The sequence below is a fragment of the Lissotriton vulgaris genome, chromosome 5 (assembly GCF_964263255.1).
Source record: "Lissotriton vulgaris chromosome 5, aLisVul1.2, whole genome shotgun sequence".
NCBI lineage: Eukaryota > Metazoa > Chordata > Amphibia > Caudata > Salamandridae > Lissotriton > Lissotriton vulgaris.
In genome coordinates, this window is record NC_141693.1 from 1,696,141,640 (window position 1) to 1,696,213,728 (window position 72,089).

The following is a 72,089-nucleotide window of genomic DNA, read 5'->3' on the forward strand; positions in this document are numbered from 1 at the left end:
AGCCAGGAAGTGTGCACAAACGAGGGCACATGCCAGCCTCCCGGCAGGTGCCCTGGTAGTAACAGCTTGCTATTAGCACACTGCCCTACAATCCTACCGGGGCTTTTTATCACCGGGCTCGGTGGTACTCTTGTGAACGACATTGGCAAGATGAGAGGTTGAGCTGAAACGGGGATAAGGGGCAGTGCTGGTCTCCGGAATTGAACAAGTAATGGGCAAGATGAGCAGGCAACAGGGGCACACGGAGGCACAAATGGGCAACAGGGGCACACGGAGGCACAAGACACCATGTACAACTAAGGTGTTCATTGCGTCAGTCCTTGTAGACATTTGCTTTGTAGAATCAACCTCCAACAATGTTGGAAGTCTGGGGGCTCAATGCATCCACTGCAGCGTCTTTGTTTGAACCCTTACAGATCCACTCAATCCTTCCAAGGTAAATAAAATGAGTACCACTGAATTGAGTAACAATCCATATCTTATTTCAGCACCAAGATACCCTCTTGGACATATGTGCTTTACAAATGCATGTTGGCATTCAATAATGATTAGCTAAATTGACGTGTAGGAAATGCATTATACTATACGAATAAACGTTCTGTTGCGCTACAGAAAAATATATTGCATACAAATGACTGAAGGCCCTAGTAAGAGAAAATACTTTCGTAATCACTAAAAGAAGTCAACTTAAATATTTTAATAGTTCAAACTCTAGGCAACAACTGCAGTCCCAGGCAGCTCTCTGCACTTTATAGTCCCATTAAATTCATTTATCAGACTGCACTTGAACTTCTCATGTTTAGCTAACAGTAACAAAAGAGTGATGAAATATTAAACTTGGACAGGTGATACATATCAATTAGGGCATTAAAAGGTGTCAAAAGGCCTACGTACCTTGTATGAAATAATAAGTTAGCTTGGCACTAGCAGTCTTGTCAGTCGTGTAGTCGTGCAGTGCAATAAATATGAAGTTTGAATATTACAAAAGTCTGCACTTAATGTAGACTTCTTGATTAAAAACAACAACAAAAACAGTCCCAAATGTGATTGAGTTGACTCGACTTCCAAAGATGTACACATAATTAAGTAAACTCAAATAATCTCCGCATCCAAGAAATCCACATGTACATGTTGGAACTTTCTACAGTGTAGGCCGAAACATTACTTTGGATGGATCAACTGCTATAAGACATACAATCTGCAAGCACCAAAAAATAAATAAACTGAGCTCTTGTAAAGCTGCATTTAATCGATGAAGTATATAACACCGGTAGATATATACACAGATATAAAATGTATCTGAATTGTCAATTGTTTTGCCCAATAAAACGAGTGTCGTTAAGGAACGTGACCTGCTGTCCATTGCTACTGGACGAACGGCCTTTGAGACATCTGCCGTCTAAATAAATGCCCATCTGTTCGTAATACTGGGAATGCAAACAGTATATACTCTGTAACAGAGGTCAGGTAAAAAAAAACATAACGCTCTGAAGTAACATTAGACTTTTAATTAGAAGAGCCATACAGCGGTTGTTCAGAAACTGTTTTTGCCTAAAGTTTGCCTGACGTCACAACCATAGTGCAATATGTCTTAAACTTTCTGTTGGAGGAGCTGACGATGAGGGAGGGGGCAAGGGCGACCTTATAAAGCCATGGGAATAAATCCATCCCAAGATGGCGAGAGCCTTGTTGTTTAGAGGGCAGAAAAAATGGAGAATATTGCAATATCCACAATGGGATAGGTTTCAAGAACCAGAGCGGGCCGCAGCTGCTTCTCTTCTTTCTAAAGCAAGCAGCACAAAAGGTGGAACAAGAAAAAAAACACCCCAGAAGGAAACCGGCAGGAGAAACCCGAGGAGGAGGCGAGGCTTCACTTAAAAAAACACATCTCCTAACAGAAAAGACTTCGGAGGCTAGGCTACCATGTAAGCAAATAATAATTCAGTTTTAAAATTAATCACGAGAACTGTGTGTGTGTGTGTGTGTGTGTGTGTGTTTGTGTGTGTGTGAGTGAGTGAGTGAGTGAGAGAGAGAGAAAGAGAGCGAGGGGGAGGGGTGTCCTTGTAGCTGGTTGGAAGGCAGGGAGTTTTCAGAGGTCTTTCAGGCTAGCTTACCTTGCACATTAAAACAACTCACACCCACAGATAGCTCTAGCCAGGAGACGAGACCCCTGGGCACCAGCATTTTCATAGGTAATGTTTTATAGTCGGTGCTTGATGCAGGAAACGAACTGGGAGCACTTAAACTGAACAGTTTGGACCGTGTACAGGTAGAAGGGTCTCTGCCAGGAGACTGTGTGTTATCTTCTACGTATCAGGTATTTTGCGACATTAAAAGGCGAAGTACCTGTGGCTCGTGGTTTGGTGAGTATTTGCTGTAAACAGCTGAGGTCGTCTGTACACTCGCGCGCTGGACCCTAATGCAGGTGTTAATGCCGGACACACACAGGAGTCTTATTTTTATTGGTTTGACAAAACCTTTTTATGGGGACACAAGCAAACTCCTATTTTCTCCCAGTCCTCCTGTTTTTTGCATTTCTGTCACTATCTATTTGTCAATCAGATGAAGAACAATTTCAAATGGAGACATTTAGATTTTGTTCTCTTTTAAATTTGCACATTTTGTGTTGAATGTTGTAATTTAACACTCCAAGCGCTCGTGGGAGAAATGGATCAATTGCAAGAAAATAAATGGTTTAACCGTTAAAATGAGCGGCGCTACATGTTGTCGTGAAGGCGCTACGGCGAGATATAGTGAGTATATTATTAGGAATAATATTGGTGGGAGTCTTATTGCTGGAGTTCGACTGAGATGCGGTGAGACGGGCTGGGGTGGATGTGCTGGACTTTGCACCAGGCTGCACAGCTGTTCGTTCCCTTTGCAGCCAGATGTTCTTCTTGAACAGAGGAATGGTCGGGAATGCCCTTTTCGTGTCCTCTGCAGTGTATTTGCCGCTCCGTCTCGAACGCCATACCCCCGGCAAGCTTGCATCACGCAGTGCTTTACCGTAGGCGGATGCGGAGCGCTAAATAGCTGCAGCGTCTTCAAAAATGCGCTTTGTTTGAAGCGCTTGAGACCTGCGGCCCGCAGACAGGCGCTACCATCCCAATGTCTCCAGTGTACCCCGACTGCCAAGCGAAGGACGGGGTGGGGGCGCAATCTGCCCCCGCTCAGGCGCGCGCCTCCGGATTCTATCATTTGCCTCGTGATGTTTGCATCCAGATGTTCTTCTTGAACAGAGGAATGGTCGGGAATGCCCTTTTCGTGTCCTCTGCAGTGTATTTGCCGCTCCGTCTCGTACGCCATACCCCCGGCAAGCTTGCATCACGCAGTGCTTTACCGTAGGCGGATGCGGAGCGCTAAATAGCTGCAGCGTCTTCAAAAATGCGCTTTGTTTGAAGCGCTTGAGACCTGCGGCCCCGCAGACAGGCGCTACCATCCCAATGTCTCCAGTGTACCCCGACTGCCAAGCGAAGGACGGGGTGGGGGCGCAATCTGCCCCCGCTCAGGCGCGCGCCTCCGGATTCTATCATTTGCCTTGTGATGTTTGCATCCGTCCGGCCACTGCTCCTGATTTTATCATCATCGCCTCGTGCTTGTCTCTGGCGGATGATGTTTTCCACATGAAGAACCCCCGCTGGGGGGATTTTTCCATCGCTGGTGCATTGAACATGTCTGCCCATTTTGGACGGAAGTGGCCACTAGATGACTGACGGGTCTGGTGTCAGCAGAGGCGGCAGACCTCGAGTCACGGCTCCTCCGCGCGAACACGTGTGATCCCGGGCGATCGCTCTCTAGTCCGGGCCCTGTTGTCTTTATGTACACAAATGCAATAGTGACGTGTTATATAAAAAGTTGCTGGCTTTATAATATGAAGCTGTTGAACTGCAAAATGGTTCGAGATAAAAACACAAGGGTGTGCGCCCCTCGAGGTGTGTGGGTCCGTACTGTTAATAGGCACAAGTGTGTGGCTTTCACCAGTGTCCACGTGGCGGGCGTCATCATTCACGGTGTGCTTCCAAGCACTTCAGTGTCTAAGAGATGGCGTCTCTAGTCTACGTGTCACGAGGGTGCTTTGCATTGTGCCGGCAAAAGGGATGTAGTCGGGCATGTGCTCCTACGCTTCTTCTGTAAAGGTGATCGCTGTTGGTCCTTCTTCGAGGCTGTAGCCAATGGATGCGCGGCTCCAGCGATGACGTGGGCGGCTCGAGAACCACTCCTAGCGCGGCGGCACTGAGGGGGCTCGACCGCCTCAGCCAATGGGAGGGCAGCTCCTTCGTTATTGCTCTCCTGTGCCCCGGCGAGGTCCTAAAGTTATTCACGGCCCCGGGCAGCGGCGTCAATCAGGGGGGCCGCCGTAGTAGGAGGCGGCAGAGCGCTCGGGGTGCCATTAGTGCCTTACCAGATTCGGGGGCGTTCCCGAGGGCTTTTGGCTGACGTAGCGTGACGTCGCCAAAAGCCAAAGAATGTCGGGAACGCCCCCGTGTCTGGTCCGGCATTGACGGACAGGCCCCTCATCCAATGGCTAGGCTCCATTTACGGAGCCAGCCAATGAATGAGGAGGGCCGACCCAAAGCACACTACAGTTCTCATCAGGTTTTCGCCTGCGCCGAAAAAGATGCGCAGAGCGCATCTTTGGCGAGGCAAAACCTAAAAAAGGGGTCATTATCCATGGGAGATGAGGCGAATTGGCACAACAAGGTATTTCACCTGCTCTACACAAAATGGAGGGCAATCCTGCAGAATGTTGTGGAGGACCCAGAGTCTTCCATATCTCACAGATGCTCATTGGCCTTGGTCCGACTTGAGTGCCCCACCTCGAGGGTTGGGGGCTGGTGCCGCCACAGGGTGGTCAGCATTACGGCCATTAGATCTGATAGAAGACACATTCAAACACATCGTACTATTTACTTACTTTTAGACCTTCGTAATGCACGTACCGGTTTTATGTGCAAAAATTATGTGTGTGGAATTTTATCATGTGCAATAATTATTCTCACATACAAGTTTTGCCCCTGAAATAGGGTATAACATGCCGATTTAGGTGTTTATTGCCCCAAAATTTGCATGTATAGCTATTTTCCCCTGACACATACTGGCACATTTGGCCGGCTGCAATTTACCCAGAGCGTGCGGTTTTTATCGCACTCTATATATGTGAGTGTAATTAAAACCACAAAACTCATAATAACTATCTGTGCAGTAAAAAGGGTTAAAACACATATTGGAAGTCATTGGGTCACTCTTGGTTAAAAGCCTTAATCATCTTTAAAATTTAACATGAATTACTTAAAAATGCAAGAATCCGTGACACTGAGAAATTGTTACTTAATCATTTTTAGGTCTCGCGTTGCAGTGCGCAGCATTGTCCGTGCAGCGCGAGACATTTAGTAGGTAAAAATGGGGTTAGAGTTAGAGTTAATGACCTAGGAATCGCACACGCTCGTGCGTGTGCTTTTCCTTTTGTGCTACGTGATTGGACTATGCGTGCGTCTTGTAATGAAAGTCAGCACGCAATAGGCCAAAGGCGGGCGCATTGCTCCGACCATGGCCTATTGGTGTCTATTACGTGCACCGGCCGTCATGTGCTTTCAATTATCGTGCCCAGACATGGGCGCGATAATTGGAAACATATGCTGCTGCACAAAACCGCACGTGCACACCAGCAGCTCCTGCATCTCAGCAAGCTGGGAGCACTCCTCCTCTCTCATGGAAACAAAACACTGTAATCATTACTCGTGTGACCAGGCGTCTGTCGGTAGCAATTCCGCTTTCAAATGCAAACCTGTCCTCAAGAAGCGCAGCATACCATACAAGTAATATATAAGTCTATATCACTTACCAACAAGGCGCCGACCCGTGTGTCCGGTTGCAGCCCGCTCGCGCTCCAGTGTTTCAAGTTCCGCCTGCCCCCTTCCTGGATCCCGGGCTGCTCGCAGAGGCGGTGTGTGTGTCTGCTCAGGGTGTTTCCTGGCGAGTCAGCAGCTGAGGACGGGCTCCACCCAGAGGCCGGAGAGCTGACAGCAGCACCGCGCCACCACAGACAGCTGTACAAGCTGCCAACTCAAGGGTAACTTACGCTTCTCTGTCAGGGTGCGAGTCAGGGTATTGTATCGCAAGGCAGCTGCCAGGCATGCTTTCACTTTCTGTGGCTGTGAGCTTGAGGCACTGCTTTGGTCGGCCCTTACATGAAGAGGACCGAGGGATTCTGTCATTTTTAGGTCTAGACAATAGACAGCTTTAGCTTTAAAAAAAATGTTTCATCTGCAGTCATTTGAATAGCTTGCCCCCAAACCACTCGCTTTCACTCTTCTTGGAGACTCACAAAGCTAAGAGAGTTAGGCGTAGGTGCCTGGCAGACTAGAGGCCACTCCCAGTCAGACACGTTGAACTTGCTGGCTTTCCCGCACCTTCTTCAGAAACGACCTATATATAAATCGTGCAGTTCCCGCTGTGAGGGGTAGCCTGACTCGAGGCAGGACAGCCAGGGGATATCGTAGGCAGGCAAGAATGCTGAAGTGGGTGTCTTGTGGCAGGAAGCACAACTTACCTCCAGGCCTTTAAGTGGGATAAAAAAAACTGGGGGCGATGTAATTAGGGCGTGGCTTAAAACACCTAAAAATCTGTGCTTAGCATAGCGTGCCTGTCAGAACCAGTACCAAAAATCAAACCTTCCACTGGAGCTGAATGGCTGAAGATCCCCGATGAATATTTCCCAACTCCCTAACACCCCTAAACCGGAATCTCTCCGATATCAGAAGCACGGGGGAAAAGGGAATGGGACAGAAAGAGAGATTGCCACAATGGTTTCGTCACTGGACTCCGTCTAGGGCACACCTGACAGCACCTGCAAAGGAAGCACAATTATTCAGCCTACGAACCCTAACACCAAGAAGTTAAAATGTATGTAAGCCCTAGTGAAAACCTGGGTACCTTAACTTGTGTGGACTGTTGCCTCTCTCTTAGGATACAAATAATTCAAATTAAACTTTCTTCCTCTTTACAATTCAATGTGCCAGAGGTAATTAGGTAACTTCCTTCTTGACTGCAGAAGTGAAGTTTCATGAAGCTCGTAATGGTTCAAGAAGTCACTAATGGAGGTAAGTACAATTATATATATATATATATATATATATATATATATATATATATATATATATATATATATATATATATATATATATATATATATATCTGCCTACTTGTAGAAAGCTGAGAGAGAATGCAGTCTTTTGTCGTAATGGTTATTTAAAGTCTCGTGAACAGTCTCCAACAGAATTAATATAACTATGGAATTTGAACCTCAACTCTCGGATACTGTACTGAGGAACAAGGGCTTGCAGAGCTTCTCAAAGCAAGCAAGACTCGAGTGAGTACAAAAATAGCACTACGGAACTCTAGAACTTCGTTACGCTTAAGCAACCAAACTAATTCTCAGTTCTATGCCTTTGGAACTGCTTGATGCGTAGGTTCTCTGACTGACGACTTTTACAGAGCATTTACAACACCTCACCGGAAAGTTGTCGCAGCTGCCTGGAGTAGGAAATACTTGGGACTCAAGATTCAGGAGTGCAGAAACTCTGGACATAAACTCCAGAAGACGTTCCTCTGAGGAGAAACTCAGAAACGCTGCTGTACGGTGAATTCTTCAGTTGAAGTGCGTTGTTGCTTGTTAGCGCGTGCAGATGCAGCTGCGCTGTCAAACAGGAGTGCTACACTAGAGACCCAACCTACAGGTAACGGCCATGTTGGATAGAGAAAAATATTGGTAACAACAACTATTCCAACGATGACTGTCTAGCCTGCGCCACTAGTTGACTCCACCAAATGGGGAAATGGAACTGGGAGAATGCCTGTCGTAATTTGAGAAATGGATCCTGAAACTTTGACTGATAATAATTTTGCTGAACCCTGACAGTACCCCCCACCAAAACCGCCTCCCTAGGTTTCTGGGGATAGTCTGATGGAACTCCTCAACCAACCTGGGGGCATGGACATTAGTACTGGGCTCCCATGACCTTTCCTCAGGACCAAAACCTTTCCAATCAACCAGGTACCATAATCGACCCTTCTTGAACTTAGAATCCAGAAATCTTTTTACCTCAAATTCTTCCTCTGAGGAAATTTGTACTAGAACTGGGGGTGAAACCTGTCTTAAATCAGGAGGACTTCTCTTGACTAAGGAAACATGAAAGGTTGGGTGTATCTTTAACTTACCAGGACGTTTTACCTTAACACTAACTGGATTGATAATTTTAACCACTGGATATGGACCCAAAAATCTAGGTTGAAATTTCCTATTTCCACGATTCAAGTTCACTTGAAGGAATATTTTCACTAATCTTTTGTTCCAATTCTTCATAGATTGTTGTATTGACAATTTTCTCTTCAGGAATGATATAACCAGTCTCAACCTTTTCTTTGCCATCTCCAACATTCAAACGGGATAAAGCGTCCGCCTTCCCATTAACCGATCCAGGCTTGTAAGTCAATACAAAATTGTAGTCAGCAAAAAAGAGTGACCAACGAAGCTGTCTTGGAGTAAGAGTTTTGGCAGATTTTAAAAATTGCAAATTGCTATGGTCTGTAAAGACAGTTACTACATGCTCTGCACCAAACAGGTAAGCCTCCAGTCCTGAAAGGCATCTTTGACAGCTAGCAGTTCCTTGTCTGCAATGGAGTAATTAATCTCTGCAGCAGACAGTTTACGCGATCGATAGGCCACTGGATGGAGCTGGCCTGTATCTTTATGTCGCTGAGAGAGAATTCCTCCAATTGCTAAATTAGAAGCAAAAGCCCCTACAAAAAATGGTTCTGCCATATTTGGATGCTGTAAAACTGGTGCCAAAATGAAAGTTTCTTTCTAAGACTGAAAAGCCCTCTCAGTTATGATGTTCCAATCAAACTTTTCATTCTTCTTGAGCAAACAGTTAATTGGATCAACTTTCTCTGAGAAATTTGGAATGAATCGCCGATAAAAATTGGCAAATCCCCAAAAACTCTGTATCTCTTTTACAGAACATGGAGCTGGCCAATCCTTTATAGCTCTCACCTTTGAGTCATCCATTGAGACACCTTCAGGAGATAGGATGAACCCCAAAAATTCCACCCTTGTGGAATGGAAGACACACTTCTCAAATTTCACGAATAGCTGATTCTGAAGAAGTCGTTCCAAAATGGACCGAACATGCTGTACATGTTCCTCAATGTTTTTGGAGAAAATGAGTAAATCGTCAATATATACAACGGCAATTCTGTCCAAAAAATCTCGTAGCACATCATTGACGAAATGTTGAAAGGCGGATGGGGCATTGCAAAGGCAAAATGGCATTACCTGGTATTCAAATACGCCGAATCTCTTCCTAAACGCCGTCTTCCATTCGTCGCCTTCTGCCATGTGAACCAAATGGTAGGCCCCCCGCAGATCCAACTTGGTATAAATCTTAGCCTCTTTTACTTGATCCAACAGCTCAGAAATTAAAGGTAAAGGATACCTATTATTCTTAGTGACCAGGTTCAGAACGCGATAATCTATGCAAGTTCTTAGACTCCCATCTTTCTTAGGAATGAAGAAAAGGGGAGAGGAAACTGAGATGGACGGATGAAACCATTGGCAAGGTACTGATCCAAATAATCTCTTAAATGCTTATTCTCCCTTTCAGACAATGCATAGATACGACTGCAGGGTAAAGCCGCACCGGGTTCCAGTTCGATCTTGCAATCATACTCCCGATGTGGAGGTAATTTCAATGCTTCCTTCTCATTGAAAACCGCATCCAAATCTTGATATTCTTCTGGAATGCACTGAACTTCTACTGCACAAATCATTCTGGTTTGCTCAGCCAAACAAACAGATGGTGACGGTCGAGATTCTCGCAAGTCAGGGTCAAAACAATGCCTAATGCAATAGTCGGAATGCAATTCTATAGTTCTTTTCGCCCAATCAATCTTTGGATTATGTTCCCTTAACCACGGCAATCCCAGTATTAACTGGAATTGAGGGGCTTCAAATAAATTGAAATTTATTAAACTCCAATGTTTTGCAGGACCAAACAAGGTGATTTCCTCCGTATCAAAAGTGATAGGTCCTGACGAAAGATTGGTGCCATCCACCGCTCTTACAGGTTCTTTCTGGTCTTTCCTTCTTGATAAATAATATTCCCAAGGACTTAGCAAATTGGATGTCACAGAAAATCCCCGTAGTTCCAGAGTCAATCATTACAGAAACTTCTACAGGAAATTATCAAATGTGGAGACGATGATTAAAAAGTGTTCACTAACTGCTGCGTACTTGGAATTGTCTCACTGTCAGCTCCCACCAGAGCAACTCCGTCTACTGGTGGGGCCTGTCTTTTACCCATGATGAATTCTTTGGTTTCTTGGGGCATTCCTTGACAAAGTGACCGGATCCTCCACAATACATGCACAACTTCCCTTGTCGTGTCTTCTCGTGTTCCTCCTTACTCAATGGCCCACGAACGGTTCCGATCTGCATAGGTTCTTCAACTGGTCCAACTTCTACAGACTTTGATACTTCAGTTTTTACTCTATCAAATCTAGGTGGTATTTGCCGAAATTCTTTCCGACGCTCACACCTTATTTCCGATTGACGTTGATCAATCTGCAGCACTAAGTCGATTCGTTCCGAAACATCTGTGGGTCTTTTAGGAATCTGAGCCAGACCATCCTTCAACTCATCACGTAGGCCTCTGTAAAAAATTGCTGCACGTTTTGACTCAGTCCACTGAGTTTCTACAATAAGTTTATTATACTGAGCCAGATATGCCACCAAATCACGATTTCCTTATTTCAGGTCTAATAACTCATTGCCAGTGGTTTGTGAAATAGTTCGACGGTCAAAGATGCGTAGAAACTCGGCCTTGAACTCTTCGAAATTGTATAACACTGGGTCATTGGACGTAACCAAAGGCATGGACCAAGCGGCGGCATCTCCGCTCAAATAAGACAGCATGAAAGCCCCTTTTGACTGGTCTTCTTTGAAAATGATTGTGTAATGAACACTGTGTAAGGAAAATCTGTGCCTTGTGAGGATCACCCAAAAATCTTTCAGGAGGAGCCAAAGGGATAGTAGGAGACATAGCATGAATAACCTGGGTAGTTAATTCTGAAGTTGAAGGATTTGGAGAAAAGGTTTTAGAACCACTAGAATTCGGGCTAGGACTAATAACTAGTTCATCTAATCTCTGTCTTAAATAGCTTGCCTCTTGATTAGACTTTCTCACTTCCTCCCTGGTATTGCTTAACTGTTTTTGTAACCTTTCTAAAATTGAAGCTAATGTCTTGGCATCTAACCCTTCCACCATTCTGCCCAAGTAGAACCCTTTTGGCACTTCAATCTGTCAGAACCAGTACCAAAAATCAAACCTTCCACTGGAACTGAATGGCTGAAGATCCCCGATGGATATTTTCCAACTCCCCAACACCCCTGAACGGAATCTCTCTGATATCAGAAGCACGGGGGAAAAGGGAATGGGACAGAAAGACAGACTGCCACACTGGTTTCGTAACTGGACTCCGTCTAGGGCACGCCTGACAGCACCTGTAAGGGAAGCACAATTATTCAGCCTACGAACCCTAACACCAAGAAGTTAAAATGTATGTAAGCCCTAGTGAAAACCTGAGTACCTTAACTTGCGTGGACTGTTGCCTCTCTCTTAGGATACAAATAATTCAAATTAAACTTTCTTCCTCTTTACAATTCAATGCGCCAGAGGTAATTAGGTAACTTCCTTTTTGACTGCAGAAATGAAGTTCCATGAAGCTAGTAATGGTTCGAGAAGTCACTAATTGAGGTAAGTACAAATATATATATATATATATATATATATATATATATATATATATTTCTGCCTACTTGTAGAAAGCTGAGAGAGAATGCAGTCTTTTGTCGTAATGGAGTTATTTAAAGTCTCGTCTCCTACAGAATTAATATAACTATGGAATTTGAACCTCAACTCTCGGATACTGTACTTAAGACTTGGTTGTTCACTAAGCGGTAGGTCCTGGCACGATCAGACCCTCGCTTTTTCCCAGTCCCTCTGTGAGATATGATTCTGGTTTCTCTTCATGGGGACAATCATGTAATCTTAGCGCCGGGACACCTCCGTCGGAGGTAGCTGTGCGCTCTATAAGCTTCATAAATAAATAAATAAATAAATACTGAGGAACAAGGGCTTGCAGAGCTTCTCCAAGCAAGCAAGACTCGAGTGAGTACTAAAATAGCACTGCGGAACTCTAGAACTTCGTTACGCTTAAGCAACCAAACTAATTCTCAGTACTATGCCTTTGGAACTGCTTGATGCGTAGGTTCTCTGACTGACGACTTAACAGAGAATTTACAACACCTCACAGGAGAGTTGTCGCAGCTGACTGGAGTAGGAAGTATTTGGGACAAGATTCAGGAGTGCGGAAACTCTGGAAATAAACTCCAGAAGACGTTCCTCTGAGGAGAAACTCGGAAACGCTGCTGTATGGTGAATTCTTCAGTTGAAGTGCGACGTTGCTTGTTAGCGCGTGCAGATGCAGCTGCGCTGTCAAACAGGAGCACTACACTAGAGCGCCAACCTACAGGTAACGGCCATGTTGGATAGAGAAAAATATTGGTACAACAACTATTCCAACGATGACTGTCTAGCCTGCGCCACTATTTGACTCCACCAAATGGGGAAATGGAACTGGGTGAATGCCTGTCGTGATTTGAGAAATGGACCCCGCAACTTTGACTGATGATAATTTTGCCGAACCCTGACAGTGCCGCCCGACTTGCACTTTGCTGTTTCTGTCATTGCATCCAGATATATGATACAACAAGTAACATCATACCTATAACAAGTCGGGACTATTGGCTTTGTCAATGGTTGTTAGTTGCTTACGATAAATAGGCGGCAACTATGGCTTGTTATGGATTTATTTTGGTGATTTAAACAACACTGGCTTTTCGTCTTACACTCACCTCCGAACGGCATACACACATTGACATATAGAGGTAGTGGGTTAAAGTTCGTTTGCTATATGCGCAGAGGTCAAAGTGAGTGGGATCTGTGGGTAACAACATGCCCGTACTTTTTAGTTTAACAGAAAGAAAGCAACCGCCCGGGCTGATTCCAAGGGTTTACATTACTTTGGGGCAGGGAGGGGGCTCCTGTCCTGTGGAGTTACGGGCGGGACAGAGAGCTAAAGAAACAAGCATTTGCAATGCAATAGATCTCGTATTAGTTAAATGTAAAGATATTGATTATGCAAATGGAAAAGTAATACGACGGGCAAGCAATTTTCTTTTTAACTTTTTTGTCCTGAAAGTGTATTTCTTCTTATGTTTCCACCCTATCGATTTCCCCCTCTTCTTCTTCTTTCTTCCCCTTTCATAATAATTCTCTGGTTTTAACTTGCTGCCTACCCTCCGGAGCCTCTTCCTCTCTTCTGCTGCCTAATATTTGGAGGACTGACTGTTGGCAGCAGTATCCTGGGGGTCATCACTGGTGCAGAGGTCGCCGGAAGGTACAAAAAGATAAACCCTAAGGCTGACCCTCTTATCTGTGCCTTGGGCATGCTGACGTTGTCTGCGTGCCTCTTTGCGGCTATCGTGGTGGCTCGCAGCAGCATCCTGACCTCCTACGTGAGTAGTGATAGCCCTCGTTCGGGGGCAGCGCTTCAAGTTGGGGGGGAGGTGGGGAGGAGGCGAGTCTTCTTAAAACTCTATTTCAACTTGCATTGAAGGAAATCTTGGGTGTTAAAAAGACAAGCTGCCTCTGGGGTCTAAATGTTGGCTCATTTACTTTACTCGACATGGTCTGTGTTTTATTGGGTCCACAGAGCACAAGGCCCACATTATTTGAGACGCTATGGCATGGAAGATAATGCATTCTGGAGATGTCACTTAGTGATGCTCCACGAGGCTCTACTTGTACATGCGGAAAAACATTGGGTGTGGGCTTCCCACAGTAAGGCCAAGCCTCTTAATCACAAAACAACAGAATAGATGCCAGTACCGTGAACACTACTAAACAGAACTGAATTGTATCACACAAAGAATTAAACTGAGTGCGAATTCAAACAATTTATCAGAATGAATCACTGTTTATTTGTCATATGTTTTTTAGAAGTTTTTTGTTGGTTATTATTCACCAGAAAATACACAGAGGGATTTACAAAACAAACATTACATACATCAATTTTGATAAAAATGACATTAGCCTAAAAAATGTGCATAAATAACAAAACAATCTATCTGACGTGGTTGATCAACATCAGCACTCCGTTCTCACACTCACACACAACACAAACATACAAGTCAATATTTACAATTCAAATGTCACAAAATAGAAATTTAAATGTACACCAAAAAAGCTTGTTTGATTTACTCAAAAGTCATTAAAGAATATCAAAAATACAATTTAGTGAATAGAGATCTTATGGTGTAAACACACGGTCTGCGCGTTTCGAACCCCTGACAGGTTGGGGGGTTCTCATCAGGACCTCGCCCCACAGTTAAGAGGTCCTGATGAGAACCCCCCCAACCTGTCAGGGGTTCGAAACGCGTAGACCGTGTGTTTACACCATAAGATCTCTATTCACTAAATAGTATTTTTGATATTAGCACTGCTCTGGTCCAAGATTATCAACGCCTCTCTCCGTCAAGGCGAGATCCCCGACTGCCTGAAGGAGGGCTAGTGCTCCCCATCCTAAAAAAACCCTTGGCTGACCCTGAAGACCTGAATAATTACAGACCAATCACAAACATTCGTACCCTGGCTAAACTACTGGAGAAGTGTGTTCATGAGCAACTACGTAGACACATTGAACAATTCCAGCTCCTCAACCAATTCCAATTGAGTTTCCGCACTGGCCACAGCACTGAAACAGCCATTACTCACATTGTGGATGACGCTCTCACTTTACTGGACCAGAATGAAGCCTGCCTACTAATTCTTCTCGATCTCTCATCTGCATTCGACACGGTCAAGCACGACAATCTTCTCTACCTCCTTGAATGCAGAATGGGCCTAGCTGGCACGGTCCTTAAATGGTTTGCCTCTTTCCTCAACAATAGCACTCAAAGAATCAAATCCAATCAGTCTCTATCCAACCCCAGTCCCTGCATGCTGGGTGTTCCACAAGGGTCCTCACTCTCCCCCACGCTTTTTATCCTCTTCCTCGAACCACTGACAGTAATTCTTAAAGCCTCCAACAACCAATACCACATGTACGCTGATGACACCCAACTTTACATGAAAATATCCTCCCCCGAAGACATCAAAACTCTCAACGGAACACTGCTCAAAACCCTAAACTGGCTTACCTACAACCACCTCAAACTAAACGCCCTCAAGACGGAATTCCTCCTTATTGCACCGGCTAGGCAAACCCCCACTGTGGTGAAATATCTCTCTAATCTCACCGCGCTCAACTGCACACCTCACCTCATTGACTCCACAAATTCACTTGGAATTCTGCTTGATAAAAATCTAAACATGCAAGAGCACATCAGAGCATCTACCAAAGGAGCGAATTTCCAACTGTGCACCCTAAGAAAACTCAAACCCTACCTACCCCAAGAGGACTTCTAATCTGCAGTGCAGGCACTGGTCATCTCCAGACTAGAATATGGCAGTGCTACTTTATGCGGTCTACCAAAACTCAATTTGGCCCCTATCAGAGCTTCGCTAAATGCGGCTACGAGACTCATCACGGGTTCTAAGAAAATCAACCACATTTCACCCGACCTGAAATCACTCAACTGGCTTCCCTTTGAGACAAGAATCCAATTAAAGATTGCCTGTATGACCCATAGAGCCCTTCACTTCAATACCCCTCTCTACCTGGCGAATAAACTGGAACTCTCTGGCAGCTCCCGGACCACGAGGAGCACCGACACCTTACAGCTCAAACCAAAGAAATTAAACAAGCTTAAAACCTACACCCGTACATTCTCAGGCATTGCCCAGAGAATCTGGAACACCCTTCCAGTGGAGACAAGGCTTATTCCATCCACCTTTGCCTTCAAAAGGGAAATAAAAAAACTACTAATGAACAAGGTGCTGATCTAGAAACTTTGCTACTCAAACCTCGAGACTTTTTGGTTATCCTAGCTATATCATGTCATATGTGGCAACCTATTGTTGCTTGCCTCAATGTCCCTTTTGCGCCTGATGTATATGCTGCAATAGCCTGCTACCTATTGCCCTCAACTATGTAATTGTTACTCTTGTGACATATTGTACAAGTAACTTGGTGTCTCTTTGAACTATATGTTTTTCTCTTAGTCATCCTTATGTAAAGCGCTCTGATACCCACTTGGGTCATGTTCGCGCTATACAAAACTTACAAAATAAATAAATAAAATAAATAAACTGCTGCCCTCCAGATACCTCAAGGTGAGCGCGATTTCAGTCTGCCAACTACTTACGTTTGTAACTTGATACTGGATTTATTAAAGAGAGAGACACCACTGACCATGTAAGAAGGATCATTACCTTATTTGATTGGGCACGGGTTATGGAATCCCCAGTTGGCGCTATTTTGTTGGACGCGGAAAAAGCGTTTGACAGAGTCGACTGGGGGTTCCTATGGTCCGTCCTAACCTGGAAGAAGTTTCCAAGAGAATATATTGTGGCAATTCAGGCGATGTATCAGGTTCCAAAGGCTGTAATACGTATAGGGACGGAAACATCTTGTTCATTTGCGATCACCAGGGGAACAAGGCAGGGTTGTCCCTGCTCCCCCCTGCTGTTCGCTTTATATATTGAACCCTACCTAAAAAAGATCATGAACGAAGTCGGAATTCCTCCGGTGACTATTCAGCAAATTAACCATAAGGTCCTTGCGTATGCTGACGACGTCGCGGTGGTTACGTCTGACGTGGCTGCTTCTATGCCTAAAATCGTAGAAATTGCACAAGAATTTGGTGAGCTGTCAGGCTACAAACTTAATATCTCCAAAACTCAGGTAATTCATTCCTCTATTGGTAAACCTGACGGAATAAATTTTACATCTACCGCGTTATATCTTGGTGTGATAATATCTCCTACAGTTGATGATATTGTAGGGCTTAATACAGACCCTCTTTTAAAGTCTACTAATAGGACTCTGGAACGGCTTAATAACTTACACCTATCTTTAATCGGGCGAACCAACGTAATTAAAATGGTTATATTACCAAAATTTCTTTATTTATTTCGCACCATTCCTCTTCTTTTCTTAATAAACTATATTACAGTGTATCTAGGTTTCTATGGGGCTATCGGAGAGCGAGACGAGCACTTAAATGGTGTATTCTTCCAAAACTTAGAGGCGGTCTAGGAGTCCCTAGTTTTCGTCTATACTATTGGGCAGTCATGTTAAAGCAGATGGGCATTTTAATGTTTCCAGATTATGGTCTAGATGAAGCTCTGAGTCCATCAATCTATGAAATGTTGCTCGGAGCTGATGCTCGGCAATGGCTGTTTAAGTTAATAGAACCCAGTTATCACAAAAAAAACAAATTTAAGATCATGATTACCGTAGCTCGGACATGGAAACAAATTAACAAAAGGTTTCATCTTTTGCCAAAATTTAATTACTACACTCCTCTCTCACAGAATCCCTTGTTACCCAAGATATTTAATGACCCGGTTAGGCATAAATGGCTGGGTTCAAATATAAAAATACTTGGTCAATTATATCACGAAGGGCAATTAGCATCATATACTCTACTACAAAACAAATTTGGTTTAGATAAAGCGGATTTCTTCAAATATTTACAGATTCGTAGTTTTTTAAGTGTGAAGAACTTAATTACGTTAGATTCGATGAAGACAATTGATTTGTTGGAGTGCTGCTGGCAGGGATACAAGATCGGTATAATATACCAAAAATGCATAGAGAAGATGGAGGATAATTTAGATACTTATGAAGAAAAATGGAAAACAATTTTTGGTTTGGAATCTGTAGACCTAATAAGATCTTTCGAAGTCTGTAGTAAAGTTATTCTCAATGATTCACTAAAGAGCCAACATTATATGTCAGTGTTTGATTTGTATTATACACCATTGCAAATATCTAAATGGAATACTCAGAAGGTTGTGAACTGTACTCGCTGTGGCCATAACGCTGCTAACCTATGCCATATGCTGTTTGATTGTATAAAACTGACCTTATTTCAATCTCAGATACAAGCCTTTTTAAGAACTATTCTAGGTGTAGATATTGTGTTAACACCCGAACTTGTTATAACTGGAATAGAAACTGAAAAAACTACTGTCAGAACAATTGCTGAAGAAGGGTTTATATTTATAGCTATGTCAGTTTATCGTAATTCTATAACATCTCGCTGGCTGGATGCTGAACCACCCGTATTCCTTCAATGGCAATCAAAAATGTTGAATATTTATCAGTTAGAAAGGGCTGTATATAAATTTAAAGGTGTTCGAAGAAAGGGGATGGGGCAAAAAATATGTTTACCTATTACGAACTGGCTATGAAATGCCTATCTATGGGGGGGCGTGGCTAAGCACGCAATGGCGGAGGACGCGCTTGGGTAGAGCTCTGTGTTAAGCTCCCCTTCCCCGAGCCGCTTATCCGCCAAAATTCATTGCGGCCGCCGGAAATTACAGGCGGACATCCACGGAGATCATCTCGGCAGTCTGGCCGACTTTCAATCCGGGGCTCCGACGGGCCGTACCCCGACCTATCCTAAGACCCTCCTGCGGGCCTGGAGGCCCCCCGGCCGTCGGTGTGGCCACGAGAGACCGAGGCTTGGGCCCAGCACATAGGCCCCGACCCACACTTCCCGAGGGCCGCTAGCAGACTGCTGCCGCACTGGGAGCGACCACCGGGGGCTCAACAGTTGCCCTGCCCTGCTGCTGCTGCCCCGACCAGCGAACAACGAGAGCCCGGCGCCCCCATCGCTGCCCCAACTAGACTGCTGCCGGCGCACCTGGAGCAGCCAAGGAGCGTAGACTGACCCGGTGAGGAGCGGGAGTGACAGGAGGCCCACCACCGGGGTGCCGCGCGGCACCAGGCAACACCCGGTGAGTTCAAGGCGCGCAAACAGGCGCAGGAGACCCGGAGCGGAGAGGCCGCCCCCCAGCCTGCCGCCGCGGGCCTGAGCCCCCGGCTCCACAGCTGGTGACAAAGCGGATACCCCCCCCTGCAGCGAGGACACCCGGGGAGACCCTAGTGGACCCCCCCCCCGCAGAGGCGGTGACTGTTCAGGGGGTGGCGAGACACACGTGCAGGGGGGTATAAACCAGGAAAAAGTGGCCGACCGAACACGAGGCACCCAGACTCCCTGGACTCCCGCTGTGCCTGGGGCTACGTGGCGGTGCTGAGCCGCGGGAAGGAGGGAACCAGCCTGACCCCCCCCCCCACGAGGACGACGGCCACGATTGAGGGGGGAACCTTGGACCGACGGACCCCCGGCCCAGGAGGGGTGTGATCTCAGAGGTGCCACTGGAGTGGCAGAGGCAAAGACTCTGCTGGACGTGCGCCCCGCACATGTCAGGAGGGGTGCGGACCCGCACCGGGACTGGTGGGGTCCCGCTAAAGGGGAAAACGGACAAGCTGCGCAATAAAATGGCCGCCGAACAATTGGCCACGAGGCTAGACAGTGTGCTGGCGGCCGTAGAGCGAATGGAACAGTCGCTTCAGCAGACCAGAACCTCCCTGGAGTCCAAGAACGATGGCGTTGCGGTGGACCTGACCCTCCTGCGGGACGACCACAGGAAACTGTCCGACCGGACCAAAGTCCTGGAGGGCGCGGTGAAGGAGATCGAGCCCAAAGTCACCCAAACGGACAGGCAAGTGCAGGATCTCCTGAACAGAGTAGAGTTCCTGGAAGACAGGGCAGAGGATGCGGAAGGGAGGGCGAGACGCAACAACATCAGGCTCGTGGGCGTCCCGGAAAAATGGGAAGGGAACCACCCCGCGCAGCATGTGGAAGACTGGCTATGGGCCCTGTTGCCTGAGGGCACACTATCGCCCCACTTTGTCGTGGAACGCGCGCACCGAGTGCCGACCAAGCCCTACACAACTGGCGCCAACCCAAGACCACTGCTCTTCAGGATACTGAACTACAGGGACCGGGACACGGTGCTACGGGAAACGAGGCGAATGGGTGAAATACGCATAGATAATGAGTCGATAATGTTTTTCCCCGACTACACCATCCAGGTGCAACGCCAAAGACACGACTTCATGGAAGTTAAGAGGAGGCTACGCACCGCAGGCCTCAAATACTCCCTGCTCTTCCCTGCAAAGCTGAGAGTGGTGGCGGGGGACAACACTTACTTCTTCGGAACCCCTGGGGAGGTCACCGAGTGGCTGGACGGAGGCACAGACACGGCACCCAAACACCCTCGTGGAGGCGAGGCGAGGTCGCGGCAACACGGCCCACGGCGCCGCCGGAGACACAGAACTCAACAGTCCCAGCGGACGGAGGAGGGGTCGCGACACTCCCCCCCCGTTGGACCAGATGCTCCAGGAACAACGCGATGCGCTCCGGAAGGTTTCCCAGCTCAGCAACCCGCCCTCACAGGAAACGAACCTCGAGGAAGGCCAGCAGACAGTACCCAGCGATGAAGACGAAGCCATTTATGGGATCCCGAACTCACAGCTCTCTGTGGACCTGCCAGTCGTCACGCCGCAAACCTCAGACCTGATCCACTAACCCCACAGGAGAAATCTGGGAAGTATCCGTCAAGGCGGGGGGGAAGCGGCAAAGGCCAACAGGAAGCAGAGGCGCAGCTGACGCCAGGCGCAGCCGGGGGCGCACTCTCCTCCCCCCTGCCTACCGAATGGACAGTGGACCTCAGGAACAGTGAGTACTGCCTAAGTGGCACTGGTGGCCGGCGGGGTTGGTGTTGGTGGGGTTACCTCATGGCCTGTACTCATCCTTAACCGTCTGCAGGTACGGCCCAGGGAGGGAGGGGTGCCCTTCCTGACTGGGACTAAGAGCTCACATCATACCACATCCCTCCCCCCCCGATGGCCGGGTCTCGCACAAGCGGGGCCCCGCACGAACAGAATGGCATCGTATGCCGGAACGCAGCCGGTGGCCAGCATCGGCTTGTAACTTGAGACTCGGGGATGGAACTGGAATCCCTTAATTGACTTAACATCCTCTTTGCCTCGACTGTGCTTATGCGCACTGCCCCTTAGACTGGAACGGTTGTCCCTCTCAACTGAGATAATGGACGGTGGCCCGTTTCGCCACTGCCCTTTTGGTATTTTAGTGGGACTCACCCACAGTTGGTTACTGTTGTTCATTGTTTTTCCCCTACCTAATGTCTTCCTGAACAATGTTAAGTGTACTAAGGGGGGTGGAAATGGGTATGATGAGAATAGCGATGAAAGGGCCCCTGGTGGAGTTGCTGTTTGTAAGAACGATGGGGAGGAGTATACACCGCTAATATGACTGTGATTAAGATATGCACTTGGAATATCAGAGGTATGCACACACCCGCACGCAGATACCAAATATACTCCTACCTGAAAAGACAGCAAATACAGATCGCACTCCTGCAGGAGACACACCTATGTGGGGCGGAAGTGGCTGCACTGCGGCGCAGGTGGAGGGGTCAATTATACGCCACTGAATACTCCTCGTTTGCCCGTGGGGCACTACTGTGGGTCAGGCCGGGCACCCCCTTCACAATGTCGGAAGTGCTCACGGACCAGGGGGGGAGATATGTCCTAGTGAAGGGTCGCATGGACGGGCAGCCAGTAGTCCTGGCGTCCATTTACTCTCCAAACACAGACCAGGGAAGCTTCCTGACACACCTTTCGGAAAAATTGGCGCCCTGGCACGGTGTCCCCTGGGTACTGGGAGGTGACTACAACACAGTGCTGGACCCTGTACTGGATCGTTCGACCCCGCCCAGGCCAGATGCCACATCCTTAGGGGCTGCGAAGGCACTCACAAGATGGGCGGCGCAGTGGGACCTGAAAGATGCATGGCGCGCGCACAACCCAGACACCAGGGTATACTCTTACTACTCGGGGGCACACGCGCTACATGTCCGCCTAGACAGGTACATGGTGTCAACGGAAATGCTACCGCACATTACTGAGTCCCAATACCTCGGCCGGACACACTCAGACCACAACCCACACACGCTGGCAGTAGCTTGGGAACGCCCACACCCACCCATCCCCACATGGCGACTGCAACCTGCCCTGCTACTCGACGCCCCCTTTAGAGACTCCCTGCAGGCCCGAGTAGCACAATACTTCACCGACAACTCGGGGACAGCGTCCTCTCCGAGCGTGGAATGGGACGCCTTCAAAGTGGTGATACGGGGTCATTGCCTGGGTACACAGGGAAGTATACAGAAGAAATTAGAGGCGGACCTGTGCAGGGTGGAAGCGGACTTACTCCGTTGGGAACGGGAGGCGGTGGTCGGCGCGGGTGACCGGCTGCGGGAGGCCCGTGAGGAACATGCGGCGCTACTAGAAAGACTGAGGCACGTTAATTTTGCGGCCCACTCCGCGCGAGTGCACCAACACAGCGACAAGCCGGGGAGGCTACTGGCTTGGCTGGTCAAACAAGAGTCCCGCACGGAACCAGTGTCCGCTATCCGGACAGCTGAAGGGGAGATAGTGTACACGCAAAGCAAGATACATCAGGCATTTGTGGGGCACTACCAGGCCCTGTACAAGTCACAACTGAGGGTCTCCGCGGCCACCATCGCGGATTACCTTGCAGACATTCGACTACCTTCCCTGACGGACGCGCAACAGGGGGATCTAGGAGAACCATTCACTCAAGAGGAAATGCGCAAGGCCATTTTCGCACTGTCCAATGGCAAGTCTCCCGGCCCAGATGGCCTACCCGCCGAATTCTTCAAGGCCTGCTCGGACACACTGATCCCGGAGATGCTCAAGCTGTATGTAAATGCGATTGAGGACTCGGCGCTCCCAGACTCGCTAAACGAGGCGAACCTGGTCTCGCTGTTGAAGCCAGGTAGGGATGGCACGTGCATGGGGTCCTACAGGCCTCTAGCCATGTTGAACACGGACTACAAAATCTTCACCTCCCTGTTAGCCCGCCGCCTGGCCTTGGAGGTCCCGGCCCTGGTACATGCAGACCAAAACGGGTTCATGCCGGCAAGGAGCACTTCCCGTAACCTGCGTCGCCTCTTCCGGGTTCAGGAGGCGGCCACAATGCACTGGCCGAGATCGGGGTGCCTCGTCTTGGACCTAGAGAAGGCCTTTGACTCGGTGGAGTGGCCGTTCTTAGGAGCGGTGTTGGACAAATTTGGCGTAGGGGATGCCTTTGCGGAAATGGTCGGGCTGCTTTACCAGACACCTAGCGTTCGAGTGCGGACGGGCAGGCTGCTGTCGGAGACGGTGCAAGTACGCAGAGGCACCAGACAAGGTTGCCCCCTGTCACCCCTCCTCTTCTCTCTAGCCATCGAGCCCCTGGCAGCTCTACTGCGGGACAAGGGAGCGGAATGGGGGATCCCGCTGGCTGATGGGATGCACACGGTCTCGCTATACGCGGACGACCTATTACTCTATGTGCGAGACCTCACCGCGGTGCCCGCCACACTGTCGGACATTTTCCGGACCTTCGAGGAGGTGTCGGGCCTCAGGGTCAATTGGACCAAGTCCGGAGTATACGCATTTAGCCCGGACCTGGAGGAATGCGACGTGCACCTTGGAGGCGCTCGGCTTGCTTGGTACCCAACTACGTTCAAGTACCTCGGGCTACACATTTATAGAGACCCGCAGAACATACTGGAGGGCAATCTGGTGCGCGCTATCTCCTCGCTGCGGGCCCAGATGAACTTCTGGAAGACCTTGCCATTGAATGTGCCCAGCCGGATCGCACTGTCTAAAATGATAGCGCTACCCAGGCTACTCTACCACTTTGCGAATATCCCACTGTATGTCCCCACGAGGATCTTCCGCGAACTGGAATCGATGCTGCGCTGCTTAATCTGGAACACGGGGCACCCACGAGTGGCCCTGGCGAAGTTGTACTCCCCGACACCGGAGGGAGGGCTGGCGGTCCCCAATATGGAGTTGTACTACCTGGCAGCGCAACTACAATGGGTGACATACTGGCTCAGCGACTCACACCTCAACGACACCGCCAACGCAGATTACCAGTGGACACACCCACAGGTGTGCGCCCTGTTCCATCCGCTGACCAAGGGACCTCGCCCTCTCCCCCTGCACATGGCCGTAGCCCGTAAATGCTTCATTCGCTGCCTGAAGCTGACACAGAATGTCAGGCCGTATGCCCCTGCCCTTCCCCTGATGGGCACCCCCCGGAGGAGTGGGATGGTGACACCACGTAACATGGAGCTCTGGATTGCCACCGGAGTGGAGACAATGGGCGACCTGTACGCGGACGGGGCCCTGCTTCCTTTTGCGGAGCTATCGGAGGGCACGGGTCTGCCGGCAGGGCAATTCCTACTCCACGCGTCAGTGGTAAGGGCATATACGGAGTCCTGGGGGGATATCCAAGAGGAGCCGCCACTCCATCACTTAATCCAATACCTGCACGTTATGGGCAGTGGCTCGCACATTATACACTGGCTGGCGCAGACACTACTCATACACACCCAAAGACCCACACAACCGATCAAGGACAAATGGGCAGCCCACCGAGGGAGGGATTGGACAGATAAAGAATGGAAACTGGTCCTGGCCAGCCCCGTGAACGTCCCACGTAACTCCAGCTTCCGTACCATTCAGTTGTAGATACTGCACCAGGCATATTTATCGCCAGACATAATAAACAAATACTTTGCAACCGACACTGCCGCCTGTCCCAGATGCGACCTGCTGGGTGCGGACATCCTGCATATGCTCTGGAACTGCCCATCTCTGTCCACATACTGGGGGGAGGTGACATCACTCCTGACACACAGTACAGGCCCGGGACTACCTGACACATGGGAGGCATGCGTTCTTGGGTTATACAAAAGGACTAAACAAAATAAAACGCAAGCCCGGTTCTGGGATCTAGGCCTTATCACGGCCAAGCGCCTGCTCACTCGGCACTGGAAGAGAAGGGAACCGCCGACCCCCGCACACTGGTATGCATCCTTTACTAATTGGGCCAGAGCAGAGGGTACGGCGCTGCGCGGAGAGGAGATAGCGGGTTTGAGACAGTTCGTGATCGCACACATCTGGGAAGACATCCTGGGGTCCCTACAGGAGGAGGGCGAGGCCAGCGGGCTCACGCAGAGACAGCTGAGACGGGCAGGCGCCCCAGGAGCGACGACACCATAGGCAGGGCTGTGCGCCGCCCCCCCCCCTCTGAGAGTAACACCGGCCCCCTGACATGCAAGCCGCGGACACAACCAGCCACACACAAGAGGGCTCTCTAACATATACTGACCCAACTCCTACCCTCTGCACCATAACCCTGACACCGTCCCCACAAGTACACTCCCCCCCCTCTCCTTCACCCCTTCCACACTCCCATGTTAACGGTTTAGAACACCTGTCCTTCCCAGCTGCAAGTATACCCACCATCGCACAGCGACAGACAGGTGCCACTAGCCGAACACTCGGCAGCGAACCCGGGTGCGGGCGGCGCCCACCGAAACAACATCAGGGGCAACTTATATGTTCGCCGCACACACCGCACACTGAGCCGACAGTTGGTGGGACACTACCGCACACCAAGTCTGTTCCTCACCAGCTCTACAGCTATCTGCACAAGCACGCCATAGACCCCCACTCCACTGACACACTCCCAGTGCACACCTCGCAGTTTGAAGAGACATCGGTGCTATGCGTGCCGATGGGACATGGCGCAGCGCTGCTACCACAGACACACTGGGACGTGCCGATGTGAACAGCTTTGTTCTTTGTTGTAGAGTTAAAGGTTGATTTATAGAAAAAATGTAAAATGAGACGTCAATTATAGAGATGATTGTGTGCTGAACGCGTAGGTTATGAATAAAATACCCGTGACATAGCACGCCGGACGGCGAGTGAAACAACTGCAAAATGCCTTCCCCTGTAACCCTCTGCCTCAACGATACACCGACTTGCTGCAGCCGGCCCACAGGGTTGTAGGCTTTGCTATATGTACTGCACTTTTGAAATCTAATAAACGTCTTCAAAAAAAAAAAAAAAATTAAATGCCTATCTATTTTTGTTGTATTTTTATTTGTATGTATTATGATTAATGTATACTTAAATTTTGCTCTGTTTCCCTTTATTTATTTATTTTTATTCTCTGTATGAATTGTTTTTTCTCTCTGTTTGCTTTTTTCCACTGCCAAAAAAGACTAATAAAAATATATATTTTTTAAAAATGTAACTTGATACTGCCGTTGCCACCCTTGAACAACTTATTGAAGGGCACCAGGCACACCCACAAGCGCAGTCTATCTGCCTACACAACACACCTTCTAGGCTTTAACCCATGCAGGACGGGCATTGTTTGTGATGGAATGGGGCAAACTTTGGTGAACCGGATGTGTTTGCTACCTGTCCCTTTTGACCTCTTGACCAAGAAGTCTAAGACTCAACCAAAGGGTGGTAACTGAACTTTCCTGCTGCAGAACAGATTTAAAGCTGATTGTAAACAAGAACTGGCAAAGCACATAGGTCAGGTCTGTAACTGTGAATGCAAGCAACATGTGGCAGCTGTGGCACATAGGCGTAGTTGCCATGGCCTGTGACAGAGGCACAGAAGGCATTAAGCCTCCACTGCAAAGCCATAAAGTGGAGAAGGCATGTCAAGCGACAGACAGTGGGGAGGGCGGGTGGTGGGGGGGTCGTCAGAGCAGAATAAGTATTGCAGACGGGACATGGGGTAAGCAATGAGTCAAGGAGAATGGGTGAGGAGATTGGACAGAGATATGGGACTAGGGTTCAGAAAAGCAGACACAGCGGACAAAAGGATTGGAGAGTAGCAGTAGAGTGTTAGCTCAAATGTATAATTGATGGGAATACAAGGTCACCAACATTTTCATAAATGTAAATGCTTAGAAATGTATAGTAATTTCTCTCATTGCTAGAGTACTGCTTTTCCCTGACTCAAGTCCTGTTGGGTAAGGTGCCGTCCATTGTTCAAAGACTAGAAGCTCCAATGCACAAAAGTGGCCAGCAGGGTGGATAAGATCGCCTACACCCTTTGAAGATGTATTTTACAGCCTGCACACCACCACCGCATCAGCGAAACTATCTCTGTGGAACAGTTCTGTAATAAATGATGCTAGTTGCATAGAACGTGGTTAGGTCATGATGGAGTGTAGTGAAAGAAGGTAGAGGAGAAGGAAGGCAGCGTTTAAGGGGGCTGGATGGGACATTCTGTGTGAATAAACAACTTACTACCTTGGATTTATGGGCCTCGTGTATTCAATACCTGCACCCCATTGTTACACTGGTGACGAGGATGGGATGCAGAAATGCTCAACACCAGAGTTCTCAATGGAGCTAAGGCTTTCCTCATAAAGAAGCAAAGGTGACTGCATCTTGCTTGTGGATCCCACAGACTCTTATTTTATTATTTAACTATTGGTCCTCCCCTTTGTCAAACTAAGTCTGGAAGCTTTGTTGGCAGTGTAGAAAGATCAGGGGGAGCTCCTGTATGGCCTCAGTCTGGTGCTGTGTCACACAAGGCGCCTCGAGGATTGAAGATTGTATGTGCGTCCCAAGGATCGGGACACGATCCTTGGGAGCAAAAGCCCATCGTGAGGGGAACGGCCGAAGTGAACCTGCCCCTGCTCCACTCTGCTCTGCCCGCATTGCATCTGGGCCACGAGGAAGATCTACAGCCCCACCGGAACAGCCGTGAGGTGAACGGCTCGGCAGAGAACTACAATGCCCAGGGATCCCAGTAAGGCGCAAGCTTGTGACGTAGCTGGAGGGTGACCGAGGACCTCATAATCGGCCTGTCCCGCCCGCAGCACGGGACGCGATCCTTGGAGGCAAAAGCCCGCCATGAGGGGAACGGCCGACATGAACCTGCCCCAGCTCCACTCTGCTCTGCTCGCATTGCATCTGGGCCACGAGGAAGATCTACAGCGCCACCGGAACAGCCGTGAGGTGAACGGCTCGGCAGAGAACTACAACGCCCAGAGGTCCCAGTAAGGCGCAAGCTTGTGACGTAGCTGGAGGGTGACCGAGGCCCTCATAATCGGCCTGGCCCGCCCGCAGCGCGGGACGCGATCCTTGGGAGCAAAAGCCCGCCGTGAGGGGAGAGGCCGACGTGAACCTGCCCCTGCTCCACTCTGCTCTGCCCGCATTGCATCTGGGCCACGAGGAAGATCTACAGCACCACTGAAATTGCTGTGAGGTGAACTGCTCGGCAGAGAACTACAACGCCCAGGGGTCCCAGTAAGGCGTGAGTTTGTGACGTAGCTCGAGGGCGACCGAGGCCCTCTTAATCGGCCCGGCCCTCCCGCAGCATGGGACGCGATCCTTAGGAGCAAAAGCCCGCCGTGAGGGGAAATGCCGACGTGAACCTGCCCCTGCTCCACTCTGCTCTGCCCGTATTGCATCTGGGCCACGAGGAAGATCTACAGCGCCACCGGAATTGCTGTGAGGTGAACGGCTCGACAGAGAACTACAACGGCCAGGGGTCCCAGTAAGGCGCGAGTTTGTGAGGTAGCTGGAGGGCAACCGAGGCCATCTTAATCGGCCCGGCCCTCCCGCAGCGCGTGACGCGATCCTTGGGAGCAAAAGCCAGCCGTGAGGGGACTGGCCGACGTGAACCTGCCCCTGCTCCACTATGCTCTGCCCGCATTGCATCTGGGCCACAAGGAAGATCTACAGCGCCGCCGGAATAGCCGTGAGGTGAACGGCTCGGCAGAGAACTACAACGCCCAGGGGTCCCAGTAAGGCGCAAGCTTGTGACGTAGCTGGAGGGCGACGAGGCCCTCATAATCGTCCCGGACCTCCCGCAGCGCAGGACGCGATCCTCGGGAGCAAAAGCCCGCCGTGAGTGGAACGGCCGATGTGTACCTGCCCCTGCTCCACTTTGCTCTGCCCGCATTGCATCTGGGCCACGAGGAAGATCTACAGTGCCACCGGAACAGCTGTGAGGTGAACGGCTCGGCAGAGAACTACAACACCCAGGGGTCCCAGTAAGGCGCGAGTGACCGAGGCCCTCATAATCGGCCAGGAAGAGGCAGGGCAGGGCCCCCCTCTAACAACCAGGACTTCAAACGGAACACAGAACCAGGGGAAAGGTATTGCGTCTGACAGTCCTGCGTTCATCCTGAACTGTTAGTGACTAGAGACCCAGAATATTTTCTTCGACTCACCCCTGACCTTGATGACTGTTATTCTTAATTGCAATTTGCATGTTAATACCATTTTTGCTGCTATTTTCCCTGGACTCACTACTCCTTTTATATACTAAATTTACTGGTTTTAATCATTTTTGTTTCTCTTTTAATATTTTAATATTGTATGTTCTGATACTGTGGGATACTAAAAACTGTGCGATATATGTGTATTGTTTAGCACATGTCACTTTATTTAAGGCCTATTTACCTTGCACTTTATCACTAGTGGGCCGCTCAAAACACCAAGCTTTAGCATAGCGAGTACGCTTTTGCGGCAGATTAATTTATATTGTGCAGCACGTGTCACTTTAAAGCCAGTTTATTTTTCAGTCTATTCTTAGTGGCGACACTTTATAGCAAGAGACCTGTATAGGGGGCACATTTTTGCCAAGCAAGAACTTAAGGTCCCAAGACCCTACGAGGCCCACACCAGCTGTTCTGTACTAGCCCCCTCACACCCCCAACCGTAGTCGCTACATTACACCTCAAGAGCCGCCATTTATGTTCTCGCCGGTGCTCATATAGGGCCAATTACTTATCTTTTTATTTTATTTTGTACAGTCCTATCTGTTTGTAATATCATGGCAAGGAGGAAGACAGTTAAGCCATTCACTGACAAATCATGCACTGCGATTGACTCATATTTGGTCAGATCGGTTAATGGGTTCTAGCTATATGGAGGGAGAACAGGAGAATGAGGTCTGGGCCCCTACTAGTCCCTCTAGCGAGACTAGATTTAATAAATCGATCAATAATTCATTGCTAATCAGGAAGTTAGGCCTGGACGCCATTACTGCGGGAGGGACCAGTGGGGACCGTACCCGAATATCTTTGACCCCCCACTTTGACCATGCCTGAAAGCCCCCCACCTCTGAAAAAGACCAGGGGATGCAGAAAGAATATCCTAGAACAGGGGAACTCTAATTCTAACCCTAAGACAAAAAATGATAAAAAGAGTACTTATATTGGGAAACCAGGTCCGCCTGCTGATCATTTGAGTAGAATAGACCCCACACAGCATTGTTTAACATTAGCGACCATTTCTGATAAAGTGATAGAGCTCCTAAGGCCGCTTTATGACAAACTTGATATTTTAGCCAGAGAAATCCATAAGATCAGCAGAGCGCTGGATAAAGTCAATGGTAAACTCCAAAATGAGTCGATTGGGATCCAACAGAAAGATTCTATTGTAGGCCCCATTAACTTGATCACTGCCCTGGATAGTGAACCCAGTAATAATCCTAAGGAGCGGATCCCTATCATAGTGGCGGCAAATAGGGAAAAATATGCAAATACAGTAACAGGAAAGTTAACTAATAATTATAGACCTGAACCACCCCAGAAGGAGAGAATAGAGACTAAGTCAGATAAATCTATTAGATATGATCCCGTAAAGTCTGATGGTCCAAAAACACCAGCTTATGGGGATAGAAAAATCACCATGGCTGCAAACTTGCCTCCCAAATGTAGTGCTTACGTCGCAATCTTGGTTAATGTACCCAAACTCCAACCTGGTCAGGTAGAAGAACATGGTTCACTTATGAACAAAATAAAATGTTTTGGTTGACCAATAATTGTGGCTATCCAATGGAAGGGGCAAGACAGATTTTGACAACACGTAGAGTGGGCTGGATTGGGCCTCTAAAAAAATGCTTTGATGGCGATTGTATCATTATTAATTTCAGGTCCCCAAGGTGGGCAAATAATACTCTTAAAAACGCACCACCACCTTCTCCCCGGGAATTTAATACCACTCTTCTCCCTCTAGGATTCTTTTATAGACATCTAATGGTGACGCATGGAAATGGTAGCCGGCCTAGAAATGGATCTCTGCTAGCCCCCCTGTTTCCTTCCTTACCCAATTTTGCTATCCCAGTAGCCAACAGATACCAGGCTTTGAGTAATCTTGATACTAACGATTGACGTGAGGGACCCATACAGTCCAGTCAGGTAGCACGGGAAAGATATGTACCCAAAAGCCCTATAATGGGAAATCTGAACGACAAAAATGTATCTGGAAAGGTTGACCTTTGCATGATAGAGCAGGGTGGAATGCTACCTACAAATGTAATATGGACATCTATTACCCCCAGTGATTTAGAATGTATTATAGTAGAACCAATTTTCACTAGTGAAGAGGTGGGGCATGAAGCACCCTCTCAGGAAGCTTACAAAGAGAATATGGGTAAAGGTTATCAATTTACCTGCTGGAATATCGCTGGTTTTAAAAGTAAAATATATACACCATCATGGTCTGATTTTATTTTGGCCCAACATGATATTATATGCCTACAGGAGACGTGGTGTATTGAACAAATTTACGTAGAGGGTTTTACCTCCCATTGGCTCCCAGCTCAGGCTTCCCATTTGGGTAGAGCAAAGGGTGGTCTTTTGATCTTGATTTCCACCAATCTGAATAAATGTAAAATTAAATGTTGTACTTTTGTTGATACCCATGCCCAGATTATTTGGCTGGTGTAGGAGAGTAGGGTCTGCAATCCTATGATCACCCCAGATTTTTGCTTTTTGCTTCACTGGTTTACGACTTCTCTGGCTGTGGGCCTGCTAATCAGACCCACAGCCTTGCTGTTCTCTCACTAAATTGACACGTGTACCTTAGGTGCATTTACCAGTTGGTACTGGGCCACCTTATCAGACCCTGTAACTCAGGGCATAGGTGTACCCAGGGCCTACCAGGGGCTGCAGCATGTATTATGCCACCCCTGGCTGGCCATCTAAATCTGACACAACTGGCTGCACGACAGCTGGGGCAAGGTTGTGTAAACACCCTTTGCTTTAGATATAGTATACCTATATCTAACCCTAAAATGGACACCCGTATTCCTATCAGTCACTCCTATGGCAGGCCTTGACAACCCTGAAGGCAGAGTGCTTGGAATCGTGTGAGATGGTGCTCTGGCATGAGCTGAGCCCGTTTGCAGCTTGCGGAACCAAGTCCTAATAGCTGTTCCATGATAACGCATACCATATACTCTTAAGTGCATTATAATCCTCGCGGTTAAAGGCCAACTCTGGTATCGCTTTATCAAAACATATCGAGTAAGGTGTCATACGAATTGGAATACTAACCCCTCACCAATTCTGGCGACGGGGTTAGCATTCCACCCTTCTAGAGGGACACGACATGTATGTAACTGTGAACCCCGGTTAAAGTTAACTCAAGCCTCAGCATCACAAAATGGATGCTGCCACCACAGACACAAGTCTGACCTCCTGCTGCTGGGAGTCCTTCCAGCGAGGGAGGCTTGGACAAAGGGTTTCCTGTCAGGGGCGGTGCTAGCACCATCCCAGACAGGGTTTTGTGTATCCTGGGTAGGCAGGATTTTAGAGGGAGGTGACTGCAAGTGGCACCTCGGTGCTCATTATGCATCTGCCGGCTAGAACCAGTTCCAGGGGCACACCAGCCCCTGAGATGGGGAAAGCTCGGCATGGGAGAGGGGTGTAACCACCCCCCTTCCTGGTCCCACCCATGGGCAGGACCTAGTCGCGTGCCAGCCCCTTTTCCTAGTATAAAGATAGGAGCGGGCCCCCTTCCAAATTAGATCATCTTTGAATCCTGAAACTACTTTCTACGAAAGGAACTCTCGACTTCTTCTCAAGATTTCTCCCTTGTGACTAAGGAGTAGTCACCCTGCATCCGTAGGCACCATCCAAGCATCGCGGTCTGCTGTAAGTCTCTCCTCCGGATCAAGACTGCCCAGCTCGACGAGAACTGGCTTCCCTGGCACCTCTGACCTTAACCTGCATCATCAGCCCAGCTGAGATTCGTGGGTGTGACGAGACCTCGAGGGACCGGCCATCTTCAGGACTGCTCGACGCTTGCCCAGCACGACCGCCGAGGGTTCCTCGAGTGAGTGCTTTGGGGTCCGAGAAGCCCCAACCCTGAGCAGCTCCAGCACCGAAGTTCAGCCTCCCAGCCTCCACGAGATCTGCGTGGGGCCCTTCTGCCTGTTTGCTGCTCACCGCGTTGTCTGGCTACTAGCCGCTGGCTTGTGGCCTTCCCGACGATGAACGACGACATCAACACTACTAGGCTGGTTGATCCAGACTGGCCCTAGCTCCCCTCAAAAAGAGGAGCACCCCGGACCCTCCTGGTCCACTCCAGACGCCATTTTGAGTCCACCGCGTGGGCTTGCATTTGCCAAGACTTGTTGCCCCAATCCTGGGTCCAGCGACGTCGACAGCAGATACCATCGTGGGACAGCTCGCACCTCCATCCTGGTCACCGACAACGCCTTCTGGTCCGTGAGACTGCAGAGCCCAACGTCGCCCACTCACCTGGTCGAGGTGACTCCATCCGGTGCCATCCTGGTGCCCATCTAATCACTGGCTAGTGATTCAGAACTTGGTCCCCTCTGCTTACAGGTGTCTTCCATCTTCGATCCAGGCTTGGATCCATCCGAATCTCTTCACTGGTCGCCTGCCAGCAACAACTTCTTTCAGGCTCCATAGACTGCAACGAGGATTCCCGACTTCTTTCCAGACCTATGCAGCCGCAGCCCCTGGGCTAGGTAACTTCGGCATTTCGGTGCCCCAGCATAGCCTCACTATCCAAGGGTCCAGATCCTTTTTCGTTTCAGCTCTACCTAGTCGGATTCGTCCGATAACACTAACTTTGTAATTCCTAGCAACCATAGACTTTGTTCCGCATCCCGCGTGAGAGTGCACACTCTGCACCCGATCTCCCTAGGCCTCCTGCTAGTAATCTGAAGGTTCAGTAGTCAAGTCCTAGCGATCCCAAAGCCTATTAGCGTAGTACTTACCTGCTAGTAATTTCGCATTCCACTTTTAGAGTATATGGTTTTTCGTGCCCCTCGGGCATTTGTGTAAATTGTGCAACTTTGCGTATTTTCTTAAGAGCTTTGTATTGTGCTTAGCACCCTGTCCTCATAAAGAGTCCAGGGTTGTTGTGTTCTAAATAAATATACTTTATTTTCATAACAACTTGTGTGGTGTCCTTTCACTTGGTGTTCAAGGGGTATATGCTAAACGCTAGTAAGACCGAGGTGATGGTATTTGGTAGGCGACCGGAACTGTGGGGAGAGAGATGGTGGCCGGAGGAGTTGGGTTCCGCTCCCATCCCAGTCGCCGAGCTTAAAAACCTCGGGGTCTGGTTGGACCCTTCCCTTACGTTTGCATGCCACACTAAACGCACGGCTGCTTGCTGCTTCGGCATCTTGCGTGGGCTCCGTCCGGTGCTAAAGTTCTTTGATGCCCCCACCCGGCAACTCATGATCCAAGCTACCGTCATATCTAGATTGGATTATGCTAGCTCTTTGTTGGCCGGACTGAATGTAGCTGAGATAGGGCGCCTGCAGCGGATCCAGAATGCTGCTGCGAGAGCGGTGGTGGGTCTTCCTAGATTCTGTCCCACCTCCAGCACCATTCGAGCATTGCACTGGCTCCCTGTGGCGCAGCGGATTCAGTTTAAGGTCCTCTGCGTCGCCCATAAGATCTTGAAGGGGTCCCCTGCAATGATCCTCACGACACTCATGGCCAATTACATTCCGGCACGACCCTTAAGATCGTCAGATCTCGATTTGGCTGTGGTCCCGCGCTTTAAGCGAAGCAGGGCCGGTGGTCGCTCATTCCGAGTGCGGGCCGCTGCTCTGTGGAACTCCTTGCCCCCGGCAATTCGCGCCATGAGCGATGTGCTCTCTTTTCGTCGCGCCTTAAAAACATTTTTATTTCCTTAGTTTGTGTGTTCTGTGCTGTTTTATTTAGTTGTGTTGTGTAGCTGCCTTGTCTGGCGCCAAGACGCTCCTTAGCTGGAGCATTTGCGCGCCTAATAAAAACCACATAACATAACATAACGTATATGTGATGGTATAACAGCTGGCTTAACACGCCTTCTAGAGTTTAGCCCGAAGACTGCTCTTGTCCATGCTACTAGGATAGCTGGTCTATCGGTTGACTTACAACCAATCATCAATAAGAGTTGTTTGAACTGATACCTAGTGATCACTAGAATAGTGAGCACTGCATATCAGGCCAACTTCTCACATTGGTGAGCAGCGGTTGGGATTTGAGCTTGCCGTTGTTTTACCACACGTATCCTAAGAATATCATTGTGAAAGATCACATAAGTATTAAGGTACATATAACTTAGCTTAGAATACTCTGAGTTCTACTGAACCAGCTGTTGTAGTTCAACAGGGCCTAGCACACCCTGACTACAACTCTTAGCAAGGGATCAGTAGGCAAACAAATAGTGTAGGTAGGTGCATCACTTACACCACACTAGAAAAGCATGTCAGACAAAGGAGGAAACTCTGAGTCTCCCCTTGTGTCAGTTGACCCTCCACAGGTCATGTCCAGATATGCAGCTCTTAGCTTCCAGGAGATGAGACAATTGTGTACCTCCAGGAAGCTAAAACAGTGTTCTAACCCTACCATTCCCTTTCTGATTGGTCTCTTAGAGACTTATGATGCCAGGAGAACTGCTAACCCAGATTCTTCTAATCCAGATGGGAATATGCCCCCCTTAGGGGGAACCACTGGTGACCCTGACAGCCACCTCCAGGCAGTAGATGATGCAGAGGAGGAGGAGGAAGAGGAGTTATCAGAGGATGACGCAGACAAAGGTCAGGTAGAAGCCAGTAGACTCACTAGGACCAACTTAAGTAGGCATGAGAATGGATTTGGGGGACCCCCAGGGCCACTCTCAGGCAGACTTAACATTGGGAATGGACGAGATAGGTCTCTATCCAGAGGCTCTAACAGATCCATTCGAACCAATGGCTCTCAGACCTCTTCTCATAGAGGGATGTCATCCCCTAAGAGTAGGGAGCATGAAGCTAAGATGAGGGAAGCCAATCTGAGGATTGAAAGGGAAGAACTTGCCCTGGCCAAAGAGAGGCTTGCCTTTGCTAGAGAGCAAAAGTTAAGTGGGCTAGATCTCACTGGTGGCAGCATTCTCCCAAGAGAAAAAGACAGGAGTTTAGACACTAGACACCTGAATAAGATAGTGCCCCCCTTTAAACAAGGGGATGATATCCACAAATGGATAACTGCTTTGGAGAGGGCCTGCACTGTCCAGTGCGTCCCCCAGAGTCAGTGGGCAGCTGTCTTGTGGCTCTCCTTTGAAGGCAAAGGTAGAGATAAGCTCCTCACTACTAGAGCTGAGGATGCTAACAATTACCAAGTCCTGAAAAGTACACTGATAGATGGGTTTGGCCTAACCACTGAGCAGTACAGGTTGCTGTTCAGGGATACCCAGAAAACTCAGTCTCAGGATTGGTCTGATTTTGTAGCTTGTGCCACTAAGGCTTTGGAGGGCTGGTTGCTGGGCAGTAAGGTTACTGATTATACAGGATTGTACAATCTGATCATGAGGGAACAGATTTTAAACAATTGTCAGAACCAGTTGTTGCATCAGCACCTTGTTGACTCAGATCTGACCTCTCCCCAAGAATTGGGAAAGAAGGCAGACAGATGGGTCAGGACAAGGGTTAAGCAGAACCAGGGCCAGAACCAGGGTGGTTAGAAGAAAGCAGACCAGAAGGGTAGTCATACCAAAGGTGAACAAAATGACCAGAAGTCTTCGACAGGTCCCCAACAAACCAAAGAGGGTGGGTGTCAGGCTTCCCAGAAGAAGAAGACTCAAGAAGGCCAGTCTAAAAGGTGGTGCCAGTACAGTAAAAGTAAAACTCACTGGTTTAGTGAGTGCACCAAGAAAGGAGGGTAAACTCCTGCCACTGCAGCCCCTAAGGCACCTGCACCCCCTAGTACAGTCAGCAGTGGTAGTGCTCCTCCCAAGGGATTAGTTGGGTTAACCTTGGGTTCTGAGGGGTATGACAACTTAGTTGGCACACTCACTCAGGCTGTCCTTGTCTGTACAGGGGATGTGGATATATCCCCTGATGCCAGTCCCAATACTTTGGGCAAATACAGACAGACACCTTTTATCAATGGCAAGATGGCTCAGGCCTACAGGGACACTTGTGCCAGTGTCACAATGGTGACACCTAACTTTGTGGACCCTGGACAGATCATGCTAGGTCCAGAGTACCTAGTGACCAATGCCAGCAATGTCACTACCCACCATAGTATGGCAATTGTTGATTTCTCCTGGGGAGGGGTAAGTGGCCAAAAGAAGGTTGTTGTTAGTTCAGACCTCCCAGTTGAATGTTTGTTGGGCAATGATTTGGAGTCATCCCTATGGTCAGAAGTGGAGCAGAGGACTCACATGGAAATGTTAGGCTTGCCAGCACATGTGCTTGCCGTGACTAGGTCACAGGCCAGAAGATGCCCCACTGAACAGGTGCTGGATCCTGGAACAATGGACCAGACACCTTCCAAGAAGAAGAGCAGGAGGGTTAAGGCATTGCCTTCCCCCTTGCCCCAGGTTGAGGATCGAGTCTCAGAGGAGGCTGACCTCAAAGAGCTGAAGGAAACTGAGCCTAAAGAACTTGAACCTGATCAGGTTGAGTTTCTGGGTTCAGGGGGACCCTCCAGAGAAGACCTGGGGAAGGAACAGTTAGCCTGCCCTTCTCTTGAACCCCTCAGACAGCAGGCTGCTGCTGAGGCTGCAGGGAACGCCACAGGTGCCCACAAGGTATACTGGGAAGATGGACTCCTGTACTCTGAGTCAAGAGACCCCAAGCCAGGTGCAACCAGGAGGCTGGTCATCCCCTTGTCTCTGAGAGGTTTCCTTCTCACCTTGGCCCATGAGATTCCCCTTGCAGGACACTTAGGCCAGAATAAGACTTGGGACAGAATTGTCTCACACTTTCACTGGCCTCACATGAATGAAGATACCAAGGAGTTTTGTCGCTCCTGTGTCACTTGCCAAGCCAGTGGTAAGTCAGGTGGCACCACAAAGGCCCCCTTATACCAATGCCTGTGGTGGGGGTGCCCTTTGAAAGAGTGGTGATTGACATTGTTGGTCCAATGGAACCCCAGACAGCATCAGGGCACAAGTTTATACTGGTGGTGGTGGACCATGCCACCAGGTATCCTGAAGCTATTCCCCTTAGGACCACTACAGCACCTGTTGTGGCAAGAGCCCTAGTTGGAGTGTTCTCCAGAGTGGGCTTCCCTAAGGAGGTTGTCTCTGACAGAGGTGCAAACTTCATGTCAGGATATTTGACTGCTATGTGGAAGGAATGTGGTGTCAACTACAAGTTCACTACACCCTATCATCCACAATGCAATGGGCTTGTTGAAAGTTTCAACAGGACCCTAAAAGGGATGATTCATGGATTACCTGAAAAGCTCAGGCGTAGATGGGATGTCCTGATACCCTGCCTTTTGTTTGCTTACAGAGAGGTCCCACAGAAGGGGGTTGGCTTCAGCCCTTTTGAACTTCTGTATGGGCATCCTGTGAGAGGACCCCTATGTTTGGTGAAGGAAGGATGGGAGAGACCTCTCAAAAAGCCTGCAACCAACATAGTGGACTATGTACTTGGTCTCCGCTCCAGGATGGCTGAGTATATGGAAAAGGCTTCTAAAAACCTTGAGGCAAGCCAAGAACTCCAAAAAGCTTGGCATGACCAAAAGGCTGTCCTGACTGTGTACAAGCCTGGACAGAAGGTGTGGGTGCTGGAGCCAGTGGCCCCAGCTGCAATCAAAGACAAATGGTCTGGGCCCCACACAATCCTTGAGCAGAAGGGAGAGGTCACCTACCTGGTGGACCTTGGAACTCCCAGGAGCCCCCATAGGGTGCTCCATGTGAACAGGCTCAAAGCATATGTTGACAGGAAGGACATGAGCTTGCTCATGGCCACAGATGAGGGACAGGAGGAGGAGAGTGACCCTCTCCCAGACCTGCTCACTCAGAATCCTGATGATGGATCAGTAGATGGCGTTGTCTTTTGTGGCAGCCTTTCTGACCATCAACAGAAGGATTGTAAACAGGTTCTTCAATCCTTCAGACATATGTTCTCTCTGACACCCAGTCAAACCAATTGGTGTACCCATGAGGTTGACACTGTTGACAGCCTGCCAGTCAAGAAATCTACAGGCAGCCTGATCATGTTAGAGACTGCATTAAGACAGAAGTGCAGAAAATTTTGGAGCTGGGAGTCATTGAGCCCTCAGATAGCCCTTGGGCTAGTCCAGTAGTTCTAGTGCCAAAGCCTCACACCCAGGGTGGTAAGAAAGAGATGAGGTTTTGCGTAGACTACAGAGGCCTCAATGCAGTCACTAAGACTGATGCCCACCCAATACCAAGGGCAGATGAACTTATGGATAGATTGGCTTCTGCCAAATACTTGCGTACATTTGACCTGACAGCTGGGTATTGGCAAATCAGGTTAGCTGAGGATGCCAAGCCCAAGACAGCATTTTCAACCCCTGGTGGACATTATCAATTTGTGGTAATGCCCTTTAGTCTGAAAAATGCACCTGCCACTTTCCAAAGGCTGGTGAATCAAGTTCTCACTGGGCTGGATGACTTCTGTGCAGCATATCTTGATGATATAGATGTCTTTAGTTCCACCTGGGAGGATCACCTGGTCCACCTGAGGAAAGTGTTAGAGGCACTGCAAGCAGCAGGTCTCACTATCAAGGCCACAAAGTGCCTGATAGGGCAGACACAGGTTGTATACCTGGGCCACCTTGTAGGTGGAGGCTAGGTTCAGCCACTGGAGAGAAAGATACAGTCCATCAGGGACTGGGCTCCTCCAACCACCCAGACTCAGGTTTGAGCTTTCTTGGGCCTGACTGGTTATTACAGGAAATTTGTCAGAAATGATGGATCAATTGTGACTCCACTTAATGAACTGACAAGTAAAAAGATGCCAAAGAAAGTTCAGTGGACAGCAAGCTGTCAAAAAGCATTTGATGACCTAAAGCAGGCCATGTGCACAGCACCTATCCTAAAGAGTCCAGACTACTCCAAACCATTCATTGTCCAAACAGACGCTTCTGAGTTGGGTGTGGGAGCTGTTCTATCTCAACTGAATTTTGATGGTCATGACCAGCCCATTGCTTTTATAAGCAGAAGGCTGACCCCCAGAGAGAAAAATTGGTCAGCTATTGAGAGGGAGGCCTTTACTGTGGTCTGGGCCCTGAAGAAACTGAGGCCATACTTGTTTGGCACTTATTTCAAGATTCAGACCGACCATAAGCCCCTCTTGTGGCTAAATCAGATGAAGGGTGAAAACCCCAAACTGCTTAGGTGGTCCATTTCCCTACAGGGGATGGATTTTACAGTGGAGCATAGACCTGGCACTGATCATGGCAATGCAGATGGGCTCTCCAGGTATTTCCACTTAGAGCAAGAAGACTCACCTGGTCAAGGTTAGTTTATTGTCCCAAAGTTTGGGGGGGGGGTCATGTAGGAGAGTAGGGTCTGCAATCCTATGATCACCCCAGATTTTTGCTTTTTGCTTCACTGGTTTACGACTTCTCTGGCTGGGGGCCTGCTAATCAGACCCACAGCCTTGCTGTTCTCTCACTAAATTGACACGTGTACCTTAGGTGCATTTACCAACTGGTACTGGGCCACCTTATCAGACCCTGTAACTCAGGGCATAGGTGTACCCAGGGCCTACCAGGGGCTGCAGCATGTATTATGCCACCCCTGGCTGGCCATCTAAATCTGACACAACTGGCTGCACGACAGCTGGGGCAAGGTGGTGTAAACACCCTTTGCTTTAGATATAGTATACCTATATCTAACCCTAAAATGGACACCCGTATTCCTATCAGTCACTCCTATGGCAGGCCTTGACAATCCTGAAGGCAGAGTGCTTGGAATCGTGTGAGATGGTGCTCTGGCATGAGCTGAGCCCGTTTGCAGCTTGCGGAACCAAGTCTTAATAGCTGTTCCATGATAACGCATACCATATACTCTTAAGTGCATTATAATCCTCGCGGTTAAATGCCAACTCTGGTATCGCTTTATCAAAACATGTCGAGTAAGGTGTCATACGACTTGGAATACTAACCCCTCGCCAATTCTGGTGACAGGGTTAGCATTCCACCCTTCTAGAGGGACACGACATGTATGTAACTGTGAACCCCGGTTAAAGTTAACTCAAGCCTCAGCATCACAAAATGGATGCTGTCACCACAGACACAAGTCTGACCTCCTGCTGCTGGGAGTCCTTCCAGCGAGGGAGGCTTGGACAAAGGGTTTCCTGTCAGGGGCGGTGCTAGCACCATTCCAGACAGGGTTTTGTGTATCCTGGGTAGGCAGGGCTTTAGAGGAAGGTGACGCAAGTGGCACCCCGGTGCTCACTATGCATCTGCCGGCTAGAACCAGTTCCAGGGGCACACCAGCCTCTGAGCTGGGGAAAGTCCGGCATGGGAGAGCGGTGTAACCACCCCCCTTCCTGGTCCCACCCATGGGCAGGACCTAGTCGCGTGCCAGCCCCTTTTCTTAGTATAAAGATAGGAGCGGGCCCCCTTCCAAATTAGATCATCTTTGAATCCTAACACGACTTTCTACGAAAGGAACTCTTGACTTTTTCTCAAGATTTCTCCCTTGAGACTAAGGAGTAGTCACCCTGCATCCGCAGGCACCATCCAAGCATCGCAGTCTGCTGTAAGTCTCTCCTCCGGATCAAGACTGCCCAGCTCGACGAGAACCAGCTTCCCTGGCATCTCTGACCTTAACCTGCATCATCAGCCCAGCTGAGATTCGTGGGTGTGACGAGACCTCGAGGGACCGGCCATCTTCAGGACTGCACGACGCTTGCCTAGCACGACCGCCAAGGGATCCTTGAGTGAGTGCTTTGGGGTCCGAGAAGCCCCAACCCTGAGCAGCTCCAGCACCGAAGTTCAGCCTCCCAGCCTCCACGAGATCTGCATGGGGCCCTTCTGCCTGTTTGCTGCTCACCGCATTGTCTGGCTACTAGCCGCTGGCTTGTGGCCTTCCCGACGACGAACGACGACATCAACACTGCTGGTCTGGTTGCTCCAGACTGGCCCTAGCTCCCCTCCAAAAGAGGAGCACCCCGGACCCTCCTGGTCCACTCCAGACGCCATTTTGAGTCCACCGCGTGGGCTTGCATTTGCCAAGACTTGTTGCCCCAATCCTGGGTCCAGCGACGTCGACAGCAGATACCATCGTGGGACAGCTCGCACCTCCATCCTGGTCGCCGACAACGCCTCCTGGTCCGTGAGAGTTGCAGAGCCCAGCGTCGCCCACTCACCTGGTCGAGGTGACTCCATCCGGTGCCATCCTGGTGCCCATCTAATCACTGGCTAGTGATTCAGTACTTGGTCCCCTCTGCTTACAGGTGTCTTCCATCTTCGATCCAGGCTTGGATCCATCCGAATCTCTTCACTGGTCGCCTGCCAGCAACTTCTTCTTTCAGGCTCCATAGACTGCAACGAGGATTCCCGACGTCTTTCCAGACCTATGCAGCTGCAGCCCCTGGGCTAGGTAACTTCAGCATTTCGGTGCCCCAGCATAGCCTCACTATCCAAGGGTCCAGATCCTTTTTCTTTTCAGCTCTACCTAGTCGGATTCGTCCGATAACACTAACTTTGTAATTCCTAGCAACCATAGACTTTGTTCCGCATCCCGCGTGAGAGTGCACACTCTGCACCCGATCTCCCTAGGCCTCCTGCTAGTAATCTGAAGGTTCAGTAGTCAAGTCCTAGCGATCCCAAAGCCTATTAGCGTAGTACTTACCTGCTAGTAATTTCGCATTCCACTTTTAGAGTATATGGTTTTTCATGCCCCTCCGGCATTTGTTTAAATTGTGCAACTTTGCGTATTTTCTTAAGCGCTTTGTATTGTGCTTAGCACCCTGTCCTCATAAAGAGTCCAGGGTTGTTGTGTTCTAAATAAATATACTTTATTTTCATAACAACTTGTGTGGTGTCCTTTCACTTGGTGTTCAAGGGGTATATGTGATGGTATAACAGCTGGCTTAACACGCCCTCTAGAGTTTAGCCCAAAGACTGCTCTTGTCCATGCTACTAGGATAGCTGGTCTATCGGTTGACTTACAACCAATCATCAATAAGGGTTGTTTGGACTGATACATAGTGATCACTTGAATAGTGAGCACTGCATATCAGGCCAACTTCTCACAGCTGGCATCTCCCGTGGGTAAAGATGTCATTTTGATCAACTTTTATAATAATGTGTTTAACTCTTCACGCGGTTCAGTTGTCCACGTACTGGAAAGGGAACTTGAGAAGCTGACTAGTACCATTAGGAAATCGATTATTATTCTCTGGGTTGGCGATTTTAATGTTCAAGTATGCCCACTGTCTCTGACTAATGTTTTGTGGGCCCAGGGGGAATTTGACGATGACTGTTATATGCACTTTCCCCATTGTGAATATGGCACGGCTTTAAATAGTGTTATTGCTAAACTGGATCTAGAATTACTGTACTGTGCCACTGATAAACATAATGTGAAACGTCCTACATTCACAGCAGAAATGCAATGTCCAATATTGATCACATTATAATTTTGAGTAATAGTGTACATTTATTCTCACTAACCTGGACAACGGATCAACCAACTAGTGATCATAATAGCATTTCTCTTTACTTACTATGTTGGGGTTTTAAAAATGTAACTGGTGTCTCTTATAGTCCATGTATTGCCCCCATTAGACCGAATGGTGTGTGGATAAAATGGGCCACCTTGGATCCATCCAAAATCCAGCTTGATGTTATTTCACAATGCCAGAATGAAATCCAAGTTTGCTTAGGGGATGAGGTTGATCCACTATTGATGCTTGACAATTTCACTAAGATCAATATTATCATGGAGAGCCTATTGACGAAACCAGTCCGCAGAAATAAAAAACCTACGGTGGGCTGGTTTGATGATAATTGTACAGCGGCCCTATGTCCCCTCAAACAAGCCCTGGTGTGTAACCCAAGATATCCGGATACAATTAAAGTTCTATGTGCAGAATATGCTTCAGCCCTAAAAACCAGAAAATTGGAGCTTCAAGAAATAGCCTGGGAAGATTTAAGCCAGGCAGCAGACACCAAAAATAGTAAATTGTTCTGGGACACTGTTAATAATACTTTCTTGAAGGATGATCATATACCAGAACTTAATTCCTATATTAACTGCAATTCCTGGGTAGCTCATTTTTTCAATTTTTTTTATCCAATTGATAGAGATGTCCCATCCACCTTGCTTACCCAAAACCCCAATATTACCTCTGTCAATTAGTATAGAGGAGGTAACCGAGGGTATAATTAGTAGTAAGTGGGGTAAGGCACCGTGACCCCATGGGGTCCAGATAGACCTTTACAAAAACGAAATGGTTCTATGGTTCCCCCTTTTAACTAGAGTTTTTATTGCTGGCGTCGAGACCCAATTTCCATCATCATAGGGCCAGTCAATAACAATACCAATCCATAAGAAAGGAGTAAAAACTGACGTCTGCAATTACCGTCCAATCTTCTTATTGGATTCCTCTTTAAAGATCATGAGTAGGGTCATGGTATTAAGATTAGAAGCCTGTACAATATGGATTCAGAAAAGGAGTTGGCACACTAGATCAGTGTGTCAACCTGGATCTTTTGATCGGCAAGTCTACCCTAGCTAAGGAGGGTAATTTACATTTATGTTTTGCTGACCTCAGCAGTGCTTTTGATTTGTTAGACTACTCTATTTTATGGTCCTTATTGCTCGAAATGGGTGCTCTTAAAGAGATAATATATTTTCTGGCAAGATTATACGGGGAGCTGTCAAGTAAGGTGTGGTACGGTCACTTAGGTGAATATTCCCCCCTTTTTAAAGTTAAAAGAGGCATCCGACAGGGCTGCGTCCTAGCTCCACTACTCTTTTCATTGTTTATCAATGAAGTAGACATAGCCCTGAAACTGTCTGAGTCGGATGCCCTGAGGGTGGATGGGATTCCTGTCCCAATCCTTTTATACGTTGATGATGCGGTTTTACTTTCTCGCACCCCCATTGGGTTACAGCGTCTTATTGATAATTTTACTGTTTTTATTGCCAAAAGAAGGCTTTTAATTAATAAATCGAAAACGTTTGTTATGGCTTGCGGTAGAAACCCTATAACATCCAGATCTTACTATATTGAAGGTTCTAAGGTCCAGATAGTCAAAACATTTTGTTATTTGGGTATTACATTTGCAGGAAACAGGTCAGGGGCTCAGGAGCAGGAAAATGCTTGTTGTAAGATGTTGAGAAATATAAATGGTATTTTTTGATTTGCGGCTAAACTGGGTAATCGAAGCATCAAAGGTATGCTGACAAATATGAGAGACGATGTGTCACTGCAGCTCTTTATGGGGACATTGCCAAGGTAATCTATTACAACAAACCGAAAACTTATTTTTAAAATGCATGTTGTGTGTCCCTTTATCGGCCTCCACGGAGCTGATTCATCGTGAGGTGGGCATTAAATATATCTCAGATCTGGCTTCAATGTGCCCTCTCCTACTATGGAAATCTGTATGGTCAAAAGAGGAGACCATGTTCACCCAATCTATAACACGTGCCTGCCTCAAAATGGAGAACTGCCTAAGAATACCTTGCCTTAATTATATATTTTACTGGTTTAAATCCTTATTTAATTGTGATATTCAGCTGGATCCTGGGTGTGCAGATTTTGTTGCTAGAACGGAGATAAAATCAATTTTATTGGCCCTCAAAACAGAGGCCCGTTCCCGTGTTATTAAGAACCAATCAAATTTTATTTTTTATCTTCAACTGGATCTTAAACAGGGTTTTCAAACTTACCTGTCAGTCGTGACAAGAGCATCACACCGATTTGTGCTGGCACGCTTAAGATTGGGAATCATACATCATCTCGCTAATTTCCCAGTTATGAAACAGTGTTCTGCTCACCCATGCCCATGCGTTGGAGTTTCTTGACAAAGCTGCTGCCATATGTTATTATTTTGCCAATTTTATTCTCATTTTAGACAATTTTATTTAAAGCCATTCTTTTTATACCATAATATAAGATCTTCTAAAGACGCCATGGAGTTGCTCCTTAGACTAGAGGACCCAGGAATGTGTTTTTATTTTGCCACATTCCTCTTGAAATCTATTAGTATTAGGAATTCGGTGATCATCGACACTTTACTGTATGATTTTTAGGGTACCATGTAACTTTCTGCATTTGCACTTTTTGTATTAGGATCATATATGTTTATGTGAAACACTAGGGTCCTTACATGAATTAAGCACTCGCACTTTTGTATCTGGTTTATTATGTTTATGAACTTCGATGTATTTCATATTTTTTGATTATTATTGTAGATTGATTTATGATTGTACTGCTTATATGGTTGATTTATTTAACCAAATAAAAGCTTTCAAATCGAAATCGTATGTGCGTGTTTAAATGTAAGCTGCTGATCCCTTTTCACTCAGCTTTTGTTAACATTTTCTGCTTTCATGGGGAAAGCATTCCTGTGATGTGGGCATGCCCTGCCAGTGCTGTCTGGCCCTTGCACCTGACTAGGAATGATTCCTAGGAACCCCTTCTTCCTTGTAGAATAAAAGGTGGGACCAGCTTTGACCAAGTTATTTGTCCTCAAGAGATGCCTATGTGCGCTGTCATCCTATATGCTGTCTGTTCTATTCTGACTTTATGTGTGCTGTCTCTTCATTCAAGTCCAAGTGTAAAAGGTAATTACATGTAGCCAAGACAGTCCAGAACAAACCATATTGTTCATTGTAAAGCAGCTGGAGGTGCAGCGAGGTCCACAGCTTGGAACTAGGGGCCTGATGTAGGTAATTCATATTTACCGACTCTTAAATACCGAATTTTACCGATTCGGTATTTAAGAGTCGGTAAATATGAAGAGGGGAGATGTAGGTAAATCTAATTTAAGAATTACCGAATTGGTAGGATTTGGTATTTACTGATTCGGTAAATACCGAATCGGTATTGCCCATTGATTCCTATGGGCCATGAAGCCCATAGGAATCAATGAGAAATACCGATTCGGTATTTACCGAATCGGTAAATACCGAATCCTGCTAGGGTGCAGGGGGTGTCACTTTGACACCCTCTAGCACCCCAATTCTGGGCTTGTGTGCCATGTGGCACACAGACATACCCTAAGGGCATGTCTGTGTGTCACATTGCACAGGTGTGCATGCACAGATGTGCATGCACACCTGAATTCGGTATTTTACCACCCAATTGGATTGGGTGGTAAAATACTGATTCTTAAGGGCCTGTGACACTCTTAGGAGTGTCACCTACATGTGGATTTACCGAATCGGTAAAAATACCGATTCGGTATTTTACAGAATCGGTAAATTTACCGAATCGGTAAATTTACTGATTCTGTAAAATGATGGCCCCTACATGCCAAATCCTAAATACCGGTCGGTAACGGCCGAAATCGGCCGTTACCGACCGGTATTTTCTCTCCTACATCTGGCCCTAAGAATCCTAAAGCCTTGCCCACCTCTGCGCACCTCCTAAAACTTGATACAAGGGCTCGCCTCGGGATGAGTGGGCCAATCAGGTCCCAAGTGGTCAACTACGCTGTGAACCAAACACAATATCTTAAAGTTAATGCATTTCTTTAAAGGGTTCCAATATAACTCACAGCGGGACATTTAGGCGGCCCGTCCTACCTGTCAATAATGATTGCTACCTATGTCTATCAGAATGTGTTGTGAAGGACTGTCCTGCCATCCAGTATGTGACCTCCAGGTCTCTTGGAACCTAATAGTTGTCAGAGGCAGCAAAGAAGAAGCTCTGTCAGCTTTGGTGCAAGAATATTAAAAGATCCAGGTCAAATGATGCTTTCCATTCAGTTGCTCCCTTTTTTCCTAGCAGCAGGTCAATTTGCATTCATTTTTTTGTAATGTGGTGCCTTCTTGTGACGACTGTGGTAGTGCCATAAGGTAGAGGCCCAAAATTGACTTAATGTAATATCAGCTCTGGCTACCTTTGCCACAGAGACCTGCAACTGCTAACTGAGCCGACACAGTCAATACACCCTACTACAAACCTGCAGCATCCTTGCTGTCGCAAACCAGGGACCCACATACATTTATGCCAGTGTTTCTCAGTCCTGATCTGCAGCATCACCATTAATTCCAGTCTTGGCGCCCTCTTACTGTGCCAAAGCACCTTCATTCTAACCTGCCCCTTACCTTTGAATAGGATGACCCACGCAGTCCAGCATACACAGCGCATCCTGACGCACAGACGTCATCTGTTTTAATACGTGAAGCCAAGCACTGCCAATACCCGCAATCCACTCACCGCACCTTGTGCTACTTCGACAGACCGGCACACAGCTCTGCTAGTGTGTGTGGGTTCTGGTCATTAGCACACCTGCAATTCGAACCCGGGGACCCACAGATAGTCTGGACAGTGACCAGTACACGTCACTCTGAGCTGAAGGGCCAGTGCTGCACCGATACCGACTCCCACATGCGGCTCTACCAAAGCGGGCCAAAGGAGAGCTGAAATATAATATTTTACTAAATAACAATAACAGCTTGCACTGTGAGCTGGTACAATCCGTTGCTTCTTTGAGCAAGCAGCATTGCAGTCTTTTGTTCATCTCACAGACACATTATAGAATGTTCCTACTTATGTCAGAGCGACCCCGTGGGCTCATATTTATAGTGTGCATACAACTCGCGAATCGCCCCACTGATTGTCATTCAGTTCCCTCCCATCAAACCTGTATGACAAAGCGACAAAACACGGATAGTTGATCACAGCGTAGTCCTTTATTTCACCTTTAGGGTACTCTTTAATTTGTTAATTGAATATTCACTTACAGCCAGATTCATCAAGCTGAAATCGGCTCGCAAAGGGCCAGATTCTGAGAATCTGGCCCTTTGCGAGCGCTATTTTTGCATTTGGGATTCATCATCCCAAATGCAAAAATCGCAATTATTGAAATCGCTAAATTGCGATAAATCGCATTTAAGGAATCTCAATTAGAGATTCCTTAAATGCTATTCTTGAACCTTTTTAAAATTGCTAATTTGCAATATGGGGCCGATATTTACCGCGAAGTGTAACTTCGTGGTAAATAGCGAAAACTTAGAAAAATGCACTTTAGTGCATTTTTCTAAGTTGTATGTTACACACACACATGTGTGTGCGCAACACCAGTGCTTTAAATGGGCCGGTACTCACCGGTACGGAGTACTGGCACTTCTTAGATTTGTCACTCTGAGTACCAGCACTTCTCTTCTGCCAGAGGAGTGTACCGGTACTGATGACAAGGGAGGTCACTGGCTGAGAGTGCAAATGAGAAGGTGGGGACGTTTCTGTCAGCCAAGGCGCCACTTCTGTAGCCCCCATCTGAGCCCCTGCTGAGCTAATCGGCAGGGCTCACTTGAATAATGTGAGGTGCTCACGGTCACGCTGTGCTAGACAAAGCAGGTTGGACATTCATTTTACCTGCTAGTGTGCGCGTGTGATTTTCAAAGCGCAGCACTTCAGAAAGTGAAAAGTACTTTAAACATATACATTTTAGCAGTGGCAAGGGCGGTGGATTCTCACACTTCCTGTACTTTCTGGATCAGAGGGTTAATGCCCAGACAATGCGATGGAAGAGGCTCTTTGAGCGCTAATCTAACAGCGTTCTGCACTGAGAAACCCACCTTCCTAAAAAAAAAATGTCTCGATTATCCAGTGTGCCTGCATTTGTATGACTGGTTTTGTAAGGAAAACGCGCGAGAGAGAGAATCAAGGCATACTCAGAGGTATTTTAAAGAAAATGAGTGGCACGTTGTGTGTACATGTCTGTGGTGACAAACGTTCATGAATAACATAGTAGGGAATGTTGGTGGGTGAGTGAGTGGGTTGGGTGAGTGAGTGGATGGATGAGTGAGCTAGGGTGGATGTATTGATGGATGGATGAGTGAATGGATGGATGAGTGAATGGATGTATGGGTGAAAGAGGGTGGATGATTGGATAAAAGGGTGGATGATGGATGTGTAAGTGAAAGATTGGATGGATGGATGGATGGATGGATGAAAGGGTGGATGATGGATGAGTGAAAGGAGGTATTGAGTGGATCGTATAAAGGAGTGAAGGGTTGATGGATAGATGAGCAAAAGGATTGATGGATGAATGAAAGGGTGGATAAAGAGATGGATGAGTGAAAGGATGAATGGATATGTTTAAGGATGGATGGATAGGTTTGGATATGAAGGGTGGACAGACAGAATGGTGAAAAACTGAATGATGGATGAAAAACCGAATAGATGACAGAATGTAAAGGGTAAATGGTGGACATCAGCAGGTAAATGGTAGGATGAAAGGATGACTGTATAGATCGATGGAAGAGACAAGAGATATCTTCTGGGGAGGGTCATGATGATTTGCTTCATTTGCTAGTTGCCATAAGAGCTTTGGTTTGATGTGGGGTTATTTTCAGTTTCTTCCTACTCACATGCTCAAAAATATATAGTATTGTGCCAAACATCATCAATTACAGTATGGCATTAAGAAGGTGCAACTATTGCAAAAAAAAGGAAAAGTTAACATATTATCGCATTTCTCTTTCATTTTGTATAATGAGTTAACCTGCTTTGTTTATAGAAACATATTTATCATGTGCTTTGGTGTGTGCTGCAACTATTATGGAAGTTGTTAATTATCATCAAATCAAAAAGTGCTTTATTCGAGTATTACTCATAAAAGCAAGACATACAAACATATAATAAAAAACAATTAAATTTCCATAGTCAATCAGACAAAGCACATTATACAATTTAAACAATTAAAAACTATTACACAATTTAGACAGTTAAAAACAATGACACATCATATATACAGGTGCAAAAATCATTACTGTTAAAAAAATACCAGAGGGATGATATTCATAATAGCGATGTAAAAATCCTCAAGAATTCATTCCATTAAAAGTTCAAAGTTCAAGCCGATGACACATTAAGTAAGCATTAACAGAGAATAGACAAAAGTCTAGCAGTCTCTGGTCAGCTAAAAGATTTACAGAGAATAAACATTAGTTTAGCAGTCTCTGCTATTACTAAGCAGTTACAGAGAATAGACAACTGTCTAGCAGTCTCTGATCAACTTGATGGCGAGTAATTAACTTACCAGCAGTCTCTGCCTTAAAACCCACGCCCACCCCAAGTACTTAGCTATTGCAATATTGATCCATTCTTCAGTAGTGGATTTTACAATACGCAGTGCCACCATGCTACTTTTTGTACCTAAATTCCTACACATAGGAGCCAACCAGGCTCGCCATGGGGCAAAATATACTGGGCAACAAAACAAAAAGTGACCTAGAGTTTCTTTTCCTACCCCACAGGCTGGACAAAATGCAGCCCCCCCAGATTTCCATTTAGTTGTTAAATTACGAAGGGGGAGCGAACCTACCCTCAATTGGAATAGCAATTTCCTGTCCAAGGGGTTCGTTATGTAATCCCAATACTTTTCATAAATGGGGTACATTTTAACTTCTAGGTAACTAGTGGCCATGGTCCCACTATTAGTATTAAGCATACTCCTATTGGCAACATATTCCCAAAAAATGTCTTTTAAAACAGACTTAGAGGGAAATGAAGCCCCAGCAGGATCGGTCCATAAAGCATACAGTCCTAGATTGAACAGTGCAGTCTTTAGTGTTTTAAACCATCTGATTTTATTATAATGGTCAGCTGTAATAACATCTATGAACCCTTGTGCGTAGTGGGAGAGCTCTGACGTAGTCCAAAGTCTACGCCAGAATAGTATCGGACGAAGTTTAGCCTTTTCCGTAATTTCTCTTCTACCTAACTCGTAACGTAGGGGCAATAGCGGACTGCTCTGTGGGGTACCTGTCTACGACCTCAAAAATTTGTTTTCAGATAATTGGAGTTCATGGAGATTTTCGTACCCCCATAACTCCGCACCATACAAAGCAGACCCAATTGCCTTTGCCTCATATATTATCAAGGGTGGTTTGATGGGTTTTGTCAGTGACTTCTTATGCTCCTTGATTACAGTGCCGGCTAGCTGCTTATGCCTTAATGTAGCAATATTGAGATGTTGCTGCCACTTATTGTCATTGGAGATCAAGATCCCCAAATAAGTGAAGGATTTTACAACTTCCAAGATGCGACCACTCATGGTAATTTTTGATTTAAAATTTCTATGTGGGTTAAAAGCCATGAGTTTTGTCTTGGACGCATTCACCTCAAGTCCATGGTCAGCACAGAACTCGTCAAATATTGCCAATGCTTTTTGTAAACCACTAGGGGTTTTTGATAAAATTAAAGTGTCATCGGCGAACATTAAAATAGGGACTTTCTCACCAGCAAGAGAAGGGGCATTCACAACCCGAGATTGCATGCGGGAAACAATACCATTAATAAAAAGGGTAAACAGAGTAGGGGCCATTGAACATCCCTGCCGAACCCCGCGCTCAACAGGAAATTCGGCAGTGTCATTCCCATATCCTCCCCATCGTATTTTGGCATAGTTGCCCTCATGCAGTCGCATAATTAAAATCAACAGATCCCCAGGGACCCCTAGTGTCTCAAGCACTTCCCACAGTTTTGCCCTAGGTACCAGGTCGAAGGCAGCCCGCAAATCAACAAATGCTGCATACAGGCTACCTCCACCTAGCACCACGGTCTTCCACTGTATCAGTTGGAAACGGAAGACTTGATCCACAGTACTGGTTGCCCTGCGAAATCCGGCCTGGAAGGGGGATAAAATGTTGTATTCATCAGCCCAATCGAGCAACCTATTAACAATTACTCGCCCCACTATTTTCTGAATGGTGTCTATTAAACTAATGGGGCGATAATTACCGGGCAGTGCTCGATCTCCTTTCTTATATATAGGGATGATTACAGCACCCCGCCAGGTTGCTGGGATATCTGCCCCTCTGGTGATCAAATTTATCAACAAATGTATATATTTACACCATCTATCAGTGTCATTCAAAAAAACGTCTGCCGGAACCCCGTCAATACCAGGGGCCCGTCCACTTCGAACAGTATTAAGGGCAGTAACTATTTCGTTCTTGGTAAAGATGTCGTCCTCAGATGGTAAAAAATGCAGACATCTTCTATCCACTGCCTGAGCTCTAGAGGCATACTGTTCGCTAAAAAACTTAACCCATGCATCCTGAGGGACATTATTAGTGCTAGCCTCTTCTAACCTGTCATGTCCCCATTTGACTATATGCCAAAATAGCCTGGAGTCCTTTCGATCGCTTGCATTTTTTAAGTTATTCCAGTGTGCCTCATCCCAATCTTTTTTCGCTTTTGCTATGCACTGTTTATATTGCTTCCTGGCAGATCTAATAGCCTCTAGGTATTTGTTTTTGATAGCATCACCCAAGGAGGTTCTTGCCAGCCTACATTCATGATTGTACCATCGTGCAGGTCTATAGGCGCAGATCTTCTTTTTATTTACCGGTTTCAAAAAATGGCCTTTAATTTCATTAAAAAGAACTTCATGGACCTTGGTGACAGTGTTTTTGCTAGGTGAGAGCCCAGCATCACCCTCAAGGGCCATGATAGCCTTGTCAGTTGCCATACTTATTTTTTCCAGAACCAGCTGATCTGTTTTAACACTAGTCCACCTCAGCCTGCGTAAGTCATTTGTAGGCACAATCAGCGGGGGTAAGGGGTCAACAGAAGCACTAGAAGCAGTAACATCAGACAGCCACCATTTATGGAGAACACAAAGAGGATTGTGGTCACTCTCGAGCCTTTCCTTAACCTCCATGTCAATAATAGATGACCATAGGGACATACTGCATATAACATAGTCAATACGGCTCTTGGATCTTCCATTATTAAAAGTCATGGCTGATACTCTGTCTGACTTAGTACGACCATTCAAAGCCCTTAACCCATGTTCAAGGCACATAGCATTCAAACCTAAGATATCCTCGGTCCAGCGAGTTATTGGGGTTAGGTCAAGTGCAGGGATTTCCCAGATCTTATCTTCCTCCGCACCTAAAAAAGCCTCACCAGTGTCAAGGGGTTCAAAAGTACGGTTTAGGTCTCCTGCCAATATAATGTTGTTTCCAGAAGAGTGGATATCTAGGTAGTTATACAGAGACGATAGGACCACTGATTTACCAGCACTTCCTCCTCTGGCATATAAATTATAAATATCAATAGAGGTGGATGAGTCCCTCGTAAGTCTAATGAGCTGAATATCTTTATGATTAAGCTCCAGATTTTTTACTAAGATCTTCAGGGACTGGCGGACCCATATAGTGAGTCCTCCCATCGGTCTCCCTTTGGGACCTTTAATGGCCGGTACATAATAATTCAAATACCCCAAGGCAAAAACAGGATCACAGGCCCATGTTTCTTGAAAAATGCAAACATCATACTTGCTAACAAATGCAAACCATTCTCCACAGTCCATTTTGGAACTGAGCCCCGCCACATTCCAAGAGAGTAAGTTCCCGGAGGCATACTCCGCACTTATTTCAGAACTGTGATCAAGCCCATTCAAATTTGCATCAACATTAACATTATCATTTACAATTGGATAAGTTAGTCCTACTGAAGCATCAGGATGACATGACTCATTTGGTGTACCTATAGCTCGACTATGCCCCCCTATTGTGCAAGCGGCTGAAGAATTCTGCAGCAGAGGCATACAATTAGTTATTTGTCAATCACAAGCATCTAGATTGGAAAGAGCAGAGAATCTGTTTTCTAGTCCTAGACCCCACTCTACGGAACCAAAATTCTTACTGCCCCTTTTGGTTACGACGTTCCATTTTGTTCTTAAGGTGCTTGGATTGGGGCCTCTGCCTTTCCGGGGGTAAAAGAAAGTCTAGAGTCAATGGAACAATAGAAGTAGATCGTCTCTGTGGAGGAAAAAGGTTAGGCAAGATGTTTGGTAGAACCTCAGGGTCAGAGAGATTGAGCACAACGCAATCACCCTTGAACTTTTTTTCCCTGTTCCCAATCCACTCCACTCTTCTTGCGTTTACCAGTTCTTCAGCTAATTGCTGTTTGCCCCACGGAGATATGGCCATGTTATTAGTTAGCCAAGATAAAGATTTATTTAGAAGTGATGATGTTGTTTCAACTTCACCAGGAGCCAGAGGGGGCACATTTGCTAGTACAAGAACTAGTGGCGAAGCTTCCACCACCAGCTCAAATGTCCCTTTCGAGGTATTAGGTTCACCAATAGGATGGGCAGAGGGTACAGCACCAAAAGTATTATCCGGTGGGTTTATCAGTGGAGCCACTGGGGGGTTTGGGGCAACAGTAGGAATCAGTCCGTTGGATTTAATCGATTGAATGTCATTAACCAAAGGTTGAATACTGGCCGTAATGACTTCTGGGAGCTTCCCCACTTCACCCAGAGTTTTTCCAAGAAGACCTTCCAGTTTAGTCACCTCAGCGGCTAGTTTATCAATTTTGCTTATCAAAGGTTTAACTATCCCTTTGATTTTTGTGTCTATCAAAGTGCAAAATTTCTGGAATTGAACATTAGAGAAGGTCACATAGGTTTCCCCAGTCGGATCATCCTCCTCCTCGTCAGAAATTTTCCTTGGTGGTGTTGCAATTTTATTTTTAGCTGACCTTAATCCCACCCGTTTTTGTATAGCTTTTCTTTTGACCCCTGTAACCCTCGGTGCCGGGATAGGGACAGTAGAAAGGATGATGGGCTCACAGGTCGTAGGGCTCACAGTCAAAACGTTGTCATCACTGTTATCTTCAGTACTGGCTACTATGCCACTGGGCTGGATGATAACAGTGTCCTGAGCGGAAGCATGTGCCACTCCAGAGAGGCTACTATTTAACAGATCAAAAGGGTCCTCTGTGTCTTTGTCTACTAATGGCGATTGCGTAGATGAATCCAAACCCAAAGAAGACCTTCTATCACTATTTATTTTCGCCACTACCTGGACTAGGTAGTTCTCCATAGTGTTAGTGGGTGGTGTTAACTTTCTACCAGGCATGTATGCAGATGGCTTTGGCGCAAAACAAGACTCAGAAACTAAATAAGGGGTGAATGTTTTACCTGGAGGTCGATGGATCGGGAGAACTGCGATCGTCTGCAGGCCTATGGAAGATTGGGCAGAGTCCCTGACCCAACCCAACCTTGGCCGACCTCGGACGGCCTCAGACCCGGGCCCTAGCTCCGCCCAACCCCGTCCACTCACTACAACTCTAGCTCATTTTAATGAGTACCTGCACTTATTTTTTCCCATTTAAAGCACTGCGCAACACCAGTGTACATTTGCATTTCAGGGGTGCTACAGGGTGTCCTTTGGACACCCTGGCACCCTTGAAATCACTTCCTTATTTGCGATTCGGTAATTGCTAATCGCAAATAAGGAATGACTCCCCATTCATTCCTATGGGCCTTTAGGCCCATAGGAATGAATGGGAAAGCCATTCCTTATTTGCGATTAGCAATTACCGAATCGCAAATAAGGAAGCAGTAGAATCGCAAAAAATATTGCGATTTCTACATGCATCCCGTTTTGCGAGTCTTTAATAGCATTCCTTAAAAATCGCTATTAAGGACTCGCAAAACGGCACTTTGATGAATCTGGGGGTTGATCATTTATTCAGGCACAGGTAAAAATGCACAGTGTTCGCTACTTAACTTTTGGAAGGCCAGAAGAAGCCGGATTTCAAAAGATACATTAAGGTAAAAGATTGTATATACATTATAGGCATGGCATTAATCATCAAGACATCAAGACACACAATTTATAATGAATCCCACTGTGCCAGCTGGCCCCAACTTGCACTTGCCCCTTAGTACCGTCAAGGGCATCCAACAGCATGGATGTATCACATTGACCACCAGTCACTTTTATTGGTGGTAACTTTTTCAGCCCTCCATTCCAGAGTAACAACCACCAGGGCACCGCAAAATGCCTTGGCCCCACTGGGGTTCCCGAACACAGTCCCCCCCCCATAAGTTTCTTAAAACATAGGCATCTAGGGTAGGGCAGAAGAGTCCAGGACCACCAGCAGGTCAGTCCCCCTCCCGTCAGCCCAGCCCAGAGCCCCATTGAATGCTCGCCCTGTCTCAAGGGTCAGTCAGTCCATGGCAAAAAAGAGTCAGAACCATTTTTGCTGCCAGGGACCCTGCCCCAGGGATCCTGCCCTTTAGTCTTAGGGATGTGTGAGTGGGTAACTTGCCACTGGTCCCACACTTCGGGAGCGCCTGCAACTAAGGGTGCCATGCCCCTAATCACAAAGCTCTTCTGACCCGTTCGTGTACAGTGAATGTTTGCTGAATGTAGATCCTAGCGCCAGGACATACTTCTGGAGTTTTTGAGCACTATGAAATCACATAACATGGCATACCGTTAGTTACTTACCACATCTGCCTACAAAGGTGGCCATTTGTGTCACTCTGATTTTCGGGCCGGTTATCTTTTGTCTGACCTGAACATATGCCTTGCGCTCTCTCTCCACTTCTTGCACCCAGAAGTGGGCAGGACACATAATAAGTGATTTCGCCATTGTCCAATTTTGGAAAATTATGCAGGGATGCTATGCTGTTTGACAGTCCACCGACAGGCTTTGAAGGTTCCTGGGGAAAAAAAAGAGAGAGAGAGAGAGAGAGAGAGAGAGAGAGAGAGAGAGAGAGAGAGAGAGGCTGACTATAAGTGACAAGACGGAGGAATGAGAGTGTGGTGAGATGGGTGAAAAAATATAACAACAGCGATGAAGGACAACAAGGAACTAATGACCCCAACCAACAAAACCGCTGAAGAACAGCGGGAGCAGCGAACGGGAGTCCGCGTTCTCGTGTGTGTGGCAGACACTTATTTCTGAGGGAAAAGTCAGGCGCGTGGGTGCTCTCTAAGCACGCACTCGTTGATAGACGTCACACTGACGCCAATGCTCTGACACTCTCCCTCGTCAATGACTAGTATTCCCATCAGCAGACACTCAGACTGCTGCTTCCGCGGGGGCTGGGGTGTTGCTTCAGGAGGGTGCGGGGTATTGTTCTGATAAATAATATCGGTGCTTTCAGTCGGGTATGAAGAGGTGTCTGTCAGATTTTACCAGGAATGTTTCATTCACAAAGACAAAAACGCACATTACTAACTTTCTCTCCCTGTTTAAAAAGTCCTAGGAATTGTTGGTTATTTTACAAAATATTGTGTTTTCTCTCTTAGTAGCCCTACCAATCCACACACCCCACCAATCCACACCCCCCTCCCTTGCCACTGCCCCTTAGGCCCCCTTCATACACTCTGCTTGTCTGATATGGTATGTCAGCGTGATTGTTGGGGAAATCTGAAAATCACCGTCCCCCGCCCCCTCCTAATCTAACTGACCAAGCTACACCCCTGTGTGTGAGTGGTGGGAGGGGCGGCTCTAGGCTCAAGGTGGCCCTGGGCACGGAGCGTAGGTGGGAGGCCCCGGAAGAGGGGGTCCGGGCGGGGTAGAGCGCTGAGGCCAGTGAAGAGGGGGGGGTCAGGGTGTTTGGAAGTGGAACAGAGCTGGAGGCCACCAAATCCCTGCCAGGGGCCGCCACGCAAATATTTATCCATCCTCAGAGGATTATAATATTAAGGATATATATTGGCGTGGTGGCCCCTGGGGTTTGGTGGCCCTGTGCAGGAGCACAGCTTGCACATGCCTAAGGCCGTGGTGGGCCCTTGAGATCTACCTGCCAGGGAAACACAGAAGCTACAGCCCTCCCTGCCGCAATCAACAAATGATGCACTGCTGGCCAGAGGCACGCTTCTTTACCTGGCTTCGTTCTCTGGTGGAATCCCTAAGGGCTCACATCGGCTAACAGGAAAGGAAACATGGCATTATTGCATTACCAGAAACGGTAATTCACTAAGTAACGCGCCGCTCCTCTAGACTGAATCCTGATACCCAAGTACCTGTGACTTTTTTAACAGTTACCTACTGGCTTCACGGCCCTCTTAGTTTTTTGGAGTTGGCGAGCCAGACAGTGCGGTTTAGCTGGCAATGCAGAAGCTCAGTGTACCATTTCACTGCAGAACAAATTAATGATCTAATTAGGCCAAATTAAATATCGAACCTCGCAGAGGAATATATGGCAAGACAGGAGGCTTATATAATGTTGCCAATATCACTGAGTGTTTAATTAGCTGCCACTTACATTATAAAGAAGAGAACACACCATCACTCCTGCATTTCCTGGAATTGGCCAAATAATGAAGGAAGTGAAACCACCAGTTAAAAAACTGTCCTGCGCTTAATTTGCCTAACTGGAGCCAGCAAGGCCCCTGGCAGCCATTAAAGTACTCCAAGATGTTTTCGTATGAAGCATGGATAAGATAATAAAGAGAATGTTTTGTGTTTTATTTCAGGCTATTGTATCATACTTGTCTTCATGCATGATAGGCTTGTTTTCATCTCTTACTTCTCAAGTCCTTGTGCAAAATGAATTTGAATCCAGTGACGCTCCGTAGTGCGCCGAAGACACTGAGGGTATGCGCTAATACTCACCCAATGAGTGATGAGTCCAGGCTCTCGCTGTAGAATGGGTGCATTGAATTCTCAAGCCTATGTTGGTCTGTGTGTGGTCATGACTGGCCCGTCAGTCCTGTGACAGGATGCATCACTTGAGTGCTGCCTACCACAAGTAGACGGATGGCATTATTTCAAGTAAAGCAAAATATTCAAACTTTATTCACTATTCTGCAAATATCAGCGCCTTCTCATTCTAGCTTAAAGCAAATAGTAACTAGCGATGCAAGGGATTGAGCTAATGAGCTCTTCAGAGCAAACATCCACTCATACGTTGCCACTGTAATGGGCTCTTCAGTGTAAATAGCCATTTCTTCTACCCTTAGAATGGTAGCAAAGTAGATTGTATTGTATAGTATTTATATAGTACCTTCTACACCCTTTTCAAGGCCATAGTGCTTTTCTGGGTGGTACAGCTGCATTATTATACAGCACAGTGCTTTATACGCTAGGTGACATCAAGCATTCCGATTTGTATCAGGTTCCTAGATGCCCTTCAGAATGCATGGTTGAAAGGGTGTTTTTTGTGGTTTGGCAGATCTCTGTACTGGGGGTGAATGTTTTTCTGCATTCTGTCTATGAATTGTTATTTTTGCATTTGTCACCCCAAGTGGGACAGGTATGCCCAGGCGTGGGTCCCATGCTCTCCATGCCACTGGAGACAAGCTAGCCTGGTTGATGAGGGGTGAACCCCCAATACCGGTCCCAGGATGCTTGTTTCCAGTCCAGAGAGGTACTGCCTGGCAGTTCGGGCTGGATTGTTCCCATAGGGAGCAGGGTCAACAGTGATTTGCATATGGCTGGGCTTAAACTGAAATGGTATGGGGAGCACAGATCTCTGTACTGGGGTCAATGTTTGACATTATTCAACATTATCAAAATTCTGTCCATCAAATTTTCTTTTAGCATTTGTCACCCCTTGTGGGACGGGTATGCCCAGACAAAGGTCCCATGCTCTCCATGCCACAGGAGTCAAGCTAGCTTGGCCGATGAAGGGTGAAACCCCGAAACCGGTCCAAGGATGCTTGTTTCTGGTCCAGGGAGAACCTGGCCTGGCAGTTCGGGCTGAACTGCTCCCATGGGAAGCATGGTCAAGACTGATTTGCATATGGCTGTGTTTAAACTGGAATGGCATGGGAATCTTTGTACTGGGGTGAATGTACTCTTCTTTTGCCTACTCTGACAAACAAACCTGATGCCTTTCCCCAGGCCAACAGGCTTCATAAAGTGCAGGGCGCTGTAATGTAATAGATGAGAGAATATTGCTTGAATGCAACAGATTAAGGAAATTGCCTAAATTGAAGAACAACTGTTCTATCACCCCTTTAAGATTTCTCAAAGAAATCATCTCCTTGTTCAGAAGCCTCCTCACTTCCGCCTGTATCATTTTCACCGTCTGCTCTCCAAACTCTCCATTAACTCCTTCACCAATCAAAGATGACCTTTCAGTTTTAAACTATCCTGAGACATAACAAAATCTGTCAGCTAAACTATCACACAAAAGGCCCACTCTCTGGGAAACCAGCTACTGGCCTCAACAACAAGGTACTGATTCTAATTCAAATGGAAGACACATAAACTGATAGAAAACTGATGCCCATCTGAAACGAAGATACCGCTGACTCCTCTCTGGAGTGGGAATTGAAAAATAAGCGTCCTTCAAGTCTGTCTTTGCCAAACAATTCTCATCTTGGAAAATATCCCTTAAAGCTTACACACCCCCATCTTTAAGCAGCTGTACACTACATAGGACACCAACTCTGGCCCTTTTTCTTTACCAGAAAAATCATGTATACAAAAGGCCTGTAACTCTCTGGCACCCTCTGGAGAGTTACCTTCTTCAGCATTTTCTGTGCATCTGCATCTACCAGCTTGCTCTGCTCCTGTGGAAACACATTCTCCCATGGCTCTAATAACTGATGTTGGATCAAATCTTTTTGAATGAATAACCAGAAGAAAAATGAATACTTATCTTGACCAGCTGTTGCTTGTTGGACTCTGCCCCTTGGGGCTAACTCTCTACTAGATCTTCCCCTTCACTGGGAATAACTGATGGTGATTGGAAACCTCTAAATCTTCCTCTTCCATGCATATGATACTGGGACATTGCGAGAGAACGGCCAGAGAAACATATCTGTCATCTAGCCTGACCAAAATTATCTCCACCAAATACTCTCTGCAATTAAGATAGAATCTTATATAAGGCTGTAAAGACTGAAACATATTTCCCAACCCCCTTTACCAATTCATCACCAAACAGTAACCTTGTTGGGTGCTCATACACCTTTTCTCCCCTAACTGGCTTCACCCTCTCAATATGCCAACATCCATATTGACACCTTTAGTATGTGCCTCCACTGTCATATTGAATACTTGTGCCAACAGGTCAGTCACACTGAGTAATTTATCCTGGCACTGCTTCAGTGTCCCCTGAAGACCCTCCTAGGATCATGGTCCAACTTAAAGAAGAAACTTTGCAAATCGGAATCTAAGTCAGGATTTGAGAAAACGTGGTTATTAATCACCGGACAAGAGTACTTTGCCCTCCTAACCCTCTCCTCTTTGCCCCCCTCTCTCTCTTTCTCGCGGCTTTTACATGCCAAGTTTGATGTTCTCACTCGAGACCCAAGGGGCTACCAGTCTGCGCTTTAGGATGGCATATCATGTCTAGACAAAAACATAATCTCCCCATGAGGATGCTTCACAATCCCTTTTGTCTTCTGTGCAATCTCATTCCTATTGCCATCCAAGTCTCAACCTTGACTTTCGAAATGTCAAAAAATCTTATTTGGGAAACACCTTCTTTGTATTTGGTATTTTCCAAACCACTGTAATGTGATTCCTCATCTTTACCAGGTTTAGCCTGAATCTCATATGTGCTGCTAAGGACACTTGGCAATGTGTTTTGAGGGGTACCAATCGCGTCTGTGGCTCTCACTTCACCTCTGTCTGCAGAGCCTGTCAACTCATCATCCCCATGTGAAAGATGCTTCTTCTTCATCTTCCTTTTACCTCCTTTGCCTGAATCAAAATCAGATTTCACTGCCTCTTTAAAAGAAGACTGCACATCCTTCTGAATTAGCCTCATTAGCACCTCTCCTTGAACAGCTTCAATCGTAAAACTGCTTTCAGAATCCATATTGTGCTCCGGTTGATATTTTTTCAACCACCAAAAGAAATTTAAAACTACTGTCCATGAAAAATTGCCAATGCGAAACATGTCATTCCGTGCTGAGAGAAATCAGCTGTTCTTATCAATACTCCATTTAGTCTCTTCATAGTCCCCCTGTGCTGACAGCTCATCTCATACTTATGTGGGTCACCTTATTGCCAGTCACCTGAATTGGGTTTAACCCACACAAAGATGGCTGCTAGTTGCACGTAAACTGATCACACATGCACTTCCATGCCACTGTTCTGTGACCTTCTTCTCTTGCCACACCTCAGTTGCCATTGCAAGCTTTCTCCTTCATACTCCTTCCTAAATAACTGAGACAAACACTTCCACACACACGCATATTCCCAATACTAGAGAAAACCCAGTATAGAAAAGAAAGCAAAGTCTTAAACTCTCACAGAAACTACTGAAATAACTTGACATCAAGTACTAACTACCTGAACTCAAACTTATAAATTCAATCTTCAAATTACATCTGCATAACAACACATACAATAAAGATAGATAGCTGTCAAGAAGCAGCAATGAAAAGAGGAAGGCTGCTGGTTTCATGGACCTTTAGTGGGCTGAGGCAAGGTTCTGATTTAGAATGTTAAGTTTTGTTGATGTTTGCTTTTAATAGCTTCTGATGAGCAGCAATAAAAGGTTTATGTATAATGCTAGCTTCTGGTCTTGACATGAAATCATATAGAGACTACTGGAGAGACAGAGGAGCTACTTAGAAATGACAGAAGAACAACCCACTGTTGCATAAACTAAGACTCTGGTTTAGCTCTACAAGGTTTGTTGTCACACCCAGGGCTGACACTAGTGAACTTAGTTCAATACACCAGCAATTGAATGTGAAAGACGGGTTATTCAAGCCATTTAGGGTCCACCCAATATATAGTTGAAGTGGTGTCATTGCTTTTAGTTTACTAACAGTCCCTAAACAAGGTTTCAGGGGCTCAGTGGTATTTTATGAAGCTCAATTTCTTTTTTACAATACACACAATCTGCACTAAGAAAAAGACACTTTAACTAAAATGAGTTTATTTCGACAGTCTCACTCCGTTGCTTAGTACATGTCAAGTAATCACACAGAATATTTTAAAACAGCACAAATGCATGTTACAACTAACGAGAAGGCAATGAAAATGTCTACAATAGATAAAATGTCATCAAGCAACTTAACACCCTAAAATCTACTTCTTTGTGCTAAACTGGGAGAAATGTAACTTGCATCTACATTTTCTTAGGGAGAATCAACGCACTTCATACTGGTTTACAGCAACATTCTATAGTTATCAGCAGTCGTGAGCCAGCGTTCCCTCAAGAGGAAAATCAGTTGTAGCTTCTCTCCTCCTGGACTTGGCTCAGTATCAGGTTTCAGAATAGAATGAGAATTGGCAGCATAAAGGCAATTTGGCAGTGAAAATCTTCTTTCTGCACTATCTTGCACGATAATCTGACATGAAGGACCTCTCATCCCAAGTGCTCAATTGGAAATCCTTTTATACTATAAATTGAAATTTCTGACATAACCTTAGGAATGTCCGACATAATCTGTGTGCATCAAGGTGCTAGTTTTAGATGCATTCTTATAAACAAATATGATAAAAACTCGTCTATTCAGACTACACTGTTCATGTTGTTATTATTATCTGATCTTGAAATAGAGAAAACAAAGCATGTGTCCCAGCGCGATGTCACATCAGGTGTGCTAGCGAGGTCATTGTCTGCATATCTAGTGTCTTATTGATGTCATTGTCTGAATGACTTGACATGCAACGCCTGCGTCAAAGGCAGACATGTAAATGATTCTGGAAAAATAAATAAAATGGAGACACAGCCTGCTCAAGATGGAGTCTGGCCTTATTGACTTTATGTCACCACTGAAGCATTGTTAAACCTGTAACAGGTATTATATTCAGTATACCCAACAGCATCAAGCTCAGTACAACTGCTGGAGGCACTGTTAAAGCATCAGGGGATATTATAATGAGTCTACCTAGGAGACACCAAGGAACAACCCTCTGGAGTTACAAAGGAGTATTATATAGAGTCTAACCAGGAGCTGCCATGAGCCCAAGTCAGGCCCAGTAGGAATTATTGCCGTTTTTACACGTACAAGAGCCTTTTTCCTAAAGTTGCCTTCTATGAGCCACATCGATGTAGGACACACATTTGCATTTGTGACGCCTGGACTACTTTTGTAGAAACACTGACCTTGCTGACACAGAACACTTCGAAAGAATACTATCACACTGCCTTGGTATTAGGTGCAAGGCCTCTCACATGGGTAATACAAATGTGTTTATTATTACATCCATATGGCGACACAGCTATCTGTAAAACACAACCAATGGTTTCCTGATCACAGTCTTGGCCAGAGGCAAGGATGCCTTTTTAGGTCTCGTAGAGAGACCTATTGCAGTCAAACCAGAAAGCTGAGGATTTGTAGAAGTGCACGTGCTCGTGAACGCGCTTCTATCCCCCTGCCTTGCTCTTCAAAGGCTCCCCTTACCATTTTCTCCTGCTTCCCCGTATACTGCTTCACACTTCACGGCCGCCAGGCCGTGACTCGCATTTTTTTTCTCTGTGCCCTCACCTCTCCAACCCCTCCCTGCTCACCGTGCTCCTTGTTTAACCTCTCTGCCCACAAACGCAATGCAGCACCTATCTACATTCAATAGAAACAACTATTCTTTTTTTTTGTATCGTTACCACACATCGTGAAACCTTTCACTTTGTGCATTAATCATGTGGCCCACAAAAGCAGCAGCTAACTACATTCTATAGAAATTTTTTTACTTTTATTACCGCAACTGTACATCGTGAGTACTTTTACCTTGTTTTTTTTGTGTTTGGGTCTTAAAAGAAAATGAAACACAAAGTGTGCTTTGGGTGCGCCACTTCCTTGCTGTTCCCTTACAATGGGCCAATTAACAAGTGTTAGAAGTAAACAGACCAGCGGAGCCAGGAGAGCACAACTAGACATTACTCATTGTCACATGTTGCACTTTTTTACTATGATATTGACAGTCACCAATGAATTATTTTGAACGCATCTTGAAAAATATAAAGATACAAATAGTTCTATACAGGCTTTTTCTTTTCATTTATTGCAAGAACCTGTTGTGAATTCCTGTCAGAGGGAGGTGGTAATATCAAACACAGATAGAATCTACAAATTAGTTGTTTCGCTACCCGACAGAAACAATTTTTCTTTTAATCAGATAAGTTACAAGCAAACTGTGCTTCCCGGAAGTGAGCTCGAGCATGCTCTAATGTTTATCAGGCTTCATGACAGAGAGAAAAGTGAATAGCTCAATCGAATACAAAGAGAACTAAGAAAATTATCTGACAGGAACCGAGGAGGAAGCTTTGCAGTCAAAAATGTTAAACAGTCTATTTTTTTTTAAACAGGCGTCCTCAATAATCGGCCGGATGATGAAACGGATTAAAGACAATGTTTAACACTTACAAAACATGGCGTTTGCTTATGCCACTCTCAGTGTCACAGAAGTCAGCTTTTGTGGGTGATTTAAAAAAAATATATTTTCTGGTTCGCAAGCACTGTCTAAATCAATGCACAGAAGGAACATCAGGACAAAATTAAATATTACACTGTGGCATCACAAATGGTTAGGGGGAAATGTGTATCAACTCTTTAATCAGCTGCATCACAGCAGGTGATTTCAACAAAGACGGTGGTACAGGCAATAACAAACAGGCTAAAAGGTTGGAATTGCACACTTCAAACTGGCACACACTCCGGAAGCCATCAATGCACACTTACTACAAGCACACACACCAACAGCCAACAATGTTATGTTATGTTATGTTATTTATTTTCTTCTATAGCGCACGGCTACTCCCAAGAGCATCCTGGCGCTTTGGCGAAGAGAACTAAGTGCAGAGTGACAACACAACAACTAAAAACTGACGGGAACCTAAAGCTACTATTGAGCAAAGAGCAAGGTTTTCAGTGCTTTCCTGAAAGCGAGAAGGCTGTTAGCTTTTCTTAGAGACAGAGGTAGCTCGTTCCAGCTCCGCGGAGCCAGATAACGGAATGACCGGCCTCCTATTCTCCTATGGGGCATCGGCATATGTCTTTATGCCGACGATACACAGCTGATGGTAACAATGGGTGAAGAGGCGGAGACAACAAAGAAAAAACTTCATAGCTGTCTCTCCGAAATGGCGGATTGGATGCGAAACCACTGCTTAAAATTAAACGCCGGCAAATTGGAAATTCTACTGTTTGGAGGAGCCAAACTCACATGGAACGCCACATGGTGGCCACCATCATTGGGGTCAGCCCCCACCCCAAAACAGCATGCCAGAAATCTGGGTATCATTATGGACGACGCCCTATCCATGAAGGACCACATACGATCACTTTGGGGCAGAGGCTTCGCAATACTTAAACTCCTGGCAAAAATCTTTCCCTGGATACCCCTGGACTGCCGACGTACAGTCACTCAGGCCATATTGGTCAGCCGCCTGGATTATGGCAATGCCCTGTTCGAAGGGATGAACGAACAACTGTTCTCCCGACTACAGGTCCTACAAAACCAGGCAGCTAAACTAATTTGCAATAAAGGCAAGCGAGACTCAGCATCCGCATGCCTTAGGAAACTCCACTGGCTACCAATGCGCCAGAGGGCTACCTTCAAAATACTCTGCCACGCACACAGAGCCCTTAATAAAACTGGCCCCACTGTCCTCCAAGGGAAAATTTTATTCTACACCCCCAACAGGAATTTAAGATCGAACCAACTGGCTCTAGCTAAACCCAAGCGCATTTACAAGGCAAGGACCGGCGGACGCGCCTTCTCATATCTGGCCGCCAAAAGGTGGAATGAGTTACCTGTAGAACTCAGACACACCACAAACTACCATCAATTCCGAAAAAAACTAAAAACTCACCTTTTCCCTAAAAACTAACTCTCAGCACAGTCCTCAGTAGTCTCTTCTGTTTACAGTGCCGTGATATCCCCTGGGATGAGTGTCGCGCTTTATAAATACCAGAAATAATAATAATAATTCTGGAACGTTTGATGGCAGGCACAGCCGCCTGGGCCAAAGAAGCTGACCGCAAAGCCCTGCTAGGCAGGTAGAAAGATAGGCGTTTCCCAATATACTTGGGGCCTACACAGTGAAGGGCTTTAAAGGCCAAGGTCAGGCTTTTAAATAAGATTCTCTTGGGGATGGGCAGCCAATGCAATGCTTTAAGCAACTCAGCGGCGCTGGCCCGTCTCGGGAGCCCAAAGATGGCTCGAGCCGCCGAATTCTGCACCACTTGCAGGCGGGTCAAAAGATATTTAGGTAGACCGAAGTAGAGGGCGTTCGCATAATCCAAACGCGACCCTATCAAGGCCTGCACGATGGTTTTTTTGTGGTGGAGTGACAACAAAGGAAGAAACTTCCTAAGCATCCTAAGAATGCCAAAGCATTTCCCTGAAAGCCCAATGATATGGGGTCTGAAAGATAGGTCACAATCAATCAAAATATCAAGGTTTTTCGCCTTGAGGGAGACATTGTCCGGGAGAAACATATCCTGTGGCCACCAGGCCTTCCAGCTGGGATCAGGGGTACAGCCAAAAAAAAAGCAGCTCCGATTTGTCGGAGTTGCATTTTAGGCCATGCTGCCGGAACCACTCGAAGACAGCACCTAGACAGTCCCTAATCCGTGTGCCGTCAAAAGCCCCGCCTTTGTCACACGTGAACAGAAGCTGGGTGTCGTCAGCATAGGATATGATCTGGGCGCCAAAGGATTCCGCCACCACCGCCAGAGGGGCCATGAAGATGTTAAAAAGCATGGGGCTAAGAATGGAACCCTGAGGAACCCCCACCTCTAGCGGCGACATATCGGCGGAATAAGGAGGCGCCCTGACCGTTTGCCAGTGGCCGGTAAGAAAGGATTTAAACCAGTTCAACACCGTCCCACGTAAGCCAATTTCCCAGAGTCTCAAAAGTAGGCCTTCGTGGGGAACGGTGTAGAACGCCGCCGACATGTCAAGCATAACCAACATGGCCTTGCCTCCTGAATCTAAAACCTCCCTGATGGTGTCGGTGACCTCGAGAAGGGCAGTCTCCGTGCTAAAATTAGCACGGAAGCCAGATTGAGACATGTGTAAGAGGTCGTTTTCCTCGATGAAATTGGAGATCGACCGATGCACGTGCTTCTCGGTCACTTTCGCCAGAGCAGGGAGGAGAGAGATCGGCCTGTAGTTCGCATGAATAAGGGGATCTAGGTTAGGCTTTTTAATCAGCGGTAAGATCAAGGCACATTTCCAGGCCTGAGGGACCACACCGGTGGACAAAGAGGAATTAAGGAGTGGATTCAGTAAGGTGTTAAGGACTGGCGCCACTCTCCCCAGACATTTTGCCGGGCAGGGATCCAGCGGCGAGCCAGACTTCAACCGTGACAAAAGGTCCAGAGAGATGGTAGGGGACATGGGGGGAAATTCACAAAGAAAGGGACCATTCCCATCCAAAGGAGGCAGGGAGGACAGACAACTAACATCCGGCAAGGGGCAGGTAGGAAGAAAGGAGTCCTGAATGAACTTGATTTTATTAACAAAAAACTCAGCTAATTGATTTATCCAGAGCTCTGAGTGCATGTAAGAAGGAGTGTTTAGGGAGGGAGAGGTAAAATCCTTTACAATTCTAAAAATCTCTTTACTGGCGTTTTCGGCCTCATCTATTCTGCGCTCCAGATAAGCTTTTTTTCCATCCCAGATCTGTCTGTGACAAAATGCACACAACAGTTAAAAAAAATCCAATTTACAATATTAAATCAATAACAGTATGACACACTTTAGTTTGTAATATAGTCATCAAAAGCACTGAATAACCACACGTAAAAAAAATACAGAACTACTATACAAAGAAAGTCATAATTTGCATATAACAGACAAATATTTTACACGGCATAAAATACATAAACAGCCGACACACCTTTGCAAAGGGACATAAAAGTTACTTACAAAAAAAACATAATTGCTAGCAATAAACATAAACTGGTATACAAATAAAACATTTGAAAACAACAACAAGTTGAGAAATGACATAAACAACACAAACATAAAAAAAGAAACAAAAAACTTACCTGTCGTGCGATGCAGGAAACCGGCAGCAAACTCGACACTCCTTACACCAAGCGCGCCTTCACGAATATGACGATTTCCAACAATACGCGCATAAATTGTTATGCAAAGTAAACAAATTTTAAGAATCTCATTGGCTGACAGACCCGTCAATCAAAAAAAAATAAAGCATTCACAAAACTACTAGACAGTCACGTGGGGAGACAGATCTTTTACCATCGCTGCAGCCAGACTTTGGAACACTCTCCCACTGGAAATTAGATCCTCTCCCACACTGCTACAGTTTAGAAAACGGTTGAAGACATGGCTGTTTAACCAATAAACCCTTCACTTTCCGGCACCATGAAAATGCATACTGAGCCTTAGCCCATAATGAGTCTTAGCGCCAAGACGCCCACGGGCATACGTCGCGCTTTATAAATTTTAAAAATAAATAAATAAATAAATAGACCGCAACACTTTCAAACATTACATTTATAATGGAACATTCACACATCCGGGATTTAAATAAAAAAAACCTATCCACACACACCACACACCCCACCACACACACACCCCACACACACAACCCCCCAAACACACACACAGAGCCTCACCACACACACACAAGACCACACACACAAGCCCCCACACAACCCCACACACACTCACACACACATAACACCACACACACACAACGAACCACACACAATGAAACCCCACACACACCCAACACACACACCCCACAAACACAACCACCCCACACACACACACACCCACACACATAAACACCCACACACACCACCCCACACACAATACACCCACACACAACCCCCCACACACAAACCCACACACACACACAACACCACACACACACACCCCACGCCCCCACACACACAACCCCACCAAACACACAACACCCCTGAAACACACAACCTCCCTCCCACACACACAACACCCCACACACAACACCCCCAAACACTCAAACACACACACAACACCACACACAAACACACACAACCCCACAAACAAACCCCCCCACACACACAAGCACACACATACAAAAACACACAAACACACACAGAACCCACACACAACACCACCCACACACATACATAACCCCACACACACAAACCCCACACACAACACCCCCCACACACCCACCCACACAACACCACACACACACAAACACCCCCTAAAACACAACACCCCATACACACACAACCACACAGCACACACAACCACACACACAACTCCACACACACACACTACCCCTAAACACACCCACACCCACACACACACACACCCCCACACACACACACACATGCCCACACATCCACCACAACACACACTCACACACACAACACCACACACATACATCACACACACACACACAACCACACACACAACCACACAGACACAAACACATGCACACAACAACATGCACACAACAACAAACACACAAACACAAGAAGACAACTACAAAAACACACAACCACACACAAACACACTAAAACACACAACCACGCACACAAACCCAGAACCACACACACAACCCAAATCACAACAAAACAACAATACACACACACTCAAACACAACACACACACAACACACACAACCACACATAACCACACTCACAACAGCCATCTATCTATCTATCTATCTATCTATCTATCTATCTATCTATCTATCTATCTATCTATCTATCTATCTATCTATCTATCTATCTATCTATCTATCTATCTATCTATCTATCGCACTAAATCTATCTTTTGCTATATCTATCGCCCTCACTCTATCTATCACCCTCACTCTATCGCCCTCACTATATCTATCTATCGCCATCAGTCTATCTATCTATCTATCTATCTATCTATCTATCTATCTATCTATCTATCTATCTATCTATCTATCAGCCTCACTCAATCTATCTAGCTATCGCCCTCATCTCAATCTATTTAACACCAGCACTCGATCTATTGCCCTAAGTCTATCTATGTATCGCCAACAGTATATCTATCTATCTATCTAACTATCTATCTATCTATCTATCTATCTATCTATCTATCTATCTATCTATCTATCTATCACCCTCACTCTATCTATCTGTCTAACAACCGCCCTAGCTATATATTTCTATCTATCTATCTATCTATCTATCTATCTATCTATCTATCTATCTATCTATCTATCTATCTATCTATCTATCTATCTATCTATCTATCTATCTAT